Genomic DNA, 61238 nt, shown 5'->3' with positions numbered 1-61238 from the left:
CTTTATACATATCAGAGGTTGGAGCAAGTTTTAAAACGATTGGATGCTACCTACCCTATCGTAGAGTTGTTGTGTCCCAAGGGGAATCACAACACGCTCTCCATTTGTTTACATATCTACGACGCATGGAAAAGTCCGAGAGACTCGAACGACAGTAAACCACGTTAACGAGACCTTGCGAGACTTGGTAAAACATTGTTAATAAACACTAATTTCGTTAAAAAGGAAATATCTAGAAAGTGTGTACATGTAAAGCGAATTCCTAAACTGTAGTCTAAATTTAAAAGGGGGGCATGTACAACGAAAGATAATAAAATGAGGAGTCGCACCAAACCGGAAGTTACACCACACAGACGTAAATATACACAGACGCGACACACGTGTGTAAGTACAGTACACTGCCGAAGAACAAGTGTGGTGTGTAGCGAGACAGGTATTGCATGTAATATTGTATACATATTACAAATGATTCTTCCGCCTACAATTAATAAAATATTATCTAGATAATACATACATGACTACAAATATACTTGTTATATAGGTAGACTTCTACTCTTAATTTTACCAGGGATGACCCATCTGGTATCAGGTTATACTTTAGAAATATTGCAGGTAGACTTCTACCATGCACTTAGGGGTGACCTTATTTACCAGGGGCGGACCCATCTGGTTTGAAGTCAATTTTCCTACCGGGGACCTTATTTACCGGGGGCGTCCCCACCGGTATCAGGTTAAGAATTTTTTCTACCAGGGACGACTTTATTTACCAGGGATAGCACCTCAGCCGGTATCATCAGAAAGCATATTACAATAAAATATAATTAAAGTTATGTAATTAACAAAACAACATAAACTTTCGGAGTATCTGGGACAATAACAAGCAAATGACTCTGTTTCAAGAATTATGAAATTGACCAGAGCCCAGCTACCTAGTACCTAATATTCCCCTGTCACATAAGATTTGCCCAATCATAATTGACTGTCTTGGTCATGTGACTAATCAGCTTAAGCTAACTAAGGACGCTGTCGAAGCAAGTGTCCTCTACTGCTTGGTTAAAGGCTAGATCCCCTAAACTATAATACCCTAAATTATGTACACACACCCACACCACGTGTAAGACCCCACTCAATTTCTGACATCACTGCCCTTCCTTATCCAGACCCTAATAAACACCCCTTCCTTAGATATTCACAACAATATAATGACCTTAGCCCTGACTGCTTGACCTCAATTGAAATGATCTGCCAAACTCCCATAAATAAACAAAGGCCTTATCTGACTCCCTCATCCAACTATATTCCCTGACCCCCCTCCTCTTCCCTATGTGTCTGCATTGATGCCCTGATTACAACCTAAGGTAAATTCAGTATGAAATATAAACCACAAGAGCAGAAAGCTTGTTACAGAAAAATATGAATATAGGTATGTGTATTGTGTATAAACAAAAATTAAACAAATTTACATATAAATCGCACAAAATATTGAGATTTCATTTACAGATAAAGTTTTAAATCCCATCTTAGGCAGTGAACGTTCATCAAATTATACCAAAGCTATTATTGCAAAAGGCAGATTAAGTGAGAACCATTACAGAAAAAAATATTTGCACTTGGCTATAATGATTTTATATTTATACCAAATATACGCAAGATTTTCTTTTCTTTTAACACATTTTGTTATTAATACGAGTTTGAAATGACATTTTCGGCAATGAATATTGTTTCATTATGCTATGTTTACACTATGTTCCCGGCGACCACGGTAGCCCCGTTTGACCGAAACGTGGTGCGCCGTGGAATTTTGGCTATTTTTGTCTCAGTATTCAAGTTGAGCTAGGTCTTGTAAAGTTTTGCCACGGTCTTTTACGGATTACGTGGTGGACCGAAGATATAGGGGAAAGTGCTGTTCCGGGAGGTTTAAAGGTACACTACGGCTTTAGCAGGGTCTATCAAGGATATCACTACGATCTCTCTAGGCCTGTTACGATCTGATGAGGTCTGCTACGTTTTACACGTTTTGATCAAGCTCCGATAAGTTTTTCACGGCAATGTAGCATCAAATTGAACACGGCGGCGGTACCGCATCTACACTACAGGCCTACACATGGCTGGAATTGTGTTTACCTCTAAACTACACTTTTTAAAAATAAAACCGGAAGCGACGGTGATTTGCTGCCCTTTACTCAACTAAATGTGTAGTCGGCGGCCAATACAAATGTGTGAAATAGAAGGGTTTCAGAAGTATTTCATTGTGCGAGTTGTTTAATTTCACAAATTAGATATAACATGGGGGCAGCGGGGTAAGACGATGTATTAGAAATATGCCGCTGACGTAGCGTAGGCCAAATCTTTCATACGATTTCATGTTTTAAGAGGCATTGCGAGCTAACTATATATTAGGCAAACACATTTTAAGAGCCTAGTGATATAGGCAGGTTTTGCGAACTAACACACGCAGTGTTGTGTGTTAATAACCACATATAGTTGTTGAAATGTGGCGGCTTCATTTCACATACATCACACAAAATGAGATTTCATTTAAAATATAGTATATATTTTTAATATTCCATCTTAGGCAGTGATCCATTCAATACACACAGTGGCGTAGCGCCCGTGCATGCTTGCATGCTCAAGCATGCAAAAATTAATCTGACTTACATTTTTGAACAGTCAGAAAAAACACAACATTTGAATACACGTGACGCTGCAGAATATAAATTATGTATAAATACATATGATATGCCCAACTGTATGCCTAACATAACTTTGTGCACATTTGAAAGACTTGAATATTAGCCATTCTGGAAATTTATTAGAATAGTCTATATATTTCCGGTTACCAAGTTGTTAAATATGTTTGAATTTTGTCGAAAACAATATTAGACTTAAACTAAAGAAGAAGACTTCTTCACCAAAATCCCTCAAGCAATTGTGGATTTTGAATCGGGAAACACTTACGAATACCTAAATAAACAACATCGCATGAAAAGTTAGAAATATTCTAAAAACATATAACTTTAAAAATGATAGCAAAACAACTTAATTAAAGCAATTGCAACATGTTCTTGGCCTTAGTAACGAAAAAGTGAATTGATCAATTTTGGTTCACTTCCCGCCCCGTTAAAACGCGTGTTAATCCGTGATTTCTGGTGTCACGAAATAGTTGACTTTTATTTTTGTCGAATATGAACATATTTTTGATTTAGAAAAGAATTTTTGTTGTTGTAATTGTTAGAAATAGAACAGAATAAGTAGAAAAATAGGTCATTAATACAATATTTTTTTTATTGAGGTGGTCTAGGACTGGTCCCTTCTTACGCAATTTCCACCATTTTGACAGTGGTCTTTGACTCGCTGTCATAAACAAACCAACACGTAAACTTAATTTTAATTTTGTTTAAAATATTCTCCATAAGTTTTTCATCAGTTAAAATAACTCAAAATTCTCCCATTACTTACTAATTTAATATTTACACCCAAATCCGTGTATTTTGTTCGAGCACTTGTCACGGGAGTCTAGTATGTATAAAATGTATATAGTTTTGCATGGTTATCACCTAAATATCGTGACTTCCATTTAACCATTGGTATATACGTTAAAAGTTACCAAAGAAGTAAAATGGTTACTACATTGTAACAATTTCCCGTCAGCTTCTGGGGGGCTTCGCCCCCCATACCCCCTACCGGGGCTTCGCCCCTGGACCCTGAGCAAGGGGCTATCGCCCCCAGCACCCCCAGGCATGCAGGCCTATCCAGACCTAGCTACGCCGCTGACACATGTTTGTTTCACACGACAGGCAGCGATCCATTTAGTTGATTTTATTGCATCAGTTCCATAAAATTGTAAATTGAAAACAAAATTTCAAAGCTTAAAAACTTTGTAAGTGATAACATCAACTAAAACACAACTAGGTGCTCTGTCTAGACAGTTTATGTGTCGAAGTCTAGATGAATAGAACTTTTTAAGATAGTCCCTTCATCTTCAACTATTTGAGATTTTACTGTATCGTTACAGCAGGCAAAAAATATGCCAGTTCATGTATGTGTTATTATGTGTATATTTATTTCATCGTAATGCGTTCTAACTTTCAATTTTTTTCAGCGCTGTTGGTTCGCCCATGTGTGCAAATTGTGATCATCGTATCGCGTGTGTCTTTCCATCTGTCTGTCCATTAATTCACGTGTTCGATTGTTTGTTTATCTGAGTTAATAAAATTATATCTGGAAGTATGTTCGTGGCAAATGCAGTGTGTCCTGTCTGTAAGGACGAGTGCACAGTCCGATTAAAAGACGGATGGAAGGAAGGACATGTTGATACCCGTGTTCAACCAGATACATTGTGTATGTAATCATTATATTCGTTCTTTCTTTCTTTTTGTTCGTTTGCTATTTTCGCTCGATAGTTATTGTTTTCTTTCTTTCTTTCGGGTGTGCGTTTGTTCGTTCTTTCGACCGTTTGTTCGTTCATTACAGATAGTTCGATTTGATGCGAAGAGAAAAATTATCAAAGCGATCGTCTGATCGATAACATGATTATTTCCTGGATGGAAATCCCGTGTTTTGATCGCGATCAAATCTAGTTATTATTCTTATTATTTCCACGAAACCATCTTAACACTTTTTCTCACGAACGGAACAAGGTACGGCGCTCAAATTTGGACACGTTATGTACGTACATGAGTGCTTGAAACGTACGTTCGATTTTGTACGATAACAATCAAGGTCAAGGTCACAGACGTAAAAAACGTTTTTTAAAACGAACTTTAAACGCTCATAACCAGCGGCGTAGCTAGGTCTGGATAGGCTTGCATGCCTGGGGGTGAAGGGGGCGACAGCCCCCTGCTCAGGGTCCAGGGGCGAAGCCCCGGTAGGGGGTATGGGGGGCGAAGCCCCCCAGAAGCTGACGGGAAATTGTTACAATGTAGTAACCATTTTACTTCTTTGGTAACTTTTAACGTATATACCAATGGTTAAATGGAGGTCACGATATTTATGTGATAACCATGCAAAACTATATATACATTGTATACATACTAGACTCCCGTGACAAGTGCTCGAACAAAAACACGGATTTTGGCTGTAAATATTAAATTAGAAAGTAATGGGAGAATTTTGTGTTATTTTAACTAATGAAAAACTTAAGGAGAATATTTTAAACAATTAAAATTAAGTTTACGTGTTGGTTTGTTTATGACAGCGAGTCAAAGACCACTGTCCAAATGGTGGAAATTGCGTAAGAAGGGACCAGTCCTCGACCACCTCAATAAAAAAAATATTGTATTAATGACCTATTTTTCTACTTATTCTGTTCTATTTCTAACAATTACAACCACAAAAATTCTTTTCTAAATAAAAAATCTGTTCATATTCGACAAAAATAAAAGTCAACTATTTCGTGACACTGGAAAATCACGGATTAACACGCGTTTTAGTGAACCAAAATTGATCAATTCACTTTTTCGTTACTAAGGCCAAGAACATGTTGCAATTGCTTTAATTAAGTTGTTTTGCTATCATTTTTAAGATGATTATATGTTTTTAGAATATTTCTAACTTTTCATGCGATGTTGTTTATTTTGGTATTCGTAAATGTTTCCCGATTCAAAATCCACAATTGCTTGAGGGATTTTGGTGAAGAAGTCTTCTTCTTTAGTTTAAGTCTAATATTGTCTTCGACAAAAATTCAAACATATTTAACAACTTGGTAACCGGAAATATATAGACTATTCTAATAAATTTCCAGAATGGCCAATCTTCAAGTCTTTCAAATGTGCACAAAGTTATGTCAGGCATACAGTTGGGCATATCATATGTATTTATACATAATTTATATTCTGCAGCGTTACGTGTATTCAAATGTTGTGTTTTTTTCTGACTGTTCAAAAATGTAAGTCAGATTATTTTTTGCATGCTTGAGCATGCAAGCATGCACGGGCGCTACGCCACTGATAACTTCATAACTGTACGCTGTACATCGTCCACGTTTAGTTATGCAGACAGATCCTGACATTTCGCGTGCTTTTCTCATGCCATGTTATCAGAGATTATGTCAAGGTCAAGAGTCGCTACGGGGTCAAGCAAAGGTCAAAAATGAAATTTGTCGCAGAAAAGTTTTGAAGAGCGCATATGAAAGAACATGCTCTCAGGCAAATAAAAAGACCAATTTCAAGGTCATATGTTTCAAAATGGCGGAGATATAGGACATCGAAAATCGAAATTTTAGTTTATATTTGTCCCTGCGCGAGACGTTTCAGCGCCTTTAAACCTGTATGTACAGTGTTGATTTTTCATACCTATGTATGGAAAACGTACGAAAAGTGTATGTTCGAGTATACTACCAATTCTATTACGAGCAAAATCGCTCCGATTCAAAACTTGGTCAGAATGTTACAGAAAAGTACAGGGCGTTGCAACACAACTAAGGTATCGGTTTGCCTAGAATTATAGCATATGCTCGTCACTATAAAAAGCCGATACAAAGGGTATTTTCAGTGACTTACCTCCTTTTCTGGCAAAACTGCTGGCGGCTGCCATTTTGATTCGTGTAACATACCAAATACAGACCACGTGATTCCCCACCGTACAGTCATAATATTGCTTATTGCAATCGCAACAATTAAAAAAACAATATAAAGAAACGATCAAAGGATTTTAAAAGAATGGGTGATGTACTAATCTACTAGATAAAAATACAAACTTTTAATGTGAAGTAGAAAAAAATTATTGAAGCGAAAAATGAATACATACATCTTTGTTTTCCGACAAATAAACTGATAGCGTTGTACAGTGATGTCGGGGGAAGTTTATTTCCTTATCTCCACATTTGCTTCCATATCGTAGGTTCACAAGAATCTTTACTGTAAACTGTTGACTGACGTGATCGTTGTTTGTCCTCTTAACCTCTACCGAGAATACAGCGTCAAACTCTCCTTGGGTCAAAGTTTTGCGGTATGCAGTAATAGCTTCACATAAGAGGCGATCTTTTAGTGTTGTAAGATTTTTTTCCACTTTTTGTAATTTGGAATTGTTTGCAGAAGTGGCAGAGTAAATACCTCAAAAAATCTCTTCATTCCCATCAAAGATATGGAGCCACAGTCTTTACCTCGGTCATTGTGAATACGAGCACTCCAAAGAGGGTTTAGAATTTGATCTGGATCACCTATCAACACAATACCTCATTTGCCTTGAAAGCATCGAGAACTCGTCAATGATGTGGAGCAAACCTTTTTAGCGTCAAAGTTTAGAACTAATTTTCTAAATCCTGCGGATGTTTCTTCCAAATGTAAACCTTTTTCTTTTAGATTTGATTGCGATGCTAAAGAGGAAGAATATTGTTTATATAAGTAAAATTCCCGCAATGTGCCAGACGATTTTATATCGCAACGTGCCGAAAATAAAATCCAATGAATGCTTCTGTTATGTGTACAATATGAAACATACATTGGGTGTTCTAGTATACCAATGGTGCGCTAACGCGCACCATGATAAATATGTTAGAACACTCAATGTATGTTACACATCAATGCATGTCAAAAATGCTGATATTTACATTTTGTAACTCGGATTATAGTTTAAGTACACCAGAGCCTAGCTCACGATGTTTATATTGGAAAAATATAGGTACTGTGCAGTGGCAATGCAAGAACGATAGCTCGCTCTTTCTCTTCAACACACACCAAAGCAGACCTTCCTAAAGGCGTGTACATGGCCGTGAAAATGTATCTGTTATCGAACTACATATGTCCGTGAACAATGTATCTGTTATCGAACTACATATGTCCGTGAACAATGTATCTGTTATCGAACTACATATGTCCGTGAACAATGTATCTGTTATCGAACTACATATGTCCGTGAACAATGTATCTGTTATCGAACTACATATGTCCGTGAACAATGTATCTGTTATCGAACTACATATGTCCGTGAACAATGTATCTGTTATCGAACTACATATGTCCGTGAACAATGTATCTGTTATCGAACTACATATGTAAGTGTTGAAACAATGTATCTGTTATCGAACTACATATGTCCGTGAACAATGTATCTGTTATCGAACTACATATGTCCGTGAACAATGTATCTGTTATCGAACTACATATGTCCGTGAACAATGTATCTGTTATCGAACTACATATGTCCGTGAAAGAACAGTATGAACTTCTCAATATTTTTCTGATGAAAGCTACACGCGATTTAACGTTGATCCCAAATCCTTGGTGAGGAAGGACGAGAATGAAATCCCAAATAACGGTTATATATCATAAATACCAAATTTCTGATATAAAGTGAAGATTTAAAAATATTTTAATCATCATATCTCGACTTTTCGCTGCCAACATTATCGATTTGATATATTAAGGGCAAGTCCGCTTAACACGTAGTCCAGCGGGCACATGGCATTGTATCCACGTTGAATCCACGTCATATCCTGACATTGTAAAATAGTTGAATGTTGGTTGAAACTGAAAGTTTTCTAGACGTGATAAACCCGATGTGGAATTGAAGTCAGAAATCCAATGTTGGTTAGACGTCATAAACCTGACGTGGAACTTAATTAAAATCCAATATTGATTAGACGTCATAAACCTGACGTGGAACTTAATTAAAATCCAATATTGGTTAGACGTCATGAACCCAATGTGGTTTTTTTCTATAAAGTCCAAAGCATTATCTTTATCATTTTTGTATGAAACATCATATTTCATACAGAAATGATAAGGATAAATGCTATTAAAAACAACACATCTAGATAAAATGTAACTTTTAATTTATTTAAGTATTTTTTCCGTTTGCTAATTATTGCATGTTGGCGGTCACCTCCTCCACGACTATCCAAGGCATGTCTAAGACAGGCGGTAATGGCTACATCCACCTGATGTTTAGTTGGTTTATTGTTGTCTGGCTACCTGTAGTAGGGCTTTTTAGAGCGCATTCTGTAATTCAAACAAAAATCATCTTTTAATTCAATGCAAATGAATTTATAGACTTGATTCTTTTTAAAAGGTGTAAATATATATACATGTACATGAAAACCAGGTATACACAGAGAAACACATTCAAAGAAATTTAAATACACATTTGCCTAAATAAAAGCCAATACAGCATATGTTAGCCTTAATCTTGTATTGTAAAATTTGTTTTAATTAAACTTCATATCTTAATTTACTTAACATACACCGAACCCCTTTTGTATTTTCATTAAAACGATTTAATCTTGTTTCGAACATTAGATGCATGATATATCAAAGTCAAATACCTTTCACAGTTGACTGCATATTTGGGTTTTGGAAAGACAACTTCCCCTTCTTTCCTGTCATATTGAACGCAGACATCACTTCAGTCTAAAATAAAACAAATTCAAACTAGATCATGGGATTGGTAGTCATACAAATAAATGTTACGTATAGATTTCTATTATTAGAACTAATCAAATAACTAATCTTAAAGAAAATGGATGTGAGAAATTTATACAAGCTTTAACCTTGTCAGGGCAATTAGCTTATAAATATGATGTCATAACCCGACCTACATACAACGTCAGATTTTGGAGATCGATCTAGAAGTTTTATACTGGAATAACGACGTAGGATTTTAGATGTCGGACAGACGTTTTTTACTGTTTGGATTTACGACGTAATAGTTAACTAAGACGTCGGATGGTAGTTTTCTGCTGGTCGGGATTATGACGTCCGGTTTTAGACGTCGGACGGACGCTTTAATCTAGTCGGAGACGTCGCTTCTTAAATTCAACTAATGATCAACGTTGATTATACGCCGTGTATCACTGGAAGGACGCCTTCCTTGATACTCCAGGGGTTCCGACCATTTATTATGATATAGTCCAGGGGTGTAGAGATCGTAAAATATTGGAGGCAGTTCAGCGAAGAACATCTGAACCAATCACAGGCCAACAAAAATTTCCTTTGAAGACTACAGAGATCGCGACGTCCAACATCTAAGCCACACAGTAACCACAGTGTACCGTTGTTTCCTCCAATAGTCCAGAAGTGTAGAGTAATCGGAACCCCTGGAGTCTCGAGGATGGCTATGCAATGGAAAATGTAAATGTGTTTATATCCACGTTTCTTATTTAACCAACCCATTTTTTTTCTCGAGATTAGATTCAGTGGTTATCAGAATTACAGCGGTAAATCAAAATGAAACGTTTTATCAAAAATGCATTGTTCTGACATCCTGTCATTTATTTTTCTATTATTATTAATTTTAATAAATTTAGAGACGAAATCTAAAGTTTTACTTATATTTCTATTATCAAAAGTTATTTGATAAATATAATCTTACACTCGTGAATATGTGATATGAAATTTATCAAACTCGTTAGGTTAAATAATCTGATATGCCTAAAGGCTCGTGACATATCAAACTATTGAACTTGTTTGATAAATTTCATATCACATTGTCACTCATGTAAGATCCTCTAGATATATAAAAATGCATTGTTCTGACATCCTGTCATTCATCTTTCTGTTTTCATTATTCGTACATATAATTTAAATAAATAAAAATCAATAGACCTATACAGTTCCAATATGTAAAATTAAAAAAAAATTAAATTGATAAATGAAATCCAGTTTTTTTCCGGATTCAGGTAGACAATATTTTGTTTTTAATTTTGTATGACCGACAACATCCGGTCAAAGTCAAGGTTGGTGTCGTCTGCTTTTCGCTTCATTTTTTACGTGCCATTTCAAGTGGAGAATAGCTACACAAGAAGAAAACAAAGTGATGCGATTAATGATAGATTGTTTAGAAGTTTTGGTCATAAATATGCTCCTATATACATTTAATGATTTAATACTGTTTACTTCTAACAAGTCTAGCTTATTTAGTGGCAAATGTCAGTTGTAAGAGTTATGCCCCCTCACCCATCGCTGGAAGTTAAGACAATATTGTCAATGTTGAACTGCATCCTTGATACCCCAGGGGTACTATCACTGACGTTTTATCCACTTGGACTAACGTTATCTCATATTAAAACTGCAGGCAACAGAAGACACAGGTTATTGTAATTTGATTATCCATTCCAAAAGACCGTGGTTGACTGTGCTGCTTTGAAGTGGGCGTCGCTTAGTCCTAATCTTGCCTGTATCATTAAGCTTTTTTCCATATTTTTTGGCCTAGATTCTAAATTAAATATGCTCCATTGCCGACAGAGCATATACGAATTTAACGAAACCCATCATTTTGGAACAATAACTGATGTATGATCATGTTTTATAAGTGTCTAATTAAAACAAAAATGCATATTAAATAATTTATTTTGCTTTTGGTACAAGCACAATAAGTACTTCATTCCATAGAGGGCAGAGTGTCATAGATTTTTTCCAGTAATTTTGACTTTAATAAAAAAGAAGCTATTTTTTTTCTGTTGTAGTAATGGTGTAAAGTGACCAAGTCACTAACTTTTGTAACTGAAAGTGAAAAACTAATTCGTCTGGATCAATTTGTTTTTGATAGAGAAAAAATACCATTCCATCAGCGATGGAGCATCATTTAAAAAAACAACTGATGATATAGACAGATTTAGCTGAATAGGCGTCGCTCTCTCTGTATTCTTCAAATGAAGTCTCTGCAAGCCTGTGATTGGTCAAGGTTTTTTTGCGCTGCATCTAGCTAGTTTTACTAGAAAAAAGTCCAAGGATTGATATAACGTCAGTGATAGTAACCCCTGGAGTATTACAATTTGATTAAAATACAGATCCTTATTATCACTACATTTGATAAAAGGATCTGACAACATCCCATTAGGGGTCACGTCCAGATGACCCTCGGAAATGGCCAATGAAATTTGCACTGCCAGAATCTTGACTGAGGACGAAATAGTTTGAAAAAAGCTGTCCGAATTATTCTCATGTGCGTAGTCATCTCGCCCAAAGAGAACAAATAAGCTAAATGTATACATATACTCGGACGAAATGGCGTCATCAGTCGACGTAGCAATGTGTAGAAAATGTATGTGATCTGAAGTTCACGTGGAAGAAAGGTCATCCGAACATGACCCTTTAGGGAACGTTCTCAGATCCTCTATTAAACGGAGTGGTTATAAGGATCTGTATTTTAATCAGATTGGGAGTAATAAGGATGGGTTGAGTGACGAAGGAAAGTATTAAAAGGAGAAAGAAGGAGAAAAGTGTTACTTGACTATAGTGCATGAGCAATGTACTCACTGTAACGTTTGCTCTAAATTCACTAACAACTATCATATAAATTCTTAGAGCCTTTGTTTACGATGAAAACAAGTTATAAAGCTTCGAATACTACTAGGAAAATGAATTGAGTTAAAAATGAATCTCTCCATTTTCTACCAGAAAACAAGCTTCATATCGTAAATGTTACTCGGGTTTCATTTTGTTTGTGATGTTTTTGTAATATCCCTCGAAAACTTTAAGACATTTTTTATATTTATTTTACAGAATGAACCGCGGATCATCGTCAGGAAAGCAAAATGGCACTCGAACTTTACTCGGAAAACAACCAGGTACGACACACTAAAAAGTATTTTCCGGGATGGGTCGTGCACAGTATTTCAATGATTGGGTCAAGATTTTGTGCTCATTGTCCTGCATACACGTGTACATACATAAAATGTATCTATCATTTCATTTGAGCAATTGTAATATCTTGATATTTTGAAAAAAATAAGTCAATGTATCCAAAACGACTATTGGTACATCCAGTGATTATACAAATAACTTATTTATTTGTATTAGAGTAGTGAGACACAATTTGATCCGAGTTTTACTGTTACCATTCAGCAAGGAGCCTTTTGGTGGACGCATGGCCTCCTTTGTCGGACGAGGTGACGAGTGACCTGTGTGACAGCCTAGAGAACATGCTGTCAGTGGCCTGTAACATCAGTGGCCCGTCCAGGATGCCCCTGTTTAGTCTGCTGGTTCTCTCCTCCTACCCAGAGGTCAGCATTAAGTTATCTAAGCATTAAACTATCTTCCTATGACATCTATGGTCTATATACAATGTAGTTGCCAGAGCTTTGTAGACAATCATCTCATAATGCGCTAACGGGCATTATCAGATGATTGTCTGCAAAGCTACACCATAGCTGTCATAGGAAGATAGTTTAAAGGGACATGGACCTAAATAAACCATGTAAATGTGAATAAAATACATATTTAAGACGTGTCAGATACCTTACTAAGTAATATTTACATTTTCACTTCGCTCCGCCTCAATGAAACTAGTAAACTCCGATCACTTCATTTCCCAATGAAGATGCTTGGTCACGCGCTGACCTCTGACCGGCGTGAGAATACATTTTGACATTGTTTACATTTTAACCTAGTTTTACGCCGCTTCAGTTTTGAATGAACTTTCTGGGATGTGGCCTATCGCTGTACATTTAGAAACACAGACAGAAAATGTTTGATAAAGTGATATTAGAAATTGTTAGTAATATGATATTACAGATATTTTACACGTATTTTGAAGAAACGATGACTTAGGCTCAAGCCCCGGAAAATGCTGAACATAGGCTACTGAGCGCAGCGATGTTCATCACTCATCGAAGTAGGCATAATCGAACGCAAATAGTTAGGATAATGTGTACAATATATAGATCTATATGTGAAACGGTGACATACATGTAAGCTTAGAAACGATAGATTCCATAAAAATACGCTCAAATACCAAACAGGCTGATTTCAGTGACATAAGCCTAACGAAACGATTCTGCGAGTGTCAAAACCCACGGCATTCGAGGGTCGTTGGAAACCACCAACATTTCAAATCAATGTTTCTCTACTTACTTTATACAGAATTTTAATCCTAAAACTCCAGTTGACAGAGAAGTTATCACATTTCAAGAATAACACACAAGTCTTCCAGTGATCTGCGACTAAATCCCACATTTTAACACGTTTTATTGAGCCCCTGAACCATAGACACAGGGGTTGGATTTCACAACAGGTTTAGTTAATAAACATTTAACTGCCAGCTACAAACAATTACCAGACGGAAATACAACATTCAGGTACATTCCATAACAATCGCAATTGATTTTTAAAAGATTTGATTATGTTTAGATACCAACTATTCAGCATTTTCACCACAATCGTCATTTTCTTCAAAACCGGACCCCTGCTAAATCGAGCAACCGGATTACACGTTGACTGCACTGCTAGTACTGCGCAGTATTTTTTTATTTGAAGCTACATGATCATGTTTTTATGATACAATTTAAGCCATTAATTCCTGTACATAAAAACAATATTTCAAAATCGCCGTTTTTAATTGTAACAACGCGCAAAGAATGAAGTTATTTTCGGAACTACATTTTATGTTGCCTTGGTGACGAAAAGAACTGACTGGCGGCTGTTCCGTAGCTGTACATACATGTACGATAACTGGTACAATGTTGCAAATTGTATAATAATCTTATACCGAATACATATAATTTGACTTTTTTCAAAAGCGGGATATTTAAAATAATTATAATAGAAATTCCATCTTTCTGTATTTTGAAGTGTCCCGGTCGAATTTTGTAACGATAGTATAGTAGTGTTGAACTTCAGTGACCTCCCATAATGCACTGCACAATGTAAACAAAATGGTGGGTCAAAAACGTGGGTGAAGCGAACACAAACGAATTCTGATAGAAAACGCTGTACGTCAAGAGTCATTTACGTGCGCGATTTGGAAAGTAGGTAAACATGAATAGATCGCTGAAATGCAAGAGACGGGAGCAACTCCCCACTTTATACTTGCGTGATGTACATATGTGCAATAAGTCAGGAACCTCACTTTGCCCTGTCGAATGAAAAGTCTCGTTTGACTTTTGACTTATAATTCTTACGCTAAATACAAATTGTTTTATCACAAATATGGCTTAAACTTCATTTGTCAACCATCGTAAAGTAGAAAATAATCTTAAAATGTGGAAAACAACTATTCCTTGTCATGTCAGCAAGTTTGTTGTTCATTATAACATCGCTTTCGGCCATAACATCGCTTTCGGCCAGCTTTCGTTTTGTGTTCCAAAAATATAATATTTAAGGTTTATTTCCCTTTAATGCTCATATTTACATCATCAACCCATTTTAGGGTCTTTGCATTAACATTTTTTAAGCTAGACCAGGACAACCCTTTATCAACGACGATTTAATCCACAAGATGGAACAACCATTTTTTACGGTGATCAGTTGCGTCACAACGTTAACATTAGTGACGTCACGTTTTGGATGTCAGTTATACGTCATATACTTCACTTTGTCTTGGTTAGTTTGTATAGAAGAAGTGACATGGAAATGTAAATACAGTTTTGTGGCCTTATTGAGTTCTCAAAGCTAAACATTAACAGCCAAATTTCGTGTATTATAAAGGCACTTTTTCAAAGTTTTCTTCAAGCAATATATTGTCAATTGTTATTTCACCTGCCACTTATAAAATGTAAACAAAATGATAAACAACACTAAATATGTTGAGGAGGACCATTTCCTATATAAGCTTACCCAAATTGTATAGTCGGAAATGTGCTATACATATGTATCTAGTTCCTTTGTTATGACATGCATTAATATACTCTCCATATATAGTCTATATTACCCATTTCAGCTATTACATCCATTGTCCTACGTGAAGAATAATTTCCCAAGACTTCAACAGGCGTGTACCGATTTAAGATCGACAATAGATGAAGCCAGATGCCAGTCAGTGCCCGGGGATGGGGACTGTGTTGTTCAGGGGTTACAAGAAGCATGCGCACAGTTCCAGAGACAAAACAGCAACACAACACAGGTATGTATGGGCAGTGTGAACTTAATGATAATAGTCAGTCCTCCATGTAAAGGAAAGAAGTACTACCACACGACTTTATTAACTCATTTATAAGCACACACTTAACAGTTGTGGCAAAGTATGAGTATGCATTATGTATCATGGAATTTGTATGATTCTTATGATTACTTGATTTCAAAGAACATAGCTTTTGTGTTGAATGAGTTTACAGTTCTAGATAACAATACGTTGTTTAATTAACGCTTGCCCATTGCCTTGTCATGCAACACACACATACATTAGATATTGTGAATACACACGAATGAATGATAACTCAATAATTATTTATTTTCATCACATAATTTATATAATAACACATCCATCCTACTAATATCTCCGCTTGTTTCTGTCAAATTGTGCATTTGTTATATAATTATTTTACACTAAACAACTATATGCGCGGTTTTTTTACCAGATTGACACAAACAGCTCCAGATGCATGCAATAGCATCTACATGTATATCGCAAAAGTATATAATCTAAATGTATATAGCAAAAGTATAGCATCTACATGTATATCGCAAAAGCATAGCATCTAAAGGTATATAGCAAAAGTATAGCATCTACATGTATATCGCAAAAGCATAGCATCTAAAGGTATATAGCAAAAGTATAGCATCTACATGTATATCGCAAAAGCATATCATCTACATGTATATCGCAAAAGAATAGCATTTACATGTATATCGCAAAAGCATAGCATCTACATGTATAAAGCAAAAGTATAGCTTTTACATGTATATTGCAAAAGAATAGCATCTAAAAGTATATAGCAAAAGTATAGCATCTACAGGTATTTAGCAAAAGTATATCATCTACAGGTATATCGCAAAAGCATAGCAACTACATATATATCGCAAAAAAATAGCATCTAAATGTATATAGCAAAAGTATAGCATTTACATGTATATCGCAAAAGCATAGCATCTACATGTATATAGCAAAAGTATAGCATCTAAAGATATATAGCAAAAGTATAGCATCTAAAGATATATAGCAAAAGCATAGCATCTAAAGATATATAGCAAAAGTATAGCATCTACATGTATATCGCAAAAGAATAGCATCTACATGTATATAGCAAAAGTATAGCATCTACAGGTATATAGCAAAAGTATAGCATCTACAGGTATATAGCAAAAGTAAAGCTTTTACATGTATATCGCAAAAGCATAGCATCTACATGTGTATAGCAATCTAATAATATATAGCAAAAGTATAGCATCTACATGTATATCGCAAAATAATAGCATCTACAGGTATATAGCAAAAGTATAGCATCTACAGGTATATAGCAAACGTAAAGTTTTACATGTAGTCAGGTATAGTCGCCCGTAGTCAAGAAGGATAGGGAACTGTCGCAAAATAGACCATGGCTTTTATCAAATCGCATTCCCAGTAATTATCATGTGATGTACTACATGTATATAGCAAAAGTGTGACAATTTTGGTGTTATCATACGGACTTTTCAGACTACCAGTAAAAATGTGATTATACTAAATTACCCCAGTCGTACCTATGTTGTATGGTAAATTTACGCGTGGCGATAGCAGAAAACCAACCAATGTATACGAAGTCTAGCGACAAGCCATTTGTAATCAACAAGCATAGTGCTTCTTGGCCTCCAACATTCATGGCATTACTTGCGCTCAGTATATTGATGCACAGTTCATATTTATTAAACATAACACACGATCACAGTGAAACTCTTCAAATTTAAACACACTCAGATCCTTCCAGTCTAAGTAGTTTAGAGTGTATAAATAAGGGATTGACGCTTTAGTTACCATGTCTGATGGTAAATACTTCCAGTCGTTGATCACCCATATAACAAAAGAATGTTTCCGTAAGCAAAGTCCCTTGTGAAGAGTTTGTAGTCGTTTTAGTGTACCCTCATATTCTAAAATGGTCTTTTCCATTCTTTTGCATCTGTACTCTAAAGATAATAAGACAAGAGTTGATATAATCTGTGTACAACGTGTCCATCAGTCACTCGTATTTTATACTGAACAACAGGTTAATTCAATTTGAAGTTGATGATGCGAACTTATGACACACACTGGTCCTGCATGTCATACATTGAAGGATGTATGAGAACTCGTAGGATCTGCATCAACTTTGTTCAGTGAGACTGAGTCTTACTTCGTAAAGAAAGTTAATTTAGAAAGTAAAAGTAGATTTCAAAAGCAGAGATATGAGAATTAGTTACAGATTATATAATCATTGACCCATCAGAGTGCCTAAGACCATTTTAGACGTTTTAGAGCTCTAGATAAAAAACGACAATAATCATACTCTACATGTTACTATATAGATACGAGAAGAGTGGAAACTCACAGACTCAAAGTTTCTAACCCGCCTACCTTTAGCGGCTCTAAAAACACATTTCTAGTACATCGTCATAAAAACGGTTACTACTAATGGAAAGAACGATAATTTTCCTTTCAAAATCATCCTACACATCTATACAAAGTGCCGTCATTAAGACGATATAAGCCCCATTATGACAAACATCTTGAAAATCATCTAAATAAAATTCATACTCATCGTCTAAGGGCACTCTGGTGGGTCCATGATTATATAATCTGTAACTTATTCTCAAATCCCTGTGTACAAAAACAGCGGCCAAGTAGCATAGCATACTGCTTTTGTATTATCGCTTTTTGAAATGTTCAAAGCCAAAAGTTTTGGTCGTTTAATGTCAGATGACAAAATATGTTAAATGATTCAAGGCGAAACTCCAATTTTATCTTTACTTGAATTCAAATTCCTTTTGAAAGAGTCATGTTGTATATTGTACATAGATTGTACGGCTTTATGAAGTAATACGATATTGTATGCATTTATTTCGAAATGCATTTACACACGTGTTTAGCAAGGATAAAGCATGTACATGTAAATTTTGGCGATAATTTGACGTACAGCAAAGATCCCTCCCTGTAACTTGTTCTACTTTCATTGGCATATGGCCACTGTTTGGCCATCAGATAAATCACTAATCGAATCATGAGTCGAAAATTACTACCTCGACGATATGCGACTTCAAGGGCTATTATGCAAAGTTTGATAATTAAAGTATAATTAATCTGGTGTTTATGGTATAGAACGGATATTCCACCATGATTTAGTATCGATATTCCGATCAATTGTCAACAATAAATTTTGCTTGCGGGTAAAATGCTGTTTACAAACAAACATATTTCAATAATCCCGTATTTATTCTGAAAGATCAATGATAGCCTCTTCTCAACCTGACTGATTGCCGGGATATTGTCACACATGACCTTCTTATGATAGCGTCGGAAAAGTGGCGTGAGGCAGAAACACGTAAAACATGTATCGACATCCCGTTCGCTGATATCAAACATAATCAAAATTTATAACCTTTAGATCAATCATTAATACCCTACCAACTTTTTGTATAAAATTCTTCGATATGATGCTACTTAAACATGTAGAGAATGATAACATCAACCACTGGTATATTCTCATTCCACCAATTTTGTATGGCCAAGAAACGTTATGGTCGATATTGAATCTATACCTTCACATTGTTGCTTGTTTTGCATGTAGCACTATACTGGGAAATAGCGCTTGTACTCTGTAAAAAATGATCATCCAAAGATAGACTATTCTATATACTGATTTATTACAGTCGGGTGCCAAACCTAGGCCTAAACGTGAATATACAAGTAATACAAAAGTTAAATAAAGCTCAATAAAGAAAACTACTGAAAAGCTATAATGCATGTATTTAAAATGATGTTATGTATTTTTCTTCTAAACATGGATTAAGAATCTTAATGAGGTCTTAGTAGATTACAACAATAATATCACAAATGTCCGAATATGAAACACAATTATGGATTTTTCATGAACCGCATGACCGTTCCAATTCTATTTTAGACTTCAAGTAGGTATGGTAGAAGTATAGAATTGACCCCGGTTTGTAGCCTCTACTCGATCAAAGGTTTATATTTCATATTTATAATTGAGAGTTGTTCCCTTCAGTTCCTTCTCTATTAGCTCATTAAACCTTTCATTTTGTGCAACAGTAAACCAGTTCTTCCAGTCTCCGACGATTCCTGTAGTGACACAAGGAGTGGATATATGTTAAACAAATCATGAAAAATCACAGTTGTTTAATTAACTAAATATGCTCCACCACCGACAAAACATACACGATGCTCAATATTTAAGCAATAATCGGTGTTTATGCATGTACATATATGTGTAATTCAGACAAAAAATGATACAAAATAACTCAGTACTTCAATATAGGGCTTAGTGACATAACTGTTTTCGGATGCAATTGATTTTTTATATAATTACCTTGAAGTAAATGTAGAAGCTTACATTTAAATGATGATTATGGTGTTAAGTGAGTAACTTTTGTAAAAGACGAAAAATACTAAATCGTCTGCTGTTATTTTTGATAGAGAAAGAATGCAACTTGTCAGCGGTGTAACATCTTTAACATAATAATGACATACTGTAATTTAAAACATAATCTACCCATTTCTACATATTTTACGATTGCACCCAGGGCAATGCCTCACGAAATCTAGTAAATATCTTACGGAATTCACGATATCCTAGAATTACAAATTAATCGGTATTGGTAGTTCTGTGGTGTTGCTGTGCTTATCACCTATTATTCATCAATTTTGAGAACAATGTGTGATAATGTTTTGATTCTTTTGAATTTCAACAGATTTCATTACAAAATTCAAACGGAGCCTATTTTAGTCATCTCCATAAACGTGTGCCTGAAATTTTGTGTGAAAGATCACATGGTCTATTTAATTTTATGGTCATAGAGAAAGGGAACATGAATTGATTTTGTTTTATTCAATGCTTTATTTACCTTTTCTGAATAAGAAATGGTTTCCACCTTCCACGATTTTGACGGGGCCTTCTTTGATTGTGACAACTGCGTTTAGAAACTTTTGGAAGGAACATTTATCTGCTATCTCTTTCGCTAATTCCTCGTTCTCAGGCAGCTCCAGGTATTTTGCCAGACGCTTTATTTCCTCTACTGGATCCTGGAATAGAGATATTGTTAAGATTCAGTAATTGTTAGTCAAATGTAAATGGATTAACCTATAAACAGCTAATTTATTTTTTTATGTAATTGCAGACTTATTAAAATAATAAAAATATATTGAAATATTTAAATCCGACAATATTGCCATACTTAGCTTGTTGGTTTACACATTCAAACAATTTTAAATTTATTTGCTAGATCATGATAAGAATGGGCTACATTTTACATATCTGACTTAGTTAGCGTAAAATGATTCGTTACAATTGTTCTCACTTTCTTGAGATCCTCATAATATATTATGTGTACACTGGCGACTTGCTTTGTTCTAATAGCTTCATCCCATTCCTTCTCATAAGGAAAGTAACCGTCGTAAAAATCTGAAGTTAAATCAGAGATGAAATGAAATCATTGTATATTAGATGACGTTTTTTACAAATATTTACTAATATATGAAACAAGAGATGTATATTAAATAACGACGAATATAATAAGACTGTTTCACACGAGGAAGACTCTTCTACCATATGAAGGATAGGAATATTCTACCCGAGGGCCACTAAATGTAGAAAAAACCCAAGGCGTGCCGAAGGTTTGGCATTTTTTGATCCCATGGATAGCCATATTATAGAGCCTCAGACGACATGAGTGTATTGATAAATCAGCACTACACCCGATACAGCTACGAGAGAAAAAAATAATTAGAACCGATAAGCAGAAAGTTCCATCGGTTCTCTTTACCAACCCAGCAAATTTAAGATTTAAAACTATTTCTGCCACCCCTTCACTTGTCCTAACTCATGTAAAACAGGTGCATATTATCCGAAGACAGTGTTTGTTTTAATTAAACCAATAATAGTGACTTTGAAAAAGAGAAACAAACTGTGTGTAGTTTTCATTTGGTCTTCGAGGAATTTGTCCCAGGTTCCAGGGAATTCTTCTTCCTCGGCTGTGTTGCCATGAGAGATTCGGTCGTCATGCTTACAGTGATTATACCAAGAAACGAAGACATCTTTAGGGTTACGCCGAGAAAGAATGATTTTACATCGTTTGGCTAAGTGTTGCTTCGGCAGATGGCGAAACGGTACATGGGTACTCAGAATACGCGGGGACTTCATGTCGTTCAAGGTTGAAAGGTCGTCTACCGCTTCGAGCATTCCTTTATACAAAAATAATGTGTAGTTTTAATTTATAATATAGACCTTGATGTTTGATTTGTTTAAGGTATTTCTTTTCAACCAAAAACTAAGTTAATGTACGTTAATAATAAAAATAAACCTCAATGCAAGACTACAATTATTAGTATATACCGTACAAAGAATGTCCTTCTGGTGTTTGTCTATGACTTCATAAACCTAAAATACATTGAGGAAAATGCTTATAATTTATTTTGAATAAATCATTAAAGTACTAATTAGGTATTGATTTTCATGCTTTTACGTATTTTTACAATTAAATAAGTTCAGTTGTGGTGCATCGATATCTTAGCCAACAGTTTACTTTGACCAAACACTGTGCCGCTTTTAAAATTCTCCGCGAAAGTGTTCGTTGTGTAAGACGTCATAATATTCGTCGTACAATTTTTTTAGGTTATGGAAAAAAAACCTCAAACGTCTAACCAATGAAATTGATGATAACATGAAATTACCTTAGATTATATATATAAATTTTATTTGAGGTCGGGCTTTCAATATTTACATTGAATGATAAATTATCATTTTTCATATAGATTATCATGACAATAATTATACTTCCATGAATATGTTTGTTTTCACAGTTATAAGACGTCAGACCTTACAAATGAAGCACTTATTTAGACATGATATTGGAACATGTACATGTAATTATATACATGTATACATATTTATATAAAGATAGGGAGATAACCTACCAGCTATTTTAGCACCCTTTATATACGTAGAATGGCCCTGAACCAACATCGACAGAATCTCATAACACCAGTTCGTTCCTGACAACAAATTATTTTTTACAAAAAGAATACAATATGAATCTTTCATCACATGTTATTTAATATATTTTCTAGGCATGTATATTCTATTTGATAAACTGTGTTTGCTATAGATGGTTACTTCCTAATACAAATTATCTGATTGTATGTAATATATGTTATATTCATGAGCATATTTTAAATGCATTGTAATCCCATAGAGATTCGTTCCCATTAAACGTATTTTATTTGAAATGAGTATAAAAGAATATCTGTTAAAGGAATTTCTGTCCATTCAATTTTTTGTCTATTGAAAACGTATAAACGTATAAAATACCAGGTACATTTTGTATGTTACACATATCCAAATTTACCTGTTTTTGGTAAACTGCAAATTAAGATATCGCTGTCTTTTGACTCAAAGTCCCGAACGGCAGTCATCTGTCTGTGGGGTTCAGGTAAAAGGGGAGGGAAGCTTGGCAATACATAATCGTCGTAAATAGGTAGAACAGAGCAATGACCGTTCGGGCACGACATGCCGTGGGATACGCCGGAGTGCCTTGAATAAACAGAAGTAATTAATGTAGACTGGTTCTCACCAGAGATTCATTTACTGAAGTTTTTGTTATACATATATAAGATAAGGAGTGTTATATTAACGTTTGATTTTTAATATAAACATTTGATTGAATAAGAGCAAGCATTGATTTACAAAGTGAACGTACATAAATATGGGTTATTTTGACACGCTTGATAGGAAAATACGGAATACATGCAGCGCTTAATTCATTCTGAAATTCAATGTCGACTAAACAAAGGCAAAGCCATATGAAATCTAAATTTTTACGTGAATAGTATAATGGAATGTGTCCCACATCCTTATATCAAATGGAACGATCTAATGTTATCGATGCCATCCACCAATCCAGGTCAAATCTGGATGTCAACAAACATTCAGATATAAATGACAAACATTGAAATGACATATACGGTAAACCTCAGGTCAATTCAAACACGCAATATATTCCAGAAAACGGTGATTTTTTTGGCTAATGTAATTTAAACACTGACTTTTTACAATCAATACTATTTCGGATACATGTAGTTCGAACACGTCAAATTATGAACGTAAAAGTAAGATTTTTGTCTGCAAATCGGCGCAATGGGGTCCCTAAAAAACGGTGATATATTTTGCATATTGCAACAAATTGTTTGGAATAAAGATTGTATATATGATCTTTATAATGACCATAATGATGATAAAGAATTAACATAAACATTTTAAGTAATAAATAAAAATTATTTATGCCAATATATCGTACACAAAACAGCAAGGTCAAATATTTAATCTTTGGCCCGTACAATGTATAGTATTTGAATTTGCTGTACCAGATGAAAACACATGAAAGAAATCACCAATGTATGTTAAGTCCAATCTAGATACAGATATCAGTTTAAGTCGACATTAAAATATGCATTCAGTCTATCTTTAGTCAACCGATCAAGGTGTCAAATTACCTGTAAACATGTGTCACACGCTGACACAGCGAGCCTCAAAAGCCAGCCGCTGGGTCAAAGCAAGTGGGTGTGATAACAGCTCCAGCAAAAGCAATCCATTTATTTGGTAAATTAAACAATAGATACGTAGTTTTTCATCAGGTAAAACTAGGAACGTAATTATCTTATTCAAAAGCAGACAATATGCAATCGGGTTTTGGACAATCTGACACTCATTGTGCGATTGTAACCTAATTTTACGAACTGATTGTTAGTAAATATTTTCAATAGCAGTTTCGTAAATGCAACCTGACTTTCTATAACTAAAAAAAATAAATGAAGTTGCGTTATTACGAAATATAATAAAGATCTAACTAGATTTTCTGTGGTTTAAATAAAGTTTCTCTCTCCGTGAACGGACATCGATGTAAATTCTAGACCGCGATCGTGAATGGCGCTGTTTACGCCTTGTCCAAGTACACATATGCATGCGGCTGAATTCTGCTACGCAAATAAACGCTCATGTTTACGATAAATTGATTGAATATTATCTTTCAAACGTTTTGGTATTCCTTTGCTACATAATGCATTTACTATCATGTCCTTCGTAAGATTGGAAACAACTTCACTAAAACAAACTTACCAAAGCTTGCAGGGAGAAAATGTGTCTGCTATATGGCACATGTGTAGTTCAATGTACATGTATCTAGGCCAACACACAAACATGACCACAATTTTAAGTAAACGTACATATATACTCATGTGCTTTGAGCTGTTATGAATAACTAAGGAAGCATATTATCATATCATAGAATGTGTACATGAAAATTTCAATATTTTGAGCTGATATCGTGAGTAATGACGACCTAAATAAAATGACGTGTTGGTTAATAAAAACAAACAACGAAAATACTGACCTTGGTTCTTTTTGGTGATTTAAAAATACTTCAACTGAAAAACACACATACTGTTTAGACATATTTGAAAGACATGAGACTACTCTTGCGTGTAGATTTGTTCGTGGATTGATTAGTGAGGTACATAACGAACATGAGACGACTGTCTAGCTTTGTAAGATGTCTGTCAATGATAAACCTCTTATGTCATATCAATTTCTTAGTTGAATAAAAATATGATAGAGCAATTATGATCAGTCAACCGCTCATTTATTTAAGTCTGCCTCATGTTGTTTTTTGAATAATTTCTAAGTAACGTAGTTTTATTTTATTACAGTTGTTTTATTTTTGATTATTTTTAGAAACATATCGTATTCAATATAAGCCCTTATTAAAATATAATTATCAAGTGGTAAAAATGTACAAATTCCAGTGGTTACTATCACAATCGTAAGATCCAACCCTTGACTATGTCATAAAAAACTGAAGGCATTTAAGGATACAAAACTGACCAATCACCGGCCTACATATTCTTTATTTTATGTAGAAAATAACGTTCAGCTTCAAAGTACAGCCTACTAAGTGTATCATTATACAACTATACTTAGGTTTTCTTCATTGACCTTCAACACTTTCGTACTCTTCATGACCATAGCTGTTGATAGGACGTTGATTAATCAAACAAACAAACAAACAAGTACTCTTTTGGGTATCGAGGATATAAGTATGTATTTGAAATTGAAATAAAAATCAATTATGAAATACATATTTTAATGACGAAAGAACCAGAAGACATATCCAGTTAGTTGATGATACAAAAACGTGATACTATCAACGTTGGTACAGATTATTCCATCAGTATCAATCCGAATCGTAAATGGATGGGAAACGTTAGTCTGATCATATATATATATAATACAACTTCTCCAACGTGGTGATGGACAATGTCGTTATATCCACCCATGTAAGACCATCTATTCCCCTAAATGAGACACGGTGATTCATACTTCCAAAGTTGTTGAATACTTGGTATCAAATACGCATGCAGGAACATAGGTAAGAAGTGCATTTTTGAATTGAATTTAACTGCTAAATTGGAAGCAACTGAGGAAAAATAAATACGTCATAAGCATTAGAAACAATATATGTTATAAATATATATATATATATAAAAATGAAAAAAATTGTCTATTTTGACCTGCATTACTGTTCGTATCCTATAATGTAATCGTATTCGTTTTGTATGTCTTGATAAAGGGGCAGATCGCCTCGAAAATTTGACAACTTTGTTTTGTCCACACGGTTGGAATTACTTCATTGTCCCACATATATAAAGATGGAAACATACATGAATGTTTGTCTTTGAAATCTAACAGGAAATACACGTAGGCGATGCATTAGATTTGGGTAATATAAAACGCTGTTTCGTAAAATGCAGGATTGTAGTTTCGTTTCAATATTGTATCTTAATTTTCTCTTTACCGTTCTGGAAGCCTCTTTCCCCGCCTATCATTTTGTTTGTTTAAATAATAAATTAAGAAATAGGCGTAAATCCTTTATGGATATATGCCAAAATATTGACAGGGTAATGTGCAATAATCTTTAGGGCAAGATGACCAAATGTCGGAGAATATCAATAAGATATAGGACTGCAGAAAAAGAAAAGAAAACAAGAACCCTTAAATCCACGTTAAATGATGTCGAAGTGCTAGTGCAGAGTGATACAGATCGGCTTCAGACATTGATAACAGCTTAAAGTTTATCTTATTCATATAATGCATCATCACAGCTGTAATACTATCAATTTGCTGTTTTTTGTACAGACTGGGGGACTCTGTAACCAGTTAGAGGTGATCGTTGTGTCCTGTAAAAAAGCACATTCCATTCAGAAGCAGATTGAAGATGCAATGTCTTCAATGACTTTGGATTCTCTCAAGGTCAGTGTCACTTCAATATTAGTGTCATCTGTATTCTCTTTTTATATCAAAGTGATAAGTCACTCCCAGGGTATCAAATGGTGCACGAGTTGAATAACATTGAATATACACTACAAGTGATTTAAACGTTTGACCTTCTGAAGGTGACATTTAAATTTTATCTTTATTCGGCTCCGTTGTTCATTGTATATTTTTCATCTTGCATACTACGTAATTAATTTATTCACTTATTCACTGAATTAAATGCACATTGAGCTTATTATAATGTGTATAATATATTATTTTGACTTATTAACTACTATATAGCTGTGTCACTTGACATCGTGAACATCATCTGAATATTATTATAAGGTTTGATATAACTATTTTCGGAATATAGTGCTTACTAATTGTTAGTTGGTGTAATATTTCTATCGTTATATTGGAAAAGCTTGTTTTGATTACTTTTGAAAAACAACTATTTCAGAGTGTGACCTCTATTTACACATGTTGATGCTTGTACAGGGTCGATCGTCTACCCATCGCATAACATTCATACGCCAGAGTGACGTGTATTTACACATGTTGATAAATGTACATGGTCGATCGTCTACCCATCGCATAACATGCACTTCTTCACATTCGGCACAGAAATAGAAATACAATTGTTTACATGTTACTCTCATTCTTTATCTTCTGCATACATACACTGACAATACTCAGCGTCGAGACATTGTATTCTAAGTTAGTGTCCATATATTTCCAAATACGTATGAATATGATAAGCTACTTTGACCTAATAAAATAATTGAAATTTCCCAATAAACAATAATATCATTGTTACACGAAATGCTATCCCGACGATAATGATGATGACAGTGGTTTAATCCTAACAACATATCAGAGTTACAGAAAATCTTATGGCCTCCTCTTTTCAAATCGTTACAATGTGTTACAATACAATATATTCAATAAAACGACAAACACTGATACAGTAAAAACGGTTTTAACGAACCTCTGGCGACCATTACAATTAATTTCTGATAAGCATATTTCTGTATATATTTACAACATGCATCATACAGAAACCTTAGCGGGGTATGGAAGATATTACGTTATAGTCATTTTTACTGTATAAGTCAATGAATTGTCATTTCGTCGTCTAATCCATTTCAGAGAATTCAGCTGGTTTCATTGTCAAATCTAGGATCTGATTCTATCGCGGATGACAAATCAGACGACTGCGCAAGTCAGAGCAGCTCTTCATCGAGTAGCAGTGGTTTGAGTGGCCTTGTGGATGTCATTAAACTCGATACAGGTAACACACTAGTACCTGTACACGTCTAATATCTTCCCAGTATGCTCCGGTGTATGTTATATACATGTATAGTTTCATCATACCGAATGGTACAATACTGATTTATATCATGCGATACAATCTTGTCGGTTGAGGCTGTATTACATGGCTACATATCCAATACAACATTGTGGCGTTACGGTTTCAACGTGATTGCTGTTTTCTCGGTATACTAGTAATTTGAGCTAGAAAACAAACTGATGGTACTGTAAAGGAGGCGAACAGCAGGATTTGTTTTAAAATATCACAAAATTGTCACGTATGGATAATTGACACACAGCGATGACTGTACAACCTATTGCTGCAGATTTCAAAATAAAGGAATATTATGATAAACATGTCGAAGTATGAGAGAAAATTACTCATTCATATGTGGATATGAAGGATAGCGATATTCTACCCTCCTCTGGAACACAAAATGTTGATAACAAAATATTTTAACTTGCATTTTGTGACACTCAGGTAGAATATCACTCTCTATAATCCTTCATATCTACATACTTGTGTGCGCCCATAGTAACTAATGATGGGTATTCTTATGTCGAGTATGGAGTTCCGCACAGAGATTCCAGTGGGTCCATTAACATCATGCATACATTATTGTAAATCTTATCAGAAGTGCTTGGTTAGACTAGCCCTTTATGTCTAGGCGTTGTACTGCTATACCAATATACATTGGTGTAAACTAACTAGTATTTACGGAGTCTAATCTTAAATAAGAAAAGGTGCATATAAAATTCATAGGTGCTTCATCATGTAGTATTGGATAATGACAACTCATTGGCAGCATTGTCAACCTTCGATTCGATGATTCTATAAAGATAGAAAACCAGGACTCGCTTGTTTAGAGGATGACTGACTTAATTACATAAGTTAAACAGCGAAATTTAAATTTCTCATTTGCTTCAAAAATTTTGATTATAATATTCACAAAGATTCACAAAGAGAATCAAGTAAGTAAATCACGAATCTTATTAAATTTTGTAAAATTCGTATTACCAGATATCATTTTCATCCTGATTTGAAAATTGCCATTAAACTATGGTTAGTCTAATCACCTTTTGAACAACCGGGGCCAGATTTTGAAATGTTGCTGTTCAAATAACATGAGATTTACTGTTCTTTATAAAACCATGCTGACTGTGTCTAGCCGTTAGACACACACATAACACCTGTAACGCTTCGGTGTTTCGTCACCAAACAATAAAACTTATATCGCATGTGAGGAAACTGATGTAACCTTTACATAAACATGTTTTACAAGTCAGTTGACTTCAGTGGATTACTGTGTAGTATACAGATTCGTGGTTTATTTTATTGATTGAAACCTTGACCATACTTTCACGGTGGCGCCAGCCATACCCTTAGTTACGACGTTAGCACGAAGTGCCAGAGCATCAGTAATTAGTTAATGCTTTTGAATGGCTTTAATTTTGCACTACCATTGGTCATACGTACCTCAGATCATAAAAGATTAGGTATCTAGTTTTGTATAGGGTCGTTTAATGATTTAAATGATTTCATTGGTTTCTTATTCATTTCGTTTTATTTCTTCTTGATTAAAATGATCTGGAATTAAAGTTTTGAAATCAAATCTCGTTAGAAGAAATATACTTTTAAGAAAAATCAACGTATGCGTTTATTGTTTACTTTCTAAAACGGATTAGATATAATAACAGTGATAGTAACTCCTGGAATATCGAGGGTACAATAGAAAAATATCCCATGCCATTATCTATTATATCTACCAAACGTTTGTTGATATCGAATTGTCGTATACCAATTTTAGTGTCTCTTCAGTGTCTTTTTCATGGACTTAAAGTGTCTGATTGAGTTTAATTTAAGCAAGATTGAAAATAGAACATAGCCCAGGCTTATACGATTTTATTGCTGTGATAATGTTAAACCTAATATAATAATTTTTAACATACACATTATACTACACACACATTACAGTTTGTATCGGTTCAGCCAGCGATACAGTATATTTATACCGTATATTGCTAAGATGTTCAGGTGAACTGTAAAATAAGAGTTATTTCCCTTTTAACGAAACCTTATGAAGCATGCAGGGTTAAACTGTTAGTTACAATACCGAATTATTCAATGTCACGATACCAAGACGGTTACAAATTCGTCATCGGAGGCTCCAGCTGTGTTTTTAAAGGAAGAAAGAAAGATAAAAGAGAAATTCTGAGTGTTATTAAAATTGTTGTGTCAAATATATCCTTCCCAGAACCTGGATCGTTACTATCATACACACCTTAACTTGTCGCACTCTAACATGTAAATTGTATTAAAATAAGTTTAATGACAATGATTGGTTCTAATTTCCTTTCAGACCCACTGTGCTTACAGAACTTCTTCAGTAGTTGGTTAATCGACAGCAGTACAGACAGTGAACATCTGCATATCGTTCTTCCACCAGGGTTAACAGGTTGGTGTTATCATTTTAATAAAAACACTGTTGGATTGATGTTGGAGTCTTTGAACTCCCACTAAACGTAACTATCAACAAAAAGTCAAGTTAGATTCGACCCCGATATTATTACCATTTGTAGATTCAATTGAAATTATATATCAAGAATCTTTAAAATTATTTCTTAATACTTTTGGTACAATAGTCGATGATTGTTAACACGCCTTCATTTAAAACTGATCGCCATAGACGTTACGATTATTGCCGAATGGAAATTGGAAAGTTCATGACTCGTTCTCGGAAGACTAAATAGGAGACACCTAATGATATTCAATAGTTTTTTTTAAAGTTTCCGAATTATTGTCGCTCATCTGAATGATTAACAACAGGATGATTTCTTTTTTTGAAAGTTCTTCTAAATCCTGCAAACAATACGACAGATACGGATATTTGAATAAAAAGACACTATACCCCAATATGATTTTGGATCCAGTAAGAATGACTGTGACTGTAAGGTTATTAAATGGATTTTGGTTATAAGATCATCAAGATGGGTTTATGCGATACCTTTGCGTTCACCATTCTCCGTCCGTCCGTCCGTCCGTCTATCTATTAACTACGACTACTTCATAACCGCTGGCAGCCATTTGACTAGCAGTATCCAAATGAGCGGGGACTCACACTTATACAGATACTCAGGCAGGCCTTCAGGGCCTGAGGTGCGGGGCCAAAATGGATCATTTTTGCTCTTTCCATATAAACGACCTGAAACATAGTTCTGGATAGCTCTTATATCACATTATCAGTATCCCTATTGGTATGAGATCCAAGGTTGTATAAATGGTATAAACTCCCTTGGGTCTGGAGGACAGGACAAAAGTTAGTTAATTTGGCTATATCGTTTTGAAACTAAATATAAGATAGTACTCATATTGCATTGGTTGCATTAATTTCAAACCTTAAATGAAAACACAAAACGTTAACAAAGCCACATTCACGCACAGGTTGAAGCGATATAACAACAATTGTAACCAACGGTGTCATATGTATAACTTTATGATTTCAAATCAGAGTACATGTATTCGATTTCTCGCATTAATGGTTTTGGTGAGTGCTAGTGATTAATTTTGATTACCTAATAATAGTTCTAAGAAAACAGTCAAACGTACTTTACTAAAATGTAATTACCGTAATGAAAACACTGCAGTCATGCGGTGTGGGACCCAGACGGCGAATGGTGGGTGACGATGTACAGTGTAGCCTCGAACTGTATTCTCAAAGATCATGGCTAAATAACATCACTATTTTCTAGTTATATCTCCGAGTGTTTCTATAGATATATATAATACAGCCTCGTGGCTGAATGGAAAGACAATTTTCAGGTAATGAATGGATGGTACATTGACAAGCCCCATATTACTAAGAGTACAGAATGCTTTATAGTATTTCATTGACAGATTGTCAAACCCACTTTATCAAAGCACTTATCTATACAGATCCAATTTCTATACATAACATCAGTTCATTTATAGAGACATGAACTGCTTATTGCAAAAAATTCAACAGAAAGAAACATACATTTGAAAATACAAACAACATCATTAACGAACACATATAAATGTAATAGATGAAAGAATCAGTCCTGGATTAATACTACCAATGCAACGGTGTATGTTTTGAGAGATATCGCATATAATCTGGGTCGGGTTATTCAAAAGATTCTACGGTAGTCATCTGATTAGTAAAATGTTCATTTCTCATTAGCTTCAAAACCTGTGGATATATTGTGGATAAAATCGAAAAGAAGGTTGAGTATTTAATGCATTTATTGAAATTTAATTACTTCATCCTGAAATAATTTTATCTTGAATTGAAAATTTGGAAATCGAATTAAAAATCGTTAAACTGGAATTAAGCTAATAAGCTAAGACCTTACACTAAACACTTTGTTGTTGGGTTCTTTCATCGTTTGTCATCCATGTTTGTATTATAGCACACTAGCACAACATTGTCTTTTATTAGTTGGTGGTAGGCAAGTTCACTCCTTTTAGCTGATGGAGATCTTCATTCACTGATGTTTATTAAAATGCGATGGACTTACTAAAAGATTTCCTCGATTTCAACAACTTTAATTGTTTTGCCTCCAGACGTAAGTCTGCCAATGACCTAACGGGAATTAGTGGAGATATGTCCTGTTGCTTATCTACTCAATTACCTAGCTCAACCTCGGAGTTTTGCAAGCCAATGCCCGCAGCAAAAGCAGCTTTCAGTGCGATATTTTCTAGTGTTCTCGTGGGATATTTCGTGATGACCAGAAAGCTTTTTTGACAAGAGAGCAACGACAATATTGTTCCATGTCATTCATTTTAGAAGCCCGTCATGTGCGTCACCGGGCAAGGGCAGGTAACTCTGCGGTTGATTTTTGAAGCCATTTAAAGGAACAGTTCAGTTGATCTAATTTTCTTAACATAACCACAGGCAAAATATGGCTATAAAAATTATTTTAACGTTACTTATGAAAATATATAACAAAATATAGTAACAAACTCTGCGATATTGTTAATTGTTTCAATCGACACCGTTGAAATTCCAAATAGTATACTGTAGTTATACGATTAAGCAATTACAATTGCTTGATAATATACCGAATTCAAACATTTCTTTGAATAACAGTTTTGTTTTCGAAGATAATGTCAATAATGACAATTTAAAGAAAATAAAACTATTCTATTCGAGTCTATTCCAGCTAATACGAGCTGAAAAGATGCACACACATAACCCCTGCGACAAGATGAACAACGAACAAAGATATATTGGACACAAGGTCGACTATAAACAATTTATTGCACCCAGCAAACAGTTATATGCCACACTTTGCAGGCGAAAACAGCTATTTTATTATAACCGGATTAACATCGATAGGCATGGCTCAACCGATAAGGTAGATGGATGAAGATTAATTTTACAGGAAACCCATTTTTATTTCGGAATTAAATTTTGCCTCTCTATTCTCTAATATAGTCCAAGGTTTATTTCGATGTGGCACAATTAAACGCTTTCCACACAACAGAATACATGGTATTGATACCATCTATATAACTCAACATGTATGGTACTAACTAAACCTTTCCGTAAAGCTCAGAAGAAATATAACGTTACTATACATTAGAATTTAAGACATGAAATATATCAATGTTTTCTGTGTATATACATAGAGAGAAAATATAGATAGAGAATGAAAATAAAAAATAATAATAACAATAATTAACTTTATTTTCATTCGATTGCACAAAGACTCTTCTCACATGTGGTCGAAGCATATAAAATGTACAGTATTTACAGCAAATATAAACGGGATCATATAACAAAGATTTTTTCATTGTATTCAGATATTTTAATGGGGTAATACAGGAGTTTACGTCATGTTTTAAATGATTAATTACTGCAATATAATTCAAGACTCTAAAGCTAGCAGAAGCAAAATATTGCTTCTGTTTGTCAAAAACTCGTTTTAAATAGAAAGAAATGTATCTTTGTTGATTTACGTTATTTCAACGACATCCTTCAAACAGTTAGTATATGATCATAGACACAAAGTTTGTAATGATTTATGTATTGTTTCAGTCACACAAAGAACATTGCTGACATAACACTGAATTTTTTAGATTAACCAACAGTGTCTATAGAATATCAGCCACGGAGAACATATATGTGCCAAAATATAAGTGTATCTAAGTACATGTATCTTCATGTATATTCATGTATTTATGTATTCAATTTAGATTTACATATATGTACAGCCTCCAAAACCAAATAATTTGTATACTTTAATATACAGTTGAACCGTATGAGAGAGTGCGTTCATACATGTAATAAGTAAGGCGTATATCATTGGCTAAAGTATTACCTTAACTCAATTACTAAACAAATAAATATTCGTTTAATTAATTAGTTAGGATTATTTGATATACAACAGCATTAAACCATACGGAAAGGTTAAGAGTATTGATTAAATCGGATCAAAGGAGAACAGATCAGGGGATTTCTAATATAAGAAGACTATGTACGTCAACAACACTATGGTAGCCAGGTGCCCGGGGATTATTTCTGACGATCCCAGTGCTCTTTGTTCTTTTTGCAGACACCTTCAACTTACTAACGCGAATAAACCTACAGGTAATTAGTTCTTCATATGCGCTTTTGTAATATTATGCAATGTAGTATTGGTAATAACATGAACAAATGATGACGATGTTAGAAACAGACCTTTATGAAATACTCATTTACTGTTTTGTTTTATTGGGATATCTATTTTTCAATATGACGTGGTTTGTACGTAAAGACATCATCAAATAAAGCCAGCACACTGTCCTCTTTTTTGCGCATATCATGGGATAAGTTCGTTTAAAGGTAGACCGGCTTCCATCATGGATTTTAATGGTAGACTCTATCACCACTTTATATTGTGCTGTAGGATCATTTATCATTTGGAATATATATACTTTCCTTGGACCTTAGTTGTGCAAAATGCATTTATAAACCAAAACGACAACAAGATATCAGACAGGCTCCATCTCGAATATTGTTAAATAGATTATTTGCTATGTCCCATTTTCAACAGTTTTGAAGGTTCATATGTATACATTATCAGTTCATAGAATCGTCGAAAATACAAACTAATGATTATTTGGCTTAGATATTGAAAACCAAAGTTTAATTTATTTCCTGTGTTGTTTCCACATGTTATGACTTGAAAAGTTTTAAATCTTCAACAAACCTTTCATGGAATAATATCTGCAGTCGGTAATTTTTATAACGAATATTAAATGAATACGAACTATAAACCAAGGCTTACCCTTGATTTTTGTACTCGGAGTTTGCCAATACACTAACTCATTGTTGCAATTCCAATGTTTGTTACAAAAATAGAACGTGTGCTATGTTAACAGTATGTTTGTTGGTCCTCTGTATTCTCTGTCTTTCGGCCATATTTTCAACGCTCTCATGTGTTCATTTTGCTTTGATTATTACTAAACTTCCACATACGCTTCAGAATCAAAACATCTTTGACCAATGAGAGATCATCTGTTTATCGTTACTGTTTCTTTTTTTAGAAACAAATTATTCTTTTTTTTTAGATTTTTTCTCTATTTTTAGGAAGTAATGGAAGCCTTGTACGTAATGACTTTAGTTCTCTCTAGATTTTCTCTAGACGTGTGTACAGATAATCAAAAATAAAAAAAATGAGGAAGTTAGAGTTGCAGGAGTTTTTTTTTGGCGATTTTATTTCTTTATGGATATCCACAAGTTTGCACATAAACATAGAAATATCAAAACCAATATCAAGCTTCAGCATTTGTTAGGTCAAGGAGAATTGAAAAAATAAACGTTTCATGGTTTGCTGGTCAATGTTAGCAACATCCATTGTCAGTACTAAAGACATTTTATTTTAATGATGATGTTAATAACTTGAATACGCACTAGTTGTACTAAGGTCAAGGTGTCTGTCTGAAGATCCATGTTCTCTTGAATAAATTGCCACATAATAACAAGTTGTAGGAAACGACAGGGGACATGTATTCCTTCAGTTATCAATTGTTTATTTAATATGATGCCTGTTCACCTGGCCGTTCTGTGATAGTGCTGTTACTTCTAGGAATGGAACTGATAAAACTGGCTACTGATCTCAGGATGTTTAGTAATGTGACGGAAATGGTGGTAGTTTGCTTGAAAACGACACCTGATGTTCTTAGTAGCAAAGTGTGTACCTGGTTATCTGTTAAAATGTTCTTTCTTCCTAGGGACACCTCTAACATGTTCTGTGAAACAGAGGGAAATACAAAGTGGTATAGTCCCGATTAATACTAAACCACAAAACAATCAATTACAATTATATTGTTTGCTCGTAATTTCCCGCACACTTGCTGTGCTAAACACTAACATTTCTTAACACATTCATATATTAGGTTGAAAAGTGCAAGTTTCCAACAGCGATTCCAAACATCCTATATTTGTATAAATCACTTTACATTGTTTTCGTGAAGCAAAGGTAAAACATACATTGTGATAATCAATGTCATTAAAATGGGTTAAAGTGCATCTCACACAATATGAAATGTGTGATTCATAACAGAGATTGTGTGTAGGAATTGAAAATCATGAACATATTAAAGAGTTATTATGAAATCGTATATGATTAGCCGCACTCAATTATACTAGTGCGAAAAGGTTAAATTGCTCCATACCATGCAATTTTATCATTGTTAATGCAAACCCCGTTCACCAAGATATAAACATTAATTTTGTTAAGACCGTGCAACTTTGATAATTAGTCTAGATTATTGTCCGTGTACGGATTAAACAATTAATTCCATCTGTTATCCCATATCTATTACAATGGGTTGAGTTATATGATTTTACCCACATGTGCTGCATCCCTTTGTTTTTCGATTTTCTATATCGTCATCGACCGGAGACCTCTAGATTCCTAAAAGCTTGAGTGTCTTGACATTCTTCCACCAAGCGCAAACCTTTGAATTCTGAATAGCTAGAGTGTTTTGACATTGTTACATGGACCGGACACTTCTGAATAGATTACAAATAGCTTGAGTGTCTCGACATTCTTCAACCGAATGAATACCTCTGCAGTCCAAATAGCTAGAGTGTTTCGACATTCTCCCACCGAACGGAGGCCTCTAGATTCCGAATAGCTAGAGTTTTTCGACATTCTTCCACCGACCGGAGACCACTGGATTCGAATAGCTAGAATTCTCGACATTCTTTCCCCAAACATGCACCTCTGAAATCCGAATAGCTAGAATGTTTTTTGACATTCTTCCACCGAACGTAACCTCTAGAATCAGAATAGCTAGAGTGTTTAAACATTCTTCCACCACCGGAGACCTCTGGATTCGAATAGCTAGAATTCGCGACATTTTTCCACCGAAAGTACACCTCTGAATTCGGAATAGCTAGAGTGTCTTGACATTCTCCCACCGAACGGAGACCTCTACATCCAAATATTTAGGGTGTTTCGACATTCTTCCAGCAACTGGAGACCTCTGGATTCGAATAGCTAGAATTTACGACATTTTCCACCGTGCAGACACTTCTGAATTCCGAATGGCTAGAGAATTTCGTCATATCCACCAAATGGACACCTCCAAATTCCGAATAGCTAGAGTTGACATTCTTCAAACGAACGAACGCCTCTGGATCCGAATAGCTAGGGTGTCTCGACATTCTTCAACCGAACGAACACTTCTGGATCCGAATAGATAGAGTGTCTCGACATTCTTCCACAGACTGGAGACCTCTGGATTCGAACAGCTAGGATGTTTCGACATTCTACCACCGACTGGAGACTTCTGGATTCGAATAGCTAAAATTCACGACATTTTCCACCGTACGGACACTTCTGAATTCCAAATAGCTAGAGAGTTTCGTCATATCCACCAAACGGACACCTCCGAATTCCGAATAGCTAGAGTGTCTTGACATTCTTCCACTGGACGAACACCTCTAGATCTAAATAGCTAGGGTGTCCTGATATTCTCTCACCAACCGAATACCTCAGGATCCGAATAGCTAGGGGTATCTCGAAATTCTACTACCGACCGCAGACCTCAAGATCCAAATAGCTAGAGTGTCTCGACATTCTTCCACCGACCGGATACCTCTTGATTCCGAATGGCTAGAGTGTCTTGACATTTTCCCATCGATCGGAGACATCTGGACATAAAGTTTGAAATTCTCGTAGGAAAGCTGCCTGTCACTTATATTAGGTGGGAACGTTTCTCTGGCTTCAATTGCGCGATTTAAATGACCATGACTGTTGATAAGACGTTTAAAAGACCTTGACCTGTCATTAGCTCCACATGTATATTTTACAGTATCTTCTTAACGTTGCGTCAGCAGGATGTTGCCGCTAGACCCTAGCAGGACATGAAAATCCAAACAACATAGGATTAGTGCATCATTAACATAGATTAAAATCCTGCAACACCTTTTATGGTGATTGTCTGCCTTGCTAATGATCACGTACACTATTAAGTCGTTCATTTCATGTGATTGAACGAGTGAAAGGTGAATTCTGTGATTATCATTCCAAAAGAATCCAAATGTGTAGTTTATTATTGTTGGGATTAGAATGAAATCGTTGACTTTTTTCAATATTGTTCGTCATGGATACAGCCTCATCATCAATATTGTGTTATCACTCTCTGATTGACACATACTTGAACAAATATTTGAAATGTGATATCTCATTTACTAATAAACTCCTATCGGAGACGTACCTATTCTTCCTGTAATTTCCACACTGATGATGGGAATATTAGCAATAGGATGAGGCAATTTATAAACTCTATAAAAACTCGTTTGACATGCAACCGCTAAATAAACATTGAAGATATCCTGTCGGATAATAGGAATCGCTACTAATCTGAATAAAATCAATGGATTTTCATCAACGGGGTTCCTTTAGATACTGTTGTTTTATCATCAATCTTTTGAGCTTACGTCAAGAATGCTTGTCACAATTAACAACAGTCCTGCTATCACTAATTGCCAGTGTAATTTATGTTACGTGTAAAACACTTATGGGTGGATTACAGCTGTTTATAGGAAATTCTGGTTATCGAACCTAATTAAGTATACATATTGTAACAAATTTTAAGTATTGGAAGAGTTTGTTTAAGTTTTGAAATTAATGAAGTTACTGTTAATTTAATTGTTTTGCTTTTTACTAAAAGGAATATATATATGACACTTATGGTTTATAGGTGATAAAGAATACATAGGGTTTCGCGGTGGCCTAGTGGTAAAGATGTCTTGAAATATTACACAAGACCTCCACCTCTTGGTCGTTATTTCGAATCCTCTTTGGGACATTTGCCTGGTACTGACAGCTGGTCTGTGGCTTTTCGTCGGGCTTTCCGATTTTCCTCCACCATCTTAACCTGACGTGAAACTAATGAAAGCAAATGGAATTAACAATAAATATCATTAAACTACACAAACGTTTAAGGCCAAATTGTCACGATATTGATGTAACAGATAAAGGTAAATCAAATTTAAAAAAAATTGCGGTTTATACATGATTTATATAGAGAATCCACATCTCTCAAACCACAATTGCTTATGTTTTATTTTTTTACAGACGGGGGCACCAGTTTTATCAGTACTTGTTTTAATGTTACACCGGTATTTTGGCCTTGCCACAATAGAACATGCAATTTCCTGTGTTGATGGTATTTCACTAACGGCGTTACCTTTTCTTTGTTATCACAGTTTTTTTCAATTTTTCAAAGAAAATGAGGGCGGGGGGATTGGGGTGGGGTGGGCAATTCGGGCCCACAGGTGGCCATCACAGATAGGTTTCTATTTTTGATAATACATTAACGTTAGGCGGTCTTGATTTTAGTATGGCATTTCATATGATCCGGAAACATTTTAAGTTGTCATGAGTTTACAGAAACACACCTTATTAGTGGACCAGTATTTCCACTTTTTTTCAGTATTAGTTAAACATACATCTTTTGAACATTTCCTCTTACAGATACTACTGATATTATTATACAGTGTGATTTACACGAGAGAATGATCAACCCAACACAGCTTCCTTTTCAAGGACAATTTGTAAGTCAGCATTCGCATATGCCGAATAGTCAATGAAATTCTCCAAGCGTTATAGACTGGTCAATATTTGGCAATAGAATACTTTTGCTGTTTTATTTTATATTAAAATTGACATTTTGAGCCCAGTTGTTTAAAGGTTGATAAGGCGAATCATATTTTAACGTTAATTTTCAAATGAAGATAGAATAATGTCATGTAAAATTAACTTCTGTGGTATTCCATTCTTTACCAACTCGCCAATTTTAGAGAAAATGCACTTTCAGGTTTCTTGGTAAATGAAATATTATTCCAAGAGTTATGTGATTAAGCTGATAGCCCTTTAGACAGTCGGGCCTAAGTTATAAATGTTATAATGAACAGCTTTATTTTACAAATCGTATTATAATTATATAATCGTATTACATTCCCATGTTGTATTGCATTTCAAAATTTTCAAAATTATTACTGGGTCTTCAATAAAGAATACTTTTATATCGGTGATAGTTTCGTTATCTCTCAACACTCTAACATTTTTAGTCCGCTATTATTTCCCTCAGTCCTTATTCACCAATTAATCGGCAAGGTTTTACACATTGCATCCTGATTCCGTTACATTTGTAGATTTTATATATGTATGATGAAAAATTGCGTAGGACTGTATCGTCATTCTTTCAGACATTGCATCCTGACTCAGTTATGATGAAGACATTTCCAACAACAAGCAAGGCTCTTGGTATATCATTGCCGATATTCCGCATACACGTAATAGGGCTGATGAATGCAAGTGCAATGTGTGATTCCATCGTCTTTGGAATGGTAGGTGTCTACAAACGTAAACAAGTCAATATCGCTTGTAACGAGTATTTGCATTGGCTTCAACATTTAGTTATCAGTCAATAAAGGAATGAAATGACGTTGCCATTTGTAACGTTGTTTCTGATTGGCTGATACAACTGCGTAATGATTTTATAGAAAAAATAATTCCTCAATGAAGTTGAAACTTTGAAGAGATTCTCAATAGTAGATTGAATGATAAGGAATATATTTAATAGATTGTTAAGTTGTGGAGCTTCGTGGTTTATTTAGATCTGGATACCATAAAGTATCTGTTCAAGTTACGTCTAGATTATTCGCGCCTTGGTATCAACATTCTTTGACAAATAAAAACATGATAAACTATCATTATATAGCCGAATTCAAAATAGAGGAACGTACATTTTGTGCTCACGATTGCTGCATGTACGGTAGCTATGACTTCCTGTTCATTTAGGTTTCCTAAAACGGTGACATGTAATTGCATTTCCTGTGTTGTTAAAGGGACGCCGTGTCTATTGGTGCCGCGGCTGAAGTAACGTCCGTGACTCTCGCTACTCTAATAAGCTGGAGAATTCGTAGACTACGTAGTGACTTGTGATGCGTCTGTGACAAACATTACACCATGATTACGCTGTCGACATCTAGATAGGTTATCGGCACCATGATACACTACCGGTTAGTTAAATTAAGGTATACCCCAGTACATCATTTTTTGTAATAACGACATCCGAGAGACGACATGGTCGATATTTAATTCATTTTAATCCGTTCACTGCCAATCTGGCATATCCTATTAGTCTGCTATGTCATGTTTTCTAACTCTGTATTAGGTTCGCCTTGTTTTCCCTGTCTTTCTCCAATTAAGCGGCAAACATTTGGCTTTCATCATAGTGTACGGAACAGAATGAACCTTCAATAACGTCTGTGTGACATCGATTTGTCCACAGAGGCCGATACGTATATCAAAGAGTGCTGAGTGAGGACCATGCTGACGACGAATTCGGTTTCTGTTTGCGAATGATTGATTAAACTGCATGAAAAAAATAACCGTTTTTGTTTCAATTGTTCCAGAGAGGTAATACGTTATCTATTATGCCACATTCTAAAATTGATTTTAAAAACTCTGTCGAAGAAACATTACATGCTGTAAATTTGCATTACTTGATGGGCATTTGGATGTCATAGCACGACTGATTTAGTACAATTGATTTTGAATTAGTTTTAAATCACGGGATGGTTTTTTGGATATAATAAATCCCTATGTGATAATTTTTTAGTGATATTTACGTTCTATGTCAGTTTAAGCTCTATTGGGTCAGATTGAGATACATGATCTGTGTACGCTGTCTATGAAATCCAGCTGGCTCTGTTGGTTTGATCCTTACAGTGAAATGACTACATACACATGCTTTTCACTTTTGTTTATTCTGATTTTGCATGTTTTTATACTAACGTAGCGCTTGTGCGGCTTCCTACGAGTCTGAATAAAAACAAAGCTTTACATTTTTTAATTTACAGTCTCTAGTAATTTTGATGTTTCTATAGCTTTTTCATCAAAATATGTTGTTTTATGTCATCTGATCCGAAGTGTAGTGTATAGTCGTCATGCTTCGTTCTTGCACCGTGCCCTGTGCGTAAAAGTTCATTCAAACGATTTCTTCGCAATAACAGAAATGCCTAACGCACTAATATTGGACCTATATCATGCATGAATAAAGGGGTACCAAGTTTCTTAAAATAAATGACCTTGACTTTTATCCAAGGACACAGGGGTCAAATATGCTGAAATATTTAAACAACTTCTTGTCAATAAATAAGAACCCTGTAGACCTGATATTGGGCTGGAATCATGCTAGGATCAAGGACTACTACACATGTTTCAAATAATGACCTTATTTTTCATTCAAGGTCAGAGGGGTCAAACCCACGGGAGGACGAGACGACATGATCATTACTGCTATCTAATATGACGTTAATCTACCTACCAACTAACATATCATTGCAATTTCAAAATTCTTTGAGGGCATTTGCCAGGTAATGACTGTAGAACTGTATTTTTTCCCGTGTACTACGGTTGGATTTCCTACATAAACCTAATATTTCCTGAATTGATACATTTTACTAATAGAAACAAATCCAATGTTTGTACATAAAAACTACACTGAAAAAAAAACCCACGACTACCGAAATAATCGTAACTCTCAGTTTAACAGAGGACAACAATACGGTAGGAGTTACGTTCTAGTGACCTTTCAAATTGACCAATCGAAATTCCAGAGGACGAAAAAGTCCAAATAATTGTGTATGTAGTAATTTCAGCCTTAGCTAACGAGTAGTCAGCACAACTAGGAACAGAAAGCAGACCATGTAAAATTCAATTAACTCTGACATGTTAACTGTATAAGTCGGGATGTTTTCCTTATCTTTGAAATTAAAAAACGGGAAATTAAATTCATATTACACTTACATTAAATGTACGGCTTTGATTTAAGATGTCCTTATAATAACGTTATCTTTTAAACTTTGTAGTATTTACTTTTGAGTTCCATATTGAAAATCCTACTGGCATGGCCGATCAAATGTGTTTGAAGAAATTGTGTGTTTCTATACAGTTGTTTGGTTCATAGTTTGAAAAATAACTATAAGTATTAAGCTTAACAATTGAGTAATTGATTTTGATTAAGACACTTCCCCATCTCCAATTATCGTAGATTTATATAGCAATTACATTACAACTTTGGCATTCCTAACACTCTCACCTTCTGATTATTTACAAGTACTTTCAATCAATTTTCCCATTCTCCTTTTTATCGGACGAAATTGTGACTTCCATTGAAAATATTTTAATTTCAAAACGATCTTTACGAAAATTTGTCGTTTATTGAAAAGCAGCATAAGGTCATAAATATTTACACAGACCTATTTCGAATGTAAATCACATTTTCTAACAATGTGGGGGACGAATATGTTTCTGATGGGTGTGGAACCTGATGAGTCAATGTCAATAAATACAATTTTGAGTAGAACTGAAGTTACGACACAATAATTACGTTTAAAATTCTTCCTCATTTCTTTTATGATCCATAACCCAGGACTACGTAGTAGGAATAGAAAAGTGCGAATGAAACACCGTTATAATTAACTACTATGTGAATTAATGAGTAGAAATGTTTTACTAAAACATATTGATAGTCATGAACAGTTTTAAATACAGATACTTGTGACTGCTTTGACACGATTTTACTGAATCTTGATGTCAGCTAATGATTTTAGTACAGACAAATTAGAATCTGGTTAAAAATCATAAAAAGATAACTTTGATTACATACTAGATTTATCACCATATCTTATGCACGTCGCTGACCAATACATCTAGTTAACGTATCGTTTTTATTTAAAACAATATACCCTATATTTGTGTGTGTGAATATCATGATAAGGTATTGTTTTTCCAAAGGTGATTCAGAAGTTCTGTTATAATCTTTCTATATTGTACATTAGTTGTAATATTTAAGATTGGTACACTATAGAACAATAAACCAGACCGTTGTGATTAACAAAAATTCAATATAGACTGATTTAACATGTAGCATAATCTCACAATAAGGAAATAAACCGCAATGTCCGCAATCTCACAATAAGGAAATAAACCACAATGTCCGCAGGCCGAACCGCATTTTAAGTTGGTCGGAATAACAAACGAGGCTAAAACTTTAAAAATCTTCTGAAATTCTGGAAATGGTAGAATCAAAAATTTTCATGGAAAGTTCTTAAAGTCCTTTACAAAATTTGTGAATAATATGACCTTGGGGTCTCACGTTTTCCCTTAGGGAGGGGGTCAAGTGTACTATAGTTTATACAGGGAAACACATTTATGAGCATATTTTGCTCTATTTCTCAATTTTCACAGGAAATGAGTCAAACTTAGTTAGAATTATTAGCCTGAGATAGAATTTTAACATTATATCCATATTGATCATTGCTGACCCCTTGGGGGCGGGGCCAAAAAGTTTCAACACTAGGCTAAAACTTCAAAAATCTTCTTCTAAAATTCTAGATATGGTAGAATTGAATACTCTTTATAGATGGAAAGTTCTAAAGTGGTTTCACTAAAATTGTGAATTATATGACCCTGGAGTCTCACGTTTCCCCTTAGGGAGGGGGTCAAGTGTACTATAGTTTATACAGGGAAAACACATTTATGAGCATATTTTGCTCTATTTCTCAATTTTCACAGGAAATGAGTCAAACTTGGATAGAATTAATAGCCTGAGATAGCATTTTAAAATCATATCCATATTGATCCTGGCTGAGCCCCTAGGGGCGGGAGGCTAAAACTTCAAAAATCTTCTTCTAAAATTCTGGATATGGTAGAATTAAATACTCTTTATAGATGGAAAGGTCTTAAGGTGTTTTATTAAAATTGTGAATTATATGACCCTGGGGTCTCGCGTTTCCCCCTGGGGAGAGGGGTCGCGTTTACTTTAGTTTATATAGGAAAACACAGTATTTGCTCAATTTTCATTGGAAATGAGTCAAACTTGATTAGAGTTATTAGCCTGAGATATAGCATTTTAATATCCATATAGGTCCTCGCTGACCCCCTTGAGGACCATAAGGGCGGGACCAAACAGAGTCAAAATGACTAAGATTTAAAAATAATTTCTGGGTTCACAGATTAGATGGCAGCAAATACTCTTCAAACATTAAAAAGTCAAATTTGTAAAATCACTTACCGACGTCAAGGGCCAGTATACATAGTGTTTACATGTCTTTGTTTCATTCTATATCTGACCGTTAAGGCCTATGAGCCTCTGGTTACTTTTCCGTTCCATTTTATTGATAAACCCAACATTCATACACGAATTTGGTAATTAGCTGCTTTCTGTTTATTTTAAAGCCGATGATTGCCCAACCAACAGCATGCTGGAAAATTGACTGGGATGATCTGGAGAAGAATCAGCAAATATTTCGATGTCTTGTTCATTTATTACTGGAAAAGGTATTCTTTATAATGTACTTACATTAACGTCCTAATATTTAGACAGCATTGTATCTGAAAGTATGAATAATAAAGTATGGCAATATTATTAAACTGTAACGTCTAGAAATAGATTACTTTGATGTTAAAGTGTTTTCTATAATACAATTCAAAAGTATTCGAACATTAAGTATCCATTGCATGCAAATTCCTATTTAACAAAAAATATGTACATGCTCGTAAAAATGTTATTGTATATAATAACGAACAAAATAAATAGGATAATGCTCAAAAGCAATAGTATATGGCAATTGGATTATATTATTAAAAGGAAGGAAATTGTCATTGGTTCTACTTAATTGCTTATTAAATAACATTGTACTGAGGATTTTGACAGGAAAAGGTGATGATAGGCCAGCTTGAGAACGTGTTGCCGAATACCTCTACCAAACGTCCGCACGGACAGGCTGAAGACAAACCACTAGGATGCTTTGTATTTTTACCTGCTGAAAATGGAACTCTCCTCGTGAAATCTGTGGCGTCCCAGGAGTTACTGCTGCCGTTTCAGATACCTGCTATGGTTGATAACTGTTCAGAAGAGAGTATTCAAACAATGGAATCATCACTCAGTAAGGTACCCGTTTAGTATCTGCATGTAGTGGATTTGAACCGGGTCGATCATCGGTGACCAGGGCCCATTTCTCGAAACAAACTTAAAATCTGACTGAAGTCGAAACATTTCATAGTTAATGTTAAGGATGTACTCCTCCCAAAAGTCAAATTTTTCTTGTATTAAAATTGCTTCCATATATAGATTTCCGGAAATAGGAGTTAATACTAAATAGAAAATAGTAGAAAAAACATATGTCAGTGTGCTCGTTTTTGAGCTATTGTCACTCAAAGATACCTAGTTGACAAAATATTGGATTTTAAGAGAATTTTGGCGTTTTGACCATATACAGGAGTGTTTAAAGCTATAATTTCCTATTGACGTGTTTCATACGTATGGATGTTTGTAGAATTTATTTTTCAGTAGTATTAAAAATATACTAGCGATGATTATTAATACTTATTTTTTTTCTCAGATTAACAACATATGCAACCCTTACCCCTTAAGTTTGAGATGCGAAATTCACCATTTTCAACTATTTTTGGCATATTTAACATTTTATAGAAACTTTTGTCAATATTTTGCATAACAATAGGGAAAGGGTTGGTCTTTCTAAATCAGACAGAGAAATGTGAGGTCCGTATACCTACTTTTTTGCCTTATAACAGATATTTATTATTTTTCAATTTCCAATACTGTAATTAGAAATAAATATTCAATATTAGAGTAAAAAAACAAAAGAGCTCAAATTACCTTTAAATGTAAAAAAAAATGACAAAAGTGTATCATTTAACACATTAATGCTCCATATTTTAATTACCACGAACGTAGTAAAGATTTATAGCACTTGTCGAAACGAGACTTCAACGGGACTAAACCTCAGAATAATACATCCTTAAGGAGAAAAACTGAAGTTTTGACTTAAGTTCGCAATTTTGTTTCGAATAAGGGCCCGATACATTGAGGATACGTTTAGCGTTGTTTCTGTGTGGCGAAAGAGGGATGAATGTAGCAAAATTGGACTGGATAGATCATCGGTGACCCGGTATATCAATTATGAGAGCATCAAGCTAGTGTTCGGGGGTCCAAAGTTCGAACCGCAGTCTGCCCACTACCGTGTTTCTTTTCCTGTCACACACATATCTAGATATCTTTTATCTAAAGCTTTGTTCAAGTAATAATGTTGGTAATGATCATCTTTGTTAATCATTATCAAACAATGTTACTTTTAAAGTTTTAGCGGTAATAATGTCATCAAAAGTTAAATTAAGTTTAAATTAAATTATTATAGGCTATACATATGTCCTACGGGAAATAAAGATTCTAACATTTTGAGATTATTGGGACTTATTTAGAGAACGACTGTATGTCAGAAGCTTCATATTGTTTTTGATCATTTTGATTGAACTTGTCGTGAAATGTTAAAAGAATATATTGAAAATAAAACATTATAGCATTTCCTTTTTACTTCCCAGTTGGAGTTGATTGATGTCTTTAACCCACTGCTATGGCCATGTCGCCTCTACGAATGTTTAAAATCGAAACTGAAGAAGGCGGATCCAAAACAGTCGAAGAAGAGACAGGACAGCATGTCACATTCAGTAAATACGAATTGTAAAATATATTTATTTCCCAAAATCGTTTTACAGTATGCATATTTGATTGATCGTTGAGAAAAGATGTAAGTTATTACGAGAATACTTATGTTTTGCTTATTTTTCGTTACTTCAAAAATAGGACACACATGTTGCAATGATTGTCTAATTGTTAAAAGATATGTCATAGTCTTTTGAATTCTTCGAAACCATATACAAATGCAGTTGATGGTACACAAATTGTTTAAGATATATTGATAGACTTTGCAACAAATTATCTCGAAACTTTAGTTTTTTTTATCTTGGCGTAAATTTGAACGTTGTCAATAGTGACCGAGAAATCTGTATATTACAAGGCCTCCATCGCTTATATTTTGTATACCTGTGATCAACACTTACAGCATCGTTTATATTAATACTAGCATTACGCCGATGTATGCTTTTTATGTCGCTCCTTCAGTTACTTGGAATTAAACACATTGCATGAGAGTTATTTAATTTGTAAGAATAGGATATTGATTGGAGGACAACATTCTATATTCGACTTAAAAATGTTATTTTACAAATAACAAAATAATTCAATGATTGAATAATATTTGTCTAGTGAAATTATATTTTTATGAAATATTTTTAACATGTTTTAATGCATTCTGCAAAAGAGTGGTCTTATTGCTGTTTTTTTCCTTAGGGATCTGTACAGCCATCAGCTGGAGTTCCAAGCGCCCAGAGGAACAAGACGTTCGTGTTGAGCTCTGCCGTTTCCGGTCCCAGATGTACAACTACGGGAGTGATGCACTCAAATACCGACAGAGTTCAACACAGATTTCAGGGAAAACCACTTCTGCCATTCCCAACTGATCTATAATGTTTTGCTTTGAAATCCACAATACCTAGGAATGATTACCTTATTCTGTGTTCTTTCTCTGCCCTGTAAAGTAAGTCAAATGACATGTTTAGTTTATTTTTAGAAACTAATTTTCTTATAATAATTATATTCCGATTTTTTGTTCTGTTTTCGTAAATTATTGAATAAATTAAAGTCTTTTTTCCAAAGTTGATGAAGGATACTATATTTTTATTATGTAATAAAGACAATTTCAATCGGCTATGTGTTAATGTTTTGTAGCTGTTTTGACATGTTTTAGCTAGAATCAATACATTTTTATTTTCGTCCTGGGTTAGATTAATTTCGTAAATTGATTTATTTGACATTTCATATTGAATTAAGAGGTTAACACCTTATCGAATTTTTCAATTTGATGAGAAAAATAAAAATGGTGTTTCTCTTTAACTGGAATAATTAATGGTTATTTGTGATCAGAAAGTTCTTTGATTAGTATTTTGTATTCTGTCGGATGCTAACATTGTAACAATATGTGAACATATCTTTGATTAGTATTTTGTGGGATACTAACATTGTAACAATGTGTGAACATATCTTTGATTAAAATTTTGTCGGATGCTAACATTGTAACAATATGTGAACATATCTTTGATTAGTATTTTGTGGGATACTAACATTGTAACAATATGTGAACATATCTTTGATTAGTATTTTGTGTGATACTAACATTGTAACAATGTGTGAACATATCTTTGATTAGTATTTTGTGTGATACTAACATTGTAACAATGTGTGAACATATCTTTGATTAGTATTTTGTGTGATACTAACATTGTAACAATGTGTGAACATATCTTTGATTAGTATTTTGTGTGATACTAACATTGTAACAATATGTGAACATATCTTTGATTAGTATTTTGTGTGATACTAACATTGTAACAATATGTGAACATATCTTTGATTAGTATTTTGTGTGATACTAATATTGTAACAATGTGTGAGCATAATAACGTTAGTAGTTGAATATGCAGTGTGTTTGAATGTTAGTTTAATATTCGCCGGATTGGTTATAGTTATAAAGGACACATGTCTATAAAGGACAGACTCATCGATACCATTTGGTGAGATTTCCTATATGATTAACCTCTGTATAGCGGACATCTGTCTAAAAATGACATTTTACTATGTCCCTTTCGTATCCTTTTTCTTTTTCATTGAGTGATTGACTCATGGTGATTAGAATCGGCATATAGCCGCAGTAAACATCTTCTGGTGTAAAAAGAAACCGTATAACCAGCGGGCAATACGCAGGAAATTATGGAATTTGCTCGTACTGGTTTTCCTAAGATTGTTATATATACATATAAATGTACAGTTAAAAACAAAACTGGAATATCTAGTGAAGGATATCAACAAACTTGTTCAGCATGATGGAGGCTCCCCAATCAGGACCAGTGCATAAGGGAGTAGGCTCCATAAATGAATGGCGCTGGGAAAGAATACATGCTAGAAGGCTTGAGTGCGTGAGGTTGGAGGAATGTTATAGTATGGCTTCTTGTTACAGTGTTTCAGTAGGGTTAAGGTAAACTGTTAGATGTATAATAAATGGGACTATTATAACATTTGCTTGCTGCTGTCTTGGCTAAAGGGTTGACCAGTTTAATCGTTTGATTATAGATGTTAAGCTGTTGAGCGTAGACATTCAAGACGACATGAGCTGCTCCTCGCTGACCGTAGGTGTTTCGCTTAGTATGTGAGTCCCAAACCGACGCAGGATATTCCATCAATGGTCTTACATATATGTGGTGTTACTATGAAGGTGTTGATATTGCGATGCAGAAGCCTAGGGTAGCATTTGTCGTCTTGGTGACTCTGTCAGTGTATTGGTTCCATGAGAGAGTTTTTGAGATGGTTAGACCTAACTATATCGCCTTGTAAATGTGGTCCGATTGGTGATTGTGTATGTTGTGAGGGTGGTGCGGAGGTTTCCTATTACTTGTAATTGTAAGAAGACAGGTTTGACTGTATACGAATCTTCTGCTGCCATTTCTTCCAATCAAATTTCACATTAGGTAGAACATACTATTGTTTATGAGATAGCTAAATGTATCAGTTAAATCACAAGGAGGATTTTTAAAGAAATAAACAAAATACAATAACGGTACTATGCTTAGCTAAAAATGAATGTTGGCAATGATACATTTCATTTGTAACAGTAGTCATAAAGAACTCGTATGTACTTCACATCCTTCCACCATTTTAATTTCTTATTTGTATAAGATTCTCAACAGCATAGCAAATATTTGGAAACACATTCACGCATTACATCACCCATTTATGTTGTTCGAAATCCTGTGCTGAGTCCATTCCGTAACACCAGGTATCTGAAGTACACACCATTTACAGGCGACGTGGTCGGTATCGGCCCTGTTACAATGACTCTTTGATGACCGGGTTTTATTGTCTCCTTCGCTCTAATCAATAGCTCTTCTGAATTTTAAAGCTTGCCCAGGATGCTGAACTCTCCAGAACGGTACCCGTATAAATATTTGAATAGGAAACGATACCTTTTATTAATGAAGAAGATACTTTAAAATCGAACAAATTCTGTGTTAATGCAAATTTAGTTTGCGCGTGAATACGTTAATAAAATGACGTCCGCCATACAACCTTCTTGCATCATTGTTGGAGGGATCTACCTGGGTCTTGTATGTGTAAATCATGTTGATGATATATCGTCACATTATCTCTCACATCGATTCTCCCTGGAACACATTTAGTGTAAGGAAAAATGTATACACGTAGAGACGATTTGGTCTCTCAAGACAAATGCTTAGCCTTTTGAGGTATCTCTATTGAAGTAGACATGAATTTTAACATTTGGCGTTATGCTTGTTACAGCGTATGATATAAGCTATGACCAAACGTAGAAAGAGAGGGAGACAAAGGGAGGAGGAAGAGATAGTGGGATACATTGTCAATGTATTACAGGCAGTAGTAATTGTTGGCTTCTTAAGTTTTAAGATCATTTGAGTTGTACAATAAAAGTGAAAAGATTGGAAATTGTCCCGAATCTATATGGGCATTACTTGATTCAAATATTCAAATTCGGCCCAGGCCGAAACATACATAAGATACAGATGACGAAGAAAAGTTTCAGTATCAAATGATAATTTGATAGTCCCAGGGTTAAAGTAGGATATGGAGAAGATAATAAATCAGATTAATATTCATGGAATTTTGAATAACTCGGAGTCCACATGCAACGTTAGAATCATTTTATACCTTACTGGAATGCATTTAAAATCTGAGACATATACTCCTACAATATTACAGCAAAAGTGATCGATTGTCATAAAATGAGTGAAGGACTCGTAACAGGCGAGGATGCCCTGACATCAGTGCCGCTCATATCGGCGCTATAGACGCACTGTTGTAAGTAGATTAGGTTATTAATATCGGTAGTTAATTAATTACAGGGAGTTGATCTCCTTACAGAGCAGACCAGAGATAATAGATTCCGTGGTCGATAATTCTGTCATATTGTCAGGGATGATACACATCGTGACTTAGCCGGTGGTGATGGATATTTTCCTACGTTGCTTACAAGCGACCGTCCAAATGCTATATTACAACATAACTCGCTCTGATTTAATCATATTTCCAATCATTGCTCCCAAGTTTTGATTTAAAATAAACATAAAATTTCCTACATTTCTGATTGGTAATAATAGTAATATTTGGAAATTATAATATTATTATAACTATATATCTTAGTGCGATGTAATAAGTTGAATACGATTTCCAAATATATTTTCTTTACTCTCGATACATCGGTTATCATAATTTGCTAACAAGTTGGCGAAATTTTCAATTTTAACTTTCCATTTTTATTCGATTCCTTAAAATCTTTAGTGTAATATGATACTAACATATATTAACACATCCCAAGGTTTTAATATATGCTGTGGGAATTGTAGAATTCATTTTTACAGTTGATTTGCATGCCATTGTTTTAGTATCAGGAAATATTCGACAATAAAATTCTAATATTGTTGCCATTCTAACATTTTAAATATCAAAGCATCACTGTCCAAAAAGTAAATAGAGTTCAAAGGATCAGAGCGATACATTTTGGCATTGTTCTACACCGAGTTACAATTAGAAAACTGATGATACATTTTTATATTTCCGTGTTCAGCCCGGTTAGAGGGCGGATATACACTTTTTACCCCTGTATGCCTTGACAGATTTATTTTTGTTTGATGAGGGTAAGTAAAATTACATTGTTAATATACACAATACTCACGTGACGAGAACGTGTATGCTGCGTTCTTCCGTTGTTTATATCAGGTACATAATGGTTCGTTGTATACAACTGACTATTTTAAGCCATTTCATGTCGATCTAAATCAGAGGGAACATTGACATTTTTATATACAAAATAATTGTATAATTTATATATGCTGTCTGTTGGTATTTTATCACAAACAAAATTGACTGTATGCATGTCCTGAACCAATCACGTTGAAGCTTATGATAGGCCGACGGAAAGTGATCATAAGATCGCGTGTGGTGTATCATTAGAAGTTAATGCTATCATTGTTAAGGCGAAGTAATCACAGAACCCTGTAGTAGATCGCCCATGCGTCACATATATGGCGCTAAAGTACGAAACCAATTAGCAACTTAATTCTAGTGACGTATAGGAATTCAGTGTGTTCAGATTTAAGAAGTTATTAATTTAACTTTATAGCGTCATTTGACTTTCCTGACACGCAACTCTAACTTACATCCATTCAAAATGAAAATTCGTGCATTCGTATAAAAAGACATTAAAGAGCAATAAAAAAAGGCCTGATGGCTCTGAAAAAAATGGGTCATACTCAAGAATGGATATGGTGTTGCTTGGACATGTTCTAAGAGGAAGAATCCATAGTCTGCACGAATTTAGAATGCAAGCATTTGGAAAAAAAGTTCATTATTGTTTAAACGAATTATTTGATGAATACCTTAAGTAAGCCTGGCAAAATATGAAAATGAAACGTGTTTGCGTAAAATCAAAATTGAGCGCAAATACGTCGATCCATCTTTATAGCCTTTTTTGGTTAAAACTAGATAATAAATGAGGTAAAAATGAATGTTGATTATTAATAATACGTCTTTATTTGACTGCCCCTACATACAAAATTTGATAATTGGCTCGTCATAACCCATAAGGACTGATGGACATCCATTTCTTAAATACACAAAGTATATAAATAACAATTTGTTTTCCAATCGCAATTATCCATTTTCATTTTCTTTTCTAAGTTAGAAATATATTTCATTAGACTCGTTAAGTATCTTTATGCGTGCACTTTCATGTAGGTGTGTACACACTATGCCTTAGTCTGAGATTAATTTTGCATTGCTTTTTTACAGTTCTGATTTTCCTAAAAGTGCTAGTTCGGTTAATTGAAACCCTTTGATATGGCCTTCGTAATTAGGTAATTATAGAGAATTTTAAGACATATCCTAACTCGATGATGTAAAACTTGGACTTTGAACTAGGCCGTTCTCTAAACCATTACTTAATTACATCTTTTGGTAAAAGTTTTAAAACATACGATCATTAGTTAAAATCCTCGATGATAGTAATCTCAAGATTCCTAATGACGATATATACTATAATAACAATAAAAATTTAATTATAACATATTCAGTTGCATTCGTGATGTTTTAAATGTGATTAAACAAAATAAAACTTTAACAGATATCTGCATCAAATACGTACCGTTATTTTATTTGGTAGGATCTTAGCTGATTTATGATTTATCTGGTATACAAACTCCATATGTTTTATTGAAAATGATTCCAAACATCTTTAGAGTACAGATCCTTCGTTGCCATGTATCTTGCATCTGCCACGGTACGAGAAACATTGGTATATGTTCCATTTACTTATAATGTACAATGCACATTTTAAAGATGGGTCATTTAGGTCAGACCGTTTCACAGCCAACTTTTATCACAGTAATCGGTTTGCTTCATAAACAATCGGGCCCATTGCTAGGTACGCAAATGTTTCGAAAGAAATAAACATAACAATTTATTCATTACATAAGCGATGTGCTATTTTGATAGATTTGGAAACAGGATATTTGCGCCTGATCAAAAAAACTTATGATAATAAGTGCAATAAAAGGCTTAGTTATAACAAACATATCCTTAAGATATACAGCAAAATTCGATTCAAGATTTAACTAAGTACAACAACGCCAACGTATCATACAGTACGATGATGACTTCCCCTTACAACACCAACTGAAAGTACTACTACCTAAGAACGAAAGAGATCATACAAAAAGAATACAATATACTTGTTAGCCCTTCCGAGGCCAAACATATTTCCTACGAGTAATTTGGTTATTTTTGAACATCACCTATTATTTATGTCAACGGATGGCCACAGGGGAGTATTTCAAATGTCTGTTTCACACTATACGTCAGTCTTAATTTAATTGGACTACCCTATCCATCACTATCGAAGTTGTTGTTTTGAAGAAAAACAGCTCATGACAACCATTGTGTATCGTACATGTACAATATAAAAATAATATCGGATATTTCAGTTATGTTTACCTTTCTGTATATTTCAGGCATTTCGTAGGGTTTTAATCTTAGTCAACAAATATCCTAATCCATTCGGTGTATTTGACCAATTATTCCAAACAGTGAGAATAAGATTTGTTTTTAACTTTGTCGTTTTTTTTCTTTTCTTATCGTATTTTTGGAATATGTACTCATTATCATTTTAGATCTTTTCGACAAATTATATTGATTATTGATACTAATAAGCCTCTGGACGATCAGTTTCATTAAACAATTTAAAAAATATCAAAACATGATATTATTGTTTTCTTCATGATTATTGATCACCATTCTAGGGCCAGTTGTCACAGTTGTTCTGAATAATTCCTCATAGCCTGGATGTTTCCGTGTCACACACATTTGGTTTCAATTATAACATACACATGCATTGCTGAATTGTATTAGTAAATTGACACAAAAAATTACCCAATAAAGATGCGCGGTGGGAATATGTCATATGTTATAGTGTGGAAAAAGATATAAACATTTGCCCCTCGAACTATCATTAATGGTAAAACTACCGTCATACCATTATATTATTGTTGTTGACGAAGGTCGAGGTCACATATGTCATCATTCATGTAAATTTGATAAAGGTTTGTCGTAATATTGCATGTGGATATGTAAATGATAACACATTATGCTTCAATACAGCAAAAATAAAACTTTTCACATGGGTTATTCTGCTCAGGCAAAAATCCCATTGTTTGTTTTTAATCTTAAATTCAGAGCTTAGAGCGATTTGTACCACTACATGGTTACCAGCGCAACGAATATGCGTCAGAATGGAAGACGCCAATATGTGCCGTGGTAACGTCGCATGTATTGATGACAACATTGAGTTTTAGCGGATGTGAGCTGGGTGTGATCTTTTCAATATTCCGGACATATTTTCTTGTGAAGTATGGGAAAATCTCCTATCTTCCACAAAACTGTGTGAAAGATTCTGTATCCCACATATTTCACTGGGAATATCTTTAGTTGCCTTTAGCTTTATTTTAGATGTGCATATTAATAACAGTAAATATTCCGGTTAAGCATACATTTCACTTGTGATTGTATCAGTTAATATTTTTACTAAGCATGGCTTACAAGTGTACGTGTAAGAGTAAATATTCTTATTAAGCATGACTTACAAGTGTCCGTGTAAGAGTAAATATTCTTACTAAGCATGACTTACACATCTACGTGTATGAGTAAATATTCTTACTAAGCATGACTTACAAGTGTACGTGTATCAGTAAATATTCCTACTAAGCATGGCTTACAAGTGTACGTGTAAGAGTAAATGTTCCTATTGAGAATACATTTCACGTGTAAGTGTTTCATTATATATTCTTATTAAGCATAATCTACATGTGTAGTGTATCAATGAATATTCTTACTAAGCATGACCAACAAGTGTACGTGTAAGAGTAAATATTCTTACTAAGCATAACTTACAAGTGTACGTGTATGAGTAAATATTCTTACTAAGCATGACTTACAAGTGTAAGTGTAAGAGTAAATATTCCTACTAAGCATGACTTACAAGTGTACGTGTAAGAGTAAATATTCCTACTAAGCATGACTTACAGGTGTAAGTGTAAGAGTAAATATTCTTACTAAGCATGACTTACAAGTGTACGTGTGAGAGTATATATTCCTACTGAGCATGACTTACAAGTGTACGTGTAAGAGTAAATATTCCTACTAAGCATTACTTACAAGTGTACGTGTAAGAGTAAATATTCCTACTAAGCATGACTTACAAGTGTACGTGTAAGAGTAAATATTCCTACTAAGCATGACTTACAAGTGTACGTGTAAGAGTAAATATTCTTACTAAGCATGACTTACAAGTGTCCGTGTAAGAGTAAATATTCTTACTAAGCATGACTTACACATCTACGTGTATCAGTAAATATTCCTACTAAGCATGGCTTACAAGTGTACGTGTAAGAGTAAATGTTCCTATTGAGAATACATTTCACGTGTAAGTGTTTCATTATATATTCTTATTAAGCATAATCTACATGTGTAGTGTATCAATGAATATTCTTACTAAGCATGACCAACAAGTGTACGTGTAAGAGTAGATATTCTTACTAAGCATAACTTACAAGTGTACGTGTATGAGTAAATATTCTTACTAAGCATGACTTACAGGTGTAAGTGTAAGAGTAAATATTCTTACTAAGCATGACTTACAAGTGTACGTGTGAGAGTAAATATTCCTACTGAGCATGACTTACAAGTGTACGTGTAAGAGTAAATATTCCTACTAAGCATTACTTACAAGTGTACGTGTAAGAGTAAATATTCTTACTAAGCATGACTTACAAGTGTATGTGTAAGACTAAAATATTCCTACTAAGCATGGCTTACAAGTGTACGTGTAAGAGTAAATATTCCTACTAAGCATGACTTACAAGTGTACGTGTAAGAGTAAATATTCTTACTAAGCATGACTTACAAGTGTCCGTGTAAGAGTAAATATTCTTACTAAGCATGGCTTACACATCTACGTGTATCAGTAAATATTCCTACTAAGCATGGCTTACAAGTGTACGTGTAAGAGTAAATGTTCCTATTGAGAATACATTTCACGTGTAAGTGTTTCATTATATATTCTTATTAAGCATAATCTACATGTGTAGTGTATCAATGAATATTCTTACTAAGCATGACCAACAAGTGTACGTGTAAGAGTAAATATTCTTACTAAGCATAACTTACAAGTGTACGTGTATGAGTAAATATTCTTACTAAGCATGACTTACAAGTGTAAGTGTAAGAGTAAATATTCTTACTAAGCATGACTTACAAGTGTACGTGTAAGAGTAAATATTCATACTAAGCATGACTTACAGGTGTACGTGTAAGAGTAAATATTCCTACTAAGCATGACTTACAAGTGTACGTGTAAGAGTAAATATTCCTACTAAGCATGACTTACAAGTGTACGTGTAAGAGTAAATATTCCTACTAAGCATGACTTACAAGTGTACGTGTAAGAGTAAATATTCTTACTAAGCATGACTTACAAGTGTGCGTGTAAGAGTAAATATTCTTACTAAGCATGACTTACAAGTGTACGTGTAAGAGTAAATACTCTTACTAAGCATGACTTACAAGTGTACATGTAAGAGTAAATATTCTTACTAAGCATGGCTTTCAAGTGTACGTGTAAGAGTAAATATTCCTACTAAGCATGACTTACAAGTGTACGTGTAAGAGTAAATACTCTTACTAAGCATGGCTTACAAGTGTACGTGTAAGAGTAAATATTCCTACTAAGCATGACTTACAAGTGTACGTGTATCAGTAAATATTCCTACTAAGCATAACTTACAAGTGTACGTGTAAGAGTAAATATTCTTACTAAGCATGACTTACAAGTGTACGTGTAAGAGTAAATATTCTTACTAAGCATGACTTACAAATGTACGTGTATCAGTAAATATTCCTACTAAGCATGGCTTACAAGTGTACGTGTAAGAGTAAATGTTCCTATTGAGAATACATTTCACGTGTAAGTGTTTCATTATATATTCTTATTAAGCATAATCTACATGTGTAGTGTATCAATGAATATTCTTACTAAGCATGACCAACAAGTGTACGTGTAAGAGTAGATATTCTTACTAAGCATAACTTACAAGTGTACGTGTAAGAGTAAATATTCTTACTAAGCATGACTTACAGGTGTAAGTGTAAGAGTAAATATTCTTACTAAGCATGACTTACAAGTGTACGTGTGAGAGTAAATATTCCTACTGAGCATGACTTACAAGTGTACGTGTAAGAGTAAATATTCCTACTAAGCATTACTTACAAGTGTACGTGTAAGAGTAAATATTCTTACTAAGCATGACTTACAAGTGTATGTGTAAGACTAAAATATTCCTACTAAGCATGGCTTACAAGTGTACGTGTAAGAGTAAATATTCCTACTAAGCATGACTTACAAGTGTACGTGTAAGAGTAAATATTCTTACTAAGCATGACTTACAAGTGTCCGTGTAAGAGTAAATATTCTTACTAAGCATGGCTTACACATCTACGTGTATCAGTAAATATTCCTACTAAGCATGGCTTACAAGTGTACGTGTAAGAGTAAATGTTCCTATTGAGAATACATTTCACGTGTAAGTGTTTCATTATATATTCTTATTAAGCATAATCTACATGTGTAGTGTATCAATGAATATTCTTACTAAGCATGACCAACAAGTGTACGTGTAAGAGTAAATATTCTTACTAAGCATAACTTACAAGTGTACGTGTATGAGTAAATATTCTTACTAAGCATGACTTACAAGTGTAAGTGTAAGAGTAAATATTCTTACTAAGCATGACTTACAAGTGTACGTGTAAGAGTAAATATTCATACTAAGCATGACTTACAGGTGTACGTGTAAGAGTAAATATTCCTACTAAGCATGACTTACAAGTGTACGTGTAAGAGTAAATATTCCTACTAAGCATGACTTACAAGTGTACGTGTAAGAGTAAATATTCCTACTAAGCATGACTTACAAGTGTACGTGTAAGAGTAAATATTCTTACTAAGCATGACTTACAAGTGTGCGTGTAAGAGTAAATATTCTTACTAAGCATGACTTACAAGTGTACGTGTAAGAGTAAATACTCTTACTAAGCATGACTTACAAGTGTACGTGTAAGAGTAAATATTCTTACTAAGCATGACTTACAAGTGTACGTGTAAGAGTAAATATTCCTACTAAGCATGACTTACAAGTGTACGTGTAAGAGTAAATATTCTTACTAAGCATGGCTTACAAGTGTACGTGTAAGAGTAAATATTCCTACTAAGCATGACTTACAAGTGTACGTGTATCAGTAAATATTCCTACTAAGCATAACTTACAAGTGTACGTGTAAGAGTAAATATTCTTACTAAGCATGACTTACAAGTGTACGTGTAAGAGTAAATATTCTTACTAAGCATGGCTTTCAAGTGTACGTGTAAGAGTAAATATTTCTACTAAGCATGAATTACAAGTGTACGTTTAAGAGTAAATATTCTTACTAAGCATGACTTACAAGTGTATGTGTAAGAGTAAATTTTTTTACTAAGCATGACTTACAAGTGTACGTGTATCAGTAAATATTCCTACTAAGCATGGCTTACAAGTCTACGTGTATGAGTAAATATTCATATTGAGAATACATTACACGTGTGAGTGTGTCAGTAAATATTCCTACTCTACATACTTTACACGTGTGAGTACATTTTGT

General features: G+C 34.3%; 2 protein-coding genes across 6 annotated transcripts; one reads left to right on the top strand and one right to left on the bottom strand.

Moving 5' to 3' along the window:
- The first annotated feature begins 10654 nt into the window (after nt 1–10654).
- Nucleotides 10655–49561, top strand: LOC138329084 (meiosis 1 arrest protein-like). 3 transcript variants are annotated; one of them, XM_069275814.1, is made up of 13 exons: nt 10655–10672; nt 12441–12505; nt 12783–12940; nt 15595–15777; nt 27026–27139; nt 28295–28436; nt 30817–30912; nt 40454–40533; nt 41188–41328; nt 46229–46330; nt 46707–46943; nt 48395–48520; nt 49203–49561. In XM_069275814.1, exons 2-13 carry the CDS (start codon nt 12442–12444, stop codon nt 49377–49379), a joined length of 1620 nt encoding a protein of 539 aa, XP_069131915.1. In that variant the 5' UTR covers nt 10655–10672; nt 12441; the 3' UTR covers nt 49380–49561. The 3 variants fall into 3 exon arrangements, with proteins under 3 accessions (XP_069131915.1, XP_069131914.1, XP_069131916.1); XM_069275813.1 differs by having other exon boundaries at nt 10656–10749; XM_069275815.1 differs by lacking the exon at nt 27026–27139 and having other exon boundaries at nt 10656–10749.
- LOC138329086 (sulfotransferase 1B1-like) lies at nt 19448–25373 on the bottom strand. Of its 3 annotated transcripts, none has more exons than XM_069275817.1 (7): nt 25224–25373; nt 23184–23368; nt 22753–22830; nt 21745–22020; nt 21138–21241; nt 20685–20862; nt 19448–19902 (listed from the first exon to the last, which is right to left on the bottom strand). In XM_069275817.1, the coding sequence occupies exons 1-7, from the start codon at nt 25283–25285 to the stop codon at nt 19790–19792; spliced, it is 996 nt and encodes a 331-aa protein (XP_069131918.1). In that variant the 5' UTR covers nt 25286–25373; the 3' UTR covers nt 19448–19789. The 3 variants fall into 3 exon arrangements, with proteins under 3 accessions (XP_069131918.1, XP_069131917.1, XP_069131919.1); XM_069275816.1 differs by lacking the exon at nt 25224–25373 and adding an exon at nt 24950–25052; XM_069275818.1 differs by lacking the exon at nt 25224–25373 and adding an exon at nt 24328–24903.
- Nucleotides 49562–61238: the final 11677 nt, after the last annotated feature.

The sequence above is a fragment of the Argopecten irradians genome, chromosome 8 (genome assembly GCF_041381155.1).
Source record: "Argopecten irradians isolate NY chromosome 8, Ai_NY, whole genome shotgun sequence".
Lineage (NCBI taxonomy): Eukaryota > Metazoa > Mollusca > Bivalvia > Pectinida > Pectinidae > Argopecten > Argopecten irradians.
This window is presented reverse-complemented; position numbering and strand designations above follow the sequence as displayed.

Coding starts and splice junctions, on each gene's coding strand:
- LOC138329084 (XM_069275814.1), top strand. CDS start 12,442: ATGAACCGCGGATCATCGTCAGGAAAGCAAAATGGCACTCGAACTTTA. Junction 46,331..46,706: donor TTCATTTATTACTGGAAAAG/GTATTCTTTATA, acceptor GGATTTTGACAG/GAAAAGGTGATGATAGGCCA. Junction 48,521..49,202: donor AGGACAGCATGTCACATTCA/GTAAATACGAAT, acceptor TTTTTTCCTTAG/GGATCTGTACAGCCATCAGC.
- LOC138329086 (XM_069275816.1), bottom strand. CDS start 25,032: ATGTTTGTGTGTTGGCCTAGATACATGTACATTGAACTACACATGTGC. Junction 22,831..23,183: donor TTGCAGTTTACCAAAAACAG/GTAAATTTGGAT, acceptor ATTTGTTGTCAG/GAACGAACTGGTGTTATGAG. Junction 21,242..21,744: donor CCAAATGAAAACTACACACA/GTTTGTTTCTCT, acceptor ATTTAACTTCAG/ATTTTTACGACGGTTACTTT.